This window comes from Herpailurus yagouaroundi, unplaced genomic scaffold (assembly GCF_014898765.1).
Source record: "Herpailurus yagouaroundi ecotype Mexico unplaced genomic scaffold, PumYag 166, whole genome shotgun sequence".
NCBI lineage: Eukaryota > Metazoa > Chordata > Mammalia > Carnivora > Felidae > Herpailurus > Herpailurus yagouaroundi.
The window spans coordinates 3,047,975-3,117,173 of NW_024412407.1; the positions used below are offsets into that span (position 1 = coordinate 3,047,975).

The following is a 69,199-nucleotide window of genomic DNA, read 5'->3' on the forward strand; positions in this document are numbered from 1 at the left end:
GGCCCCACCCTTGGGAAGCTTCCTGGCTGGCAAATGAGGAATGAGCCCGTCACCCTGCGCCCAGACAGACCCAGCGACAAAGCCAGGCCAAGATGCGGGCAGACGGGTGCTGTTGGATGACGACAGCCCACAGTTCTAATGGCTACTTCTCATTAAGCACTTACTAAGTACAAGACTCCACGCTAAGCGATTTATAGATGTTTTTGCACCTACTCTTTCCCACAAGTCTATGGTGTAAGCATCCTCCTTATTTTTGCAGATTGGAAAAGGAAGCTGAGAGAGCTCTAGCAATCACCCTGGTTAGGCATCACACAGCTAACCAGTGGGAGGGCCGAAATTCAAATCTACGTCTGCCAACTCCAAAGCTTCTGTGCTTCCATCCACCCCAATTCATGGCCACCCCAAACTCTAGGTGATGGGGAGGGGGGTCCAGAAAAGCCTCAAGGACTCCTCACTGCCAATAGCATAACCTATCCCAGCCGAGGTGCCCCACAACCTGGCCCCTGCCTGCCTTTCCGCCGTCACCCCGCCCACACCCACCACACCTCCGATTTCTATCTGGACTTTTTCCAAGTCGAGCCCCCCAAGCTTGCTTCCGCTATTCACACAAGCTCAAATGCCTGCCCCATTTTACAGATGAGAAAACAGAGGATTAAGAAGGCTAAGTAACTAGCCCAAGGTCACACGGTTGCTTAGAACCCAGGTCATTACAGCATCAAGTAATAAAGCATTAATTTGTGTTACAGACAATTAGGGAATGGGAATTAGCAGGACGTGCTGCTAATGGGGCAGAAGAAAGTAGAGGAGAGAGATCAGGTGAATTCCAGAGTGGAGGGGACCAGGCCAGGCCTTGAGGAATGGCAGGAGACAGATGGGCTAACTCTAGAGAGAACAGTGTAAGAAAAGTATAAGGGCAAGAGAAAAAAGAGAGGGAGAGAGAGCGTCTGGGAGGCCCAGTCCGTTAAGCATCTGACTCTTGATTTCTGCTCAGGTCATGATCTCACGGTTCATGAGATCGAGCCCCACATGGGGCTCCGTGCTGACAGTGCAGAGCCTGCTGGGGATTCTTCTCCCTCTTTCTCTCTCTCTCTCTCTCTCTCTCTCTCTCTCTCTCTCTGCCTCTCCCCTCCTGGCATGCACATACACATGCACTCATGCTCTCTCTCTCTTCCTCTTTTTCAAAATAAATAAATAGACTTTTTAAAAAAGCTTTAAAAGAGAGAGAGAGAGGTAGAGTAAGGTGTGTCAAAATTAAGAAGGCAATGTGACATGGTGGCAAGAGTAGTGGCATGGGGGCCAGGACACCCAATGTGTCTCACAAACGACTCTGTGATGTTGGACAAGGCCCTTCCCTCTCTGGGAGATGCCTTCTCTGTAAATGAAAGACTGATGAGTCTTGGTGGTCTCCAGAGTCCCACCAGGCCCAGTCATCCTAGGATTCGGACTGTGTGTGTTGCCACTGGGCCCCAAAACACAGGATCTAACCCCAGACTCACTGACGTGGGGCACAGATTTGGACACCAAGCTCAGGCAGGAGCCAGCAGCCAACATGGCACCTGAAAGGACACACCGGAGGGCTGGTCCCAGCTACACACCGGGAGCTGTCCCTGTATCCCCCTTCTCCATGAATGAATCCGTGCTCTAAGCATGTCTGGGCTCCCCACAGTGAGTCCAGTCCTGGAACAGAGGGGTGAATGAGTCAAGGCGGAATTGGGTGCTCTGCCCACCAGTAGCTAAAAGCCTGGACCCCAGTTTATCCTTAGGAAAGGGGAAGAAAATGGGAATCGTTGACGAAGGGACAGAGAAAACTTCCTGGGAGTAAGGGAGGGGGTATCAGGACTAGAATAAGCTGGAGGACATTTGGGGAACAAGAACGGTCCCCAGTCAAGACAGCGCTGCACCCAAGCACAGACTACGTTCCAGAACGCTCTTCCTTGAGTGTCTGCGGTAGAAGAGATGCCACTGGAGGGCTCCGAGTCAGCAGGGACAGCAGACGCATCACTAGAGACTGCGGACATGCGCGTGCATGTACACACACACACACGCACACACACACACACACACACACAAGCATCTGCACTAAGACCCCCATGTCAGGCCGCCCATCTCCCCACCTCCAAACTGAGCCCTTCCGACTTCTCCCACTGTCCAGAGAACATGTCCCCCGTGTGCCGATGACAGGGAGCTCTGGAAGCCAAAGACCTCGCTGCCTCGCCCTGCTCCCTAGAGCTGCAATTCTGATGCATTTGCTTCCTTTCTGACTCAAGAGGCGCCAAACAGAAACAGGCCCACCCACCTCTGCGTGGCTGACTTCCACCCTCTGGAATGTGCACTCACCTCTTATCTTTCCTGCCTGTCTGACCTCCCAGTCTTGCCCTCGAGAACCCCGTCTCACTCACCCCTGAACGCTCAGTGAAGAATGAATGAGCCCTCGGGAGCCCCGCTCCCTGGATGCTTGTGATTTATCAGAAGGTCGGAGACTTGAGTGCAAGTACCAGCTCCTTCACTGACTGGCGGTGAAAGCTGAGGCCTGAGTTTCCAGGTCCTACGGTGTCATGGTGAAGGCCACAGTGCTGCCCACAAAGCACGTAGCACAAGAGCCCCCAAACAAGCGCAGAAGGAGCCCCGAATGAAGAGTGCTACACTTATTGCTGACACGCGTCCTGAATTTGAACTCCTTCCCTTGTCCCACTTGCCCGGCTCTTGAATGGGAAGTCCTTCTTGGAGTCTAACCTCAAGCCTTCGTGACAAGGCACAAGCCGGTGTTCCGCCTCTGTTGGAGTCTGAGGACAGAGGCGGACGAGACTACCCTGGCTGTTGGGAGAAGCCGCCTCCCTGCAAGGGGATGGGGCCAGGAGGGAGATTACGGAGGCGCCGGGCCCAGGGCTCCGCCATGCACCTGCCACGGCTCCAGTGAAGATCAGGAACCTGCCAGCTTACCCCACCCCATGATCTCATGGCTGTGCCTGCCAGGCGCTGGCTCAGGGAGCAGGTGCTGATGGCAGGGCCTGGGCACAGAGCCCAAGGACAAGAAGGCGGGAAGGCTGCGAGGGCCCACAACAGGGCTGTCCCCGAAGGGCTCCAACGCCAGGTCCCTCCGACCTCCGTGTGCTGCAGTTGGCTAGTGACCCACCGTCCAGGCTCCTCCTCCCAGGCCCCCTCCCACTGGGCAATCCCCTAGACCGACGGATACGGGGAGGAGAGGCTCCCCTCTTCTTCCCCAAGCGTCAGTGTCTCCCTTAGCATCTCTTTCAGCATCTCCCTGCCCCCAACTGCTGGCCCCCGGGCGGGATGCCACTGTTTTAAAGCATGGAGTTTGTTGGGCGGGAGATGAATGGCCAAATCCTATCATTCCTGAGGCTAAGTGCCAGTTTATAAAGTGACTATGAAGCCCCAAGTAGATGCCTCTGTCCCAGTTTCGGGGCGTCCTTAGAGGTGAGGACTGGGCAGGAGTCAACCTCGGTCCCGTGTTCTCCCGTGTCTTGATCCTCAGTCACTCCTTCCCCAAAGCTCCCCTCCACCCACCGCAAAATCCACAAAATCCATGACTGAGGTCGAGACGCCCTCCGCCCAGCCTCAGCTGGATAGGCGGCAGCCCGTGGAAGGCAGCAGGGGGACACCTGGTGGTAAGCCCAGGCCTTGACCTTCCTGATTCCATCCCAGGGGTGAAGGGTCACCAGGGGCTCTGGACCACCAGAGGCTCCATTTGCCTCTTGATTCCAAGGTGAAGCCCTCAACCTGGGCCCAGAGCTCTGTCCCTCAGGGTACTCGTTCTGCTCCCCACCTCACTGTCATCTCAGCCCGGCCCCCTGCCCATGCCTCCCCACCCCCACCAAGGAGCTCCTACCCAGCCCCCCACCTTCCAGCAGCTCAGCCCTTCTTCTCTGCCCCATCTCCTCCAGGGCTTGCCCCTCCCCCTCCTCAAACACCACACCAGCACCAGTGCCCAGCTGTACCGCGGCCCCCACTTTGGACTGTGGGCTGAGATGTGCCAGCCACCTTCCAGGGAATCCCCGAAAACCATGACAGCGCCCTCCCTCCAATCCTGGCTGTGTCCTCATCCCCCCTCCCCCCCAACACACACACCAGTCCATCCTCCCCTCCCCACCCCTGCCCTCCAGTCCCTCTCTGTAAAGGAAGGCGCTGGACTGAGGGCCTCTCCTGCTCAGGAGCTCTGTGAACTTGGTACTTCTCTACACTGCCCCAGGCCCAGGCCCAGCCCCAAAGCAGCCGAGCATGGAGACAGGTTGACTGTGGGCCTGCTGTCTCCCCATTAGCACCCTGGCCCCCCTGAGAAGGAGGCAGCAGGCCTGATTAAGCACCCCCTGCACTTCTCAGAATCCCCCTCCGCTTCCCCAGGGGCTCCATGCTTCCCCGTCATCTCTCTCCCCAGACATCCCAAGGGAAGACAGCCAGGCAGACCTGGGCCACACTCCCGGAGAGAGAACCTGGCTCAAGGCCGCACCATATTTCCATGTCATTTCCAAGTGGCCCCAGGTGGGCTGGGCAGGCGTGAGGCCGGACAATCCCCACCCAGGAGGCAGGGCAAATTCTCAGGGTAGCAGGTCACGGAGCCAAGGCTCTGGGGCACGGCTCCTAGGGACTGGCAGGTTCCAGAATAATGATGCTGCTGGGATGCGAGGCACTTGCTGCTCCCCCTGCCTGCCCGCACCCCAAGGAAAGCCTTGTCCCTCCCCAGCCTGGTCCACACACACCCCTCACTCCACTCTGGGAAGCTTTCCCCAGCCAACCCCACCCAGCTCTTACCACCGTTTATTCCGCGTCCCCTTGGCAATTAGACCAGAGTTTTCCCTGTGTTCAGTTGTCCTCGGTTTATGTGTTGCTTTGCAAACGTTCTCAGAAAGCTTCATATTCCACAGTCATCACTAGCTGTGAGTCCCTCTCTCTGTTAATGAAGCCCGTTTTGCCGGGATATGAGTCCCTGCCCTACAGAAGTACCAAGAAAAGCTCTGGAATCGAAGTCACATCTCTCTTCCTGCAACTTGTTTCTCTTGAGAAGCAACCCATCTCAGCAATGAAATTCTCAAAACTCAGCAGCTTCTCCCCAAGTCCAAGCTCCTGCTTTGATCGCCAGAGAGACCCCAGATAAGGTTGCATCAGAGCAGGAGTCTCCGGGGAGAACCTGGCAGGGGTCCGCTCTTCCTCAGGGGAAGCTTCTCCCTCCGGAGCACTGCAAACCTTCAGAGACCAATGTGAGCTCCTCCCCACCCCCCGTGGACACCCGGGTGGGGAATGTGTTGAGCTCGTCAACATCTCTCTGGCCACAGGCTGAGGGCCCCTGTGGCTCCTAAATGGTGGGGCAGAAGCCAGGTCATTAGACAGGGGAGACTGTCATTAGTGCGGGCGATGCCACCACCACACAGACAATGGCAAACAGTCATTAACGGCTGTGTCACAGGGGTGAGGCAACGTTGGCGGGGTGCAGGGAGCTGGGCTGGGGGAGCACACGCTCGCCCACTCACACGCTCACGCACACCCACGTGCGCGCACCCACACACCCACGTTCACTCACAAACGGAAGTGGGAGTAGATCCACTCACGCCCTCACGTGGGCGTGTGAGTAGACACACGTCCACACTCTTGCGTGGCCACACACTCACACAGAGGCATAGAGAGACACACTTGCATGGTTGCACACTCACCCATTCACAAGGGACGTGAGCGGGTATGCGCTCGCACACGTCCACGTCCACACGGGGACAGCTGGGTGCCATCGCACACTTACGCATTCACTTGTTGGTGCGCGGGTGCGAGCAGACGCGCTCACCCTCTCACAAGTCCACGCTCACGTGCGGAACGCGAGTAGGCACGCTCACACACGTGCACACTTACATGCTCACACCTGTTCCCACGCCTCACATCAGTGTGAGAGATACACTCATACGTTCACACCCTCCCACGGGGGCGCCAGAGACACATGTTCCCACACTTGCACAGTCACACAATCGCTCACACACATGAGGTGTGAGGAGACACGCCCTCCCACCAGGGGCACGAGTACTTGCCCGTTCCCACATTCACACACTCAGGGGCTGAACAGACATACTGCCCAGAAGGGCCCACAGGATCCAAGAGATGCCCCACACGCACCAGAGGGGAGGGCCATAGATCCTCCTACAGCCGGGTACCCAGACACACAGATATCTCCCCACTGCCTTGAGATAGATTCACAGACACCCCCTCTCACACACCCCCTCCCATGCCACCCACCCCTCGCTTCAAAGGACCAGCACACGAAGCAGAAGCAGAGAGGCTGGCTGTGCCCTAAGGGCAGAGACCAGGTCTGTTTTGACACCATAGCCCCTGCACACCCCCATCCTCACGGCTAGCCGTGCCCTACCTTACTCGACTCCCCCCCCCACACACAAAATGGGCCACCGTAGGCACGTTTCTAAGAACTCCTGAGCCCCGCAGTCGGGGAGAGACAGGAAGAGGAGGCTGGGATCCAAGGAGGAGGAGAGCTCCTGAAATCCAGCCTCGGTCCCAGTTTTGACACTTCCCGCCCCCCCCCCCCCCCCCCCCCCCCCCCCGTGGTTTTCACGTGGCAAGTCGTGGGCCCAGCTTCCCGTTCAGAGCATGAGGGCGGGGGCGGGAGAGAAGAGAGGCAGCCTGGAGCTTACTCATCAGACGCGGAAGGTGGAAGGCAGTGGAGGCTGAGTCCTGGGTGCAGATCCTAGCTCGGCCACGAGTTGGGCGTGTTGGTTTCCTGTTGCTGCTGTAACAAATAAATCACCATGAATTCGATGGCTTCAAACAACAGAATGCCATTCGCTCACAGTTTGAAGGTCAGAGTTCCAAAATGGAACGAAATGGGCTAAAGTCAAGGCGCCAAGAGGGCCGTGCCCCTGCAGAAAGTGCTAGAGGAAGAACATTTCCTCGTTCTTTTCTAGCCTCCACAGGCCACCCACTTCCTTGGCCCTTCCTCTCGAAGGCAATGGCCAGACGAGGTGGTCTCACTGCCCCATCCTTCTGCCCCCCCTCTTCGCACTAGAAAGACCCTTGTGATGACCCTGAGCCCACCCAGATAGTTCAGGATAATCTCCCCATCTCAAGCCCCGTGACTTAATCATGACAGCAAAGTCCGGAGGTTAGCACAGACGTATTTGGGGCGGAGCATCTTGCCGCCTGCCACACCAGGTGATCTTGGGCAAGTCACTTCCCCTCCCAGAGCCTCAGCGTCGTCAACGCAATCTGGAAATCACTCCTACCACACGGGTGGTCATGGGGATTTAGAAAAGCCACGTGGATGAAGCACTGTGCCTCCCCGGTGGGGGGGGGGGGGCACGGGGAGGGAGGGCGGGGGGACTGGGTCCACGGTACCTGCCTCTCCCTTTGCAGCTTCCTGAGCATAAAGGATTCAGCATGCTGCAGGAGAAGGGTGGCTGAGGGGCCGCAGAGACTAGCAAGGGGGTCTCTGTGGGCTGGGGCAGGGGCAAGAACTGGGAGGGGCTGTGGGTATCTGTGAGGGTCCCTGGATCTGGGCGGCCGCGAGCCCCTGACGTGAGGGGAGCCACCCCGCGAGGCTAGGGGCCCCCCCGCACCTGCAGTGACCTGAGCTAGGAAGCAGGGTGGGGCTGGGCCTGCCGCTCCTGCCTTCCTGCCCCTCATCTGCTGCCATCTGTTTGCAGGGCCCCGGGGCCAGCGGGTGGGCAGGAGCCCCAGCCCAGGCTGCTATTACCCTGCTAAGTGCAGACGGCAGAATGATGACCCAGGAAGATAAACCCCACATAGTGGAATCGCCCGCTCGAAAACACTCATTAGTCCCCACGTCTGCCCTGTGCTGTTTGCCCGCTCAGGACGCAGCCGTGGCATCTCAGAGAGGAGCTGAGGTCATCGGATTCCCACTGGCCGCCCTGCTCCAGCCAGTGGCCCTGGCTGGACGCCCTGTCCAGAGTCCCCCCTGCCAGCCACCGCAGTCACCCCACTGGCCCAGCCCTGCACAACGCTCCCTCTGCTCCTCCACCCACCCCCCCTCCTCCCCCAGCTAACCATACAACCCCAGCTCTTCTCGCACCATCCCAGCCCCACCTCCTCCCAGCTTCCGCCGCGACCTCGGGGTCTAACCCAGAGACTAAGACTCCAGTCAGCATGAAGACGCAATTGGGGGCACGTGGATGCTGAGTCAAGTTCAACCGCCGAGCTCCCACTGTGCTCAGTACGGGGGATACAGAGATGAATGAACCAACCACCATAGCTCAGGCTTCCGTTCTCAAGATCCCTCCTCCTGTGTTCCCCGAAAGGCCCTGAGGACCCCTGGATGAGGGCACAGCCCCACATGTGGGGTGGTGTGCAAGCTGGTGGCTGGCTGGCCCGGCTGTGCCTTTCCAGGACTGGCTGGCCTGTGTCAGCGGGCACAGTGCCCAGCACCACCGTGAGCTGCCACCATCCTGGCAGGCGCACAGAGGCCGGGCACTGATCGCTCAACAGAGAGCCGGACACAGTTTCGGTCTATTATCAGGGCAGATAAAGCAGCCGCCGAAGCTCAGGGAGTAGTTCGGGCTCACAAATAGGCGGCTCCAGATGCCCTCCCCCCTCCCCCACCCTGCCTTTGTCAGCCACCCCAGCCTTCCAGTCCCTCTTTGTTCCTCTCTGAAAGCAGCCCCAGGGAGGGGGACACCTCCTAAATACTGCGTGCACGGTGCCAGGAATGAAAGGGTGAGGAGGCTGGAAACAGCCGGGCAGCAGGCCCGGAGGCAGGGGCTAAACGGAAAGAGATTCCAGAGTTCAGGAGAGAGATTCCAGAGTTCAGAAAGCACTAGACGGGGAGGCTGCAGGGACCCGGAATGTGGGGAGAACACCCAAGTCATCACCCTGCCTGTATTCGCCCCACTGCTCAGCAGAGACCCAGGCACCCAGGAGAGACGCAGAACGCATTCCCTGAGTGAAGGCACAGCAGGAGGGGTGGATAGAATTGGCTGGTTTCTTCAGTGGCCAAGACCTGGCAGGCGCCGGGGGGGGGGGGGGGGGGGGGGGGCCCCCCGGTGGTGCAGCACGGGGACAGAATAGAGAAGAGACCGGGTTCCAGACCCTGTCTAGTGGCGGTGGGGGCCTGGTGGAGGGAAGAAACCTTTACCTAAGTGGGCCGTAGAAACAAGTGCTAAAGAATAAGAGGGCACACTGTGTGTTAATTCAACAACTGTTTCTTGCACACCTATTATGTGCCGCTGATGCTAGAGCAATGAACAAAGCAAAGTCCTGCCATCATGAAGGCTGCTTTTGAGAGCTCCTGGCTCAGAGGGCAAGTGAGGGGGCCATTTGGGGAGACTTCCTACAGGGAGGGAGCAGGCGGACCTAGAGCTGGCTGGGTGGCTGAGCGAGGCTCAGAGCAGACAGGGTTGTTGGAAGGCCCAGGGCCAGGCACAGTGGGAGGCATGGAGAGCGAGGGGAGGCCACCAAGACCGCTGCTGCTGGGGGCAGCAGACAGCAGATGAGAGGGCGTGGTCTTTCCCAAGGAACCCAGGGGCCCCTTGGCCCTCCTTGGGAGGCAGTGAACCATGGAGGAAGCAGGGCCCTCCCACCAGCTTCCCTTTGTGCAATTCTTTTTCCTGCCCCTCTCCACCCAGAAGCAGGCCTGGCAACCAGGCTGAAACACCACTGGCAGAAACCCAGCACCCACACAGCCAGGCATGGGCTGGGGTTCCCCAGGTAGGCCGGGCCTATCCTACCTCTGGACCAGGGGAACCTCCCCCATATGTCCTACCCTCAGGTCCTACAGTGAGGGAGGGACTGGGGAGCTTATGGCTTGGTCCCAGCCCTGCCCCAAATGCATGCCTGACCAGCTCAGAGAGGCCTCTTCCTTCCTCTTTCTTTTGCAGGGAGGACCATCAATCTTCTCACCCACCTAAGGCATTTGGCTGCGGCAGGAGGGCCTCAGGGTTCCTACCCGATGCTGAGTGGGACCCAAAGGAACAGGATGCCAGGCCTCTGCGGGTCACCCGTGGTGGTATGTGTGAAACCCCGGGCAGAGAACCCAATGTGAGCCATGGGCCCATCCCCATCGGCCCAGCTCAGCCTGGCAAGGAGGCAGCCAGGTCCCGGAGAGCAGGGGCCTCAGAGCCAGCTTCCAGAATTGGGGGTGTCTCCCCATCCTGACTTTCCTCCACAACCCACCTGGGGTCTGTCACTCTACACCACCCAAAGCTCTTTACATCGTGCCCTGTGTTGCAATTCAGTACAAGTGCCCTGTGCAGAAGGGTGGCCTTTTACTCATTCCAGAAATAAATGGCCATCAAGCACCCACTACATGCGATGCACTGTGCCGGGCACTGGGACACCGAGGGACTAAACCACCACACCGTCCCCCGTGTTCACAGAGCTTCCCAGGAGAGGCACAGGTAAACAACCAACAACAAATAATTACAAATTGGGTTAAGTGCTATGAAGACAGGAAAGTGTAATTAGCCTGTGCTCACCTCTCTCTGGCCCCCGAGGCCTGCCCTCATTATGGAATACCCACAACTGCCTGATCTCTCCAGCACACTGCTCGGCCGAGGACCTCGCTTACACCTGGCATAGCAAAGGATGTGACAACAGTTTAAGGAACATTTGCTGAGCCCAACTGGAGACAAAAACAATTTTTTTTTATTTTTTTTAACGTGTATTTATTTATTTTTGAGAGAGAGAGACAGAGAGAGACAGAGCATGAGTGGGGGAGGGGCAGAGAGCGAGGAAGACACAGAATCCGAAGCAAGGCTCCAGGCTCCGAGCTGTCAGCACCGAGCCCGACGCGAGGCTCGAACCCACGCACCGTGAGATCATGACCTGAGCCAGACACTTAACCGCCTGAGCCACCAGGCGCCCCCCAAATTTTTTTTTTAATTAAAAAAACAGCAAACTATATGCTAACTAATTTAGATGTAAATTTTAAAAAATAAAAAATAAAATTAAAAAAAAAAAAAACCCGGCAATCATGCAGGTGGATTGTACGATCGAAGTTTACAGCCACTGAAGCCCAGAGAGGCTGAACATTTGGCCCCGGAACCACACAGCTGGTGCGTGGTAGAGCCCAGACCGGAAACCAGGGTTGCCATCCCCGGGTCCAGAGCTCTTCCACCACCATGCGGCCCTGCTGGCATATCCCGAACCACCTCACAGCCTGCGGGAGCCTCACAGCCTCCTGGCCCGTCTCCGACGCCTACTTGGCAGGGCAGCAGGGGTCCGGTGGCCTCGCACGCGATGATGGAAGTGTTCCAAGCCTGTGCTCTCCAACACGGACTCGTGACATCACTCAGCAGGTTCAGGGAAATAACAGGCGCTGAACCCCTCTGAGCCAGAGTGGTGGGGTGGAAATTAGCAGGGGCTATGGAGAGAAGGAAGGTATGGAGGTGATGAGACCCCGAGAAGAAGGAGAGTAGGAGCAAAGGATCCCAAGGGATCTTCCAGACTTTATCCCATAACACACGGGGAGCCACTGAAACACTTTATGCAAAGTAATGAAACATCTTGAATGCAGCTTCCCTGGGCCCCCAAGGCGGTCACTGCTCCTCTGAACTCCTCAGCGTCATTGATACCTGCCCCCTCTGGGGATGTATCCCTGTATCCCAGACGCCCTCAGCCAGCTCAGTGCCTCTCCCGGGTCCCCATGGCCTGCTTGGCATGTGGAGGAGGCTTACATGGTCGCCCCATTCCTGAGATGTGACCACTGGGCAGAGCCTCCCTCCTGCGGCCTCAGAGCAGGCCTGCTCAAAGGGAGAGCCCAGAGGAATTAGGTGGGAGTTTCTCACCTCATGGGGCCAGAGGGTCCTGACCCAGTGAGCCTAGATGTGGATGTGCATTTAGGAAAGAGGAAGAGAGATAGCAGGAACCTGAACAGGATCATCTGGGAAGTCTTCCTAGAGGGGTCGCCGGGCCTCCCATCATGCCCTGGAGTGAGACTAAGATTCTTCCCCACATGGAGAGTCCCTGCCTGTCTCCCCAAGAGCCACATCCCGCCCCAGAGCCCCAGCCGAGCTGAGGACTGGAACATTCATCCAGGAACTATGCATTGCTGTTCTGAGTGATCCCAGGCCCGCCTGCTCGACGGGCCAAGCCTCAGGCCAAGTGCGGAGCAGAGCACGTGGAGGAGACACTGAAACTGTGACACATGGATGCCATTCCCACAAGGCCACCTAGGCAGGCTGCAGCGGCTCCGAGAGGCGAAGGAGCCCTGGGCCCGGGCCCTGAGTGGGCAGGATGCTCTGAGTGCAATGGGTAGACAGGGAGGCAAGAGAGAAGAGGTGGATGAGAAAGAAGGAGACAGATCAGAGGTTGGGAGGGAGTGACACAGAGAAACAGAAGGAAAGGAAGAAGCAGAGAAAACGAGAAACTCCCCTTTGCTTCTTGGGGGACCGATTTCAGGGGCCTTTAGGACATTCAGACAGTCCCGCCCACACCTCCCCCACCCCTTCCCCCGAAGCCCCACCTCTGGCCAGACCGTGCCCCCCGCTTCTCTGCCTCTGGCGGGGATCAGGATTGCATCCTGTCACCAGTTACAGGAGATCGGGGCGAAGGAGGGAGACAAGGGTGGAGGGAGGGGCACTGAGATCTCCGTCCCTGGACCATGTAAGGACCAACCAGGACCGGCCTCCAGAACCCCAGAGGCACAGTGTCCTGATGCTGTCTCCAGCTGGGGGTCACCCACGCTCGCGCCCCACCTGAAACCCGAAGCGAGTTTGTTGTCAGTACCTCCAGGAGGGGTTTGGAGACTGCCCAGGTACCCGAACATCCCCAGAGAGAATGAAAATTCTGCCCACCTTCCGTCCTCCCTCTCCCAACCCCTGCCAGGCGTCCTGATTCCTGGGAGGCCTGAGCCCCTAGGTGGTTTGGCTCTGAATGGAGGCCGGGAGAGGGTCACATCGGGTCCTCTGTAAGGGCGGAGAAGCAGGGGACTGTGTAGTTGACCCCAAGGATGCCATCGTGGAGGTAGAGGATGATGTGGGTGGAGCTTGGAGCTGGAAGTGGGAGGGGCAGGGGAGGAGGAGGGGCTGGGTGTTTGGAGGAGTTTTGTTTGTTTGGAGCTTTTTCCGCTGCTCTTCCTGTTTGGCAGCCAGAGCTGTGACGGCCAATGGCCACCGGGACCCACACCCACCTCCGGCCAGGGCCCCAGGCCAACATGCCCTCCATGCCTCCAAGAGGCCCAGCCGCCCCCAAGGAAAGCCATGCAACGCTCAGGCCCCAGAGACAGGCCGGCCAGGCCAGCCTGGAAGCCGGGGACTAGGCCATTAACTGTGCCTTGTTAAAGCTCTGAGGCTGACAGAGGTCAGCACAAGTCAGCAAGAAACAGCAGACTTAAGTCAGGCAGAGGCATTTTTGAGAATTGGAGCACCCAGCTCAAAGAAAATTAGGAGGCACAGTAAGAAGGCCCTTCCTCTCGTTATCACGCTGCCCTTTCCGGGGGTCACCAGGCCCAGAGGCCAAGAGAAGAGGGAGGGCTCCTAACTCCAACTGTCTGGGCCCAACTCCATCCCTGCCAAGTTGTGTGACCTTAGACAGGCGCTGAACCCCTCTGAGCCTCAGTTTCGTCCTCTGTAAATTGGGGCTGATGAGAACGAACTCCTCTACCTCAAATGTCACGAGGATTCAGGGAGCTAATCCGCGTGAAGCATTCGGGACATACCTGGCGTGTCGGCTGTCATTTTGGCAGAGCCCCCATGCCACTGCCTGCGTCCCCCGTCCCCACAGAGCACACAGGGGTGGCCAGCGTGGGGGAGGGCAGGCTGCTGAGGTGGACCACATGCCACATGGATACGAGGTCGGGGAGGCCGGGGTGGGCCATGCAGTGGGTGCCGAGTGGGGAATGGACAGCGCGTGTCAGAAGTGGGGACACAGACACCATCACAGTGACCCGGTCACCCAGAAGTACCTTGCCGGCCCGCCCCCAACATCAGAGCTGGGAACTCAGCCTCGGGATAGTCGTGGCCTCGGGGCAGATTGCTGTGCCCTAGTGAGCCAGAAATGCCCACTCTGTGGGTAGGAGGTCTGGCCTGGGAGGCGGGAGGCCTGGACGGGGCCGTGTCATCCGGGCACTGGCTCTCATCTCCAGCCCGTCTCTTCCTTCAGTCCCCGAGGGGCCGAGAGCTCTCCTACCCCTGACCCCCTGAGCCTCTCCTAGACACTCTCTCTGCTGGGGTCCCACGGCCCCAGAGTGGTACGCCAGGCCCAGGGAGGGCACACAGGGCCGGCCAGCCAGGGCAAGAGTGGCCAGGACCATCAGGCCAGGCAGGAAGGAAAAGCAGGCCCCAGAGAGCCAGCAACCCGGGAAGGGAAAGAGCAGGGTCTCTGGAACTGCAGCAGGGTGGCACGGAGGGGGCACTCTGGGCTGACTGAACTTTCTGCCGCCCCACCAGAGGTTCTCTGGGAACCATGGGGCATCTTTTCTATAGATACTTCATTCTGAAGATGAAACAGGGGAAGGAGAAGGGAGGACGGAGGAAAGGAGAGGAGAGAAAGGGCGGGAGGCAGGGCCACATTCCCACAGCCCTTGAGGAAGAGCTGCATGTGACCCCTGCCACCTCCTCCATTAGACCCAACCCCCCGAAGGCAGGCGCTGGGTCTTAGCCACCATTTACTGAGGGCTTCGTGCCCTGCCCTCCGCTGAGTTCCGTGCATACACCGACTCCCGTGGCGGTGCTATTTTGATCCTCGACACAGAAGTCAAATGACCTGCCTGAGCTCACAGGGGCGGCGGGCAGCCAAGCTGAGTCTGGAGCCCAGGCCTCACTTGGCCTTGGCCATCTGTTTCCTCCCCAGCCCCTGAAGAGTAAGTTGTCCCAGTAGGTGCTCAATAAACGATAGATAAAAGGAGGGAAGGAGGGAGAGAAGGAGGATGATAGGAAGAGGCGATAAGCCGGGTCGACTCTCAGGCAGCTAGAAAACAAATAAGAGGGTGCTGTTTCCCAGTATCAGGATGGCACGCTGCCCGGAACGGCTGCCCTACACTCAGGGAGCGCAGGGCCGGCGCTTGCCTCATCTTTTCCAGAAGTATGTGAGCCCAGATACGTCAGCCTTCAGGTATGCAGTGAGGTCTGTGGTGAGAGGAGCGCTCTCTCTCTCTCTCTCTCTCTCTCCTCGCTCTCCTTCCTCCTCAAATCTGCCCTTCCCCTGCAGCCACCCCATCCCACCCAGCCCGCCAGCCAGCCCAGCCAGCCCCAGCTCCATGGAGGGGGGGTGGGCGGCTGTGAACAGCCCCCTCAGGCAGGCAGGTCTCAGGCCCTGGGACGAGCTGGGTGCGTGGTGCCGGGGGAGGGGCGGAAGCATCGCATCATCCAACAGGTTGGTCGGGCTGGGAGGCGTCCCGCCCTCCCGGAGCTAATGAGCACTGTAGGACAGGTGTTTGCTCCTCAGTCCCCAGCCTGCCCTGCCTGCGACCAGAGCCAGCTGCCCGCCACCCCTCAAAGGCTCACTCACACCCTCGTGCCCTCCCGAGTCCCGGGCCCGGGGGCCGCGATGGCCTGCCGTTCCTGCGTCGTTGGCTTCAGCAGCCTTAGCAGCTGTGAGGTGACCCCTGCGGGCGGCCCCCGGCCTGGGACCTCGGGATGGGACAGCTGCGGAACCCCCGGGCCAGCCTTCAGCTCCCGCAGCCTCACGGGCTGTGGGCCGGCCGGCACCATCCCCAAGGTAACCGTGAACTCCAACCTGCTGGTGCCCCTGGACCTCAAAGTGGACCCAGCCATCCAGCAGCAGAAGAACCAGGAGAAGGAGGAGATGAAGGTCCTCAACGATAAATTTGCCTCCCTGATTGGCAAGGTGAGCAGATGTGGGGGGGGGTCCCAAAAACTAAGGACCTTCAGACCTCGGCAGGTGGCTGAACTCTGTATTTCTGGAGCATCCTGCCCCACCCCTGACCCCAGCCAATGAGGAGCCAGCAAGCTAGGTCTGAGCAGAGAGATGGTGAGGGAAGTCCCTGAGCTATCCTAGCACTGGGGAAAAAGAGGCCCCAGGATGGCTCTAAGGGATGTCTGGATAATGATGTGCTTCATGGCCTGGGGTCACTGACACCAGGGAGGAGCTCTAAGAGCGACCAGAAGGATACCCTCTCATAGGAACAGCTGATGGAGGCATGCTTGGCCGTCCTACACCAAGGCAGGTGGACAGAGGAGATAAGTCCCCAAGTCCATGCTTCACACCGGGCCTTGGCCCTACTCAGCTCCTGGAGACGTGCCAGCAGGGCCAAAGGGGCATGTGCGGCCTCCAGAAGGAGGCTTCAGGGTAGGGATGCCGAGGTACCATGTCAGGAGATAAGAATGCAGAGATTGGGTGTTGCGAGTCAGAAGCAGACAGGCGGCCAAGCCTCCCCAGCACCCACGTGAGAGAGGGAGTGAGTCCCCAGCACCCAGACTTCCTAGACCCCACTGCCATGGCTGGTGTGCTGGTCCGGGGGCACTCCTGTCCATCTCTGCCCCAGGGCAAGGGCTTCAAGAGCTCTGAGAAAGTCCCGTCCACCTCCCAAGCCCACTCCTCATTCACCTCCTCCAGGAGACCTCTCCCGATCAGCCCTCCCTGGGCTCTGCACCCCCTGCCCTGCCCAGAAACGATGATCACAAAAGTAACAGCTGCATTCACCGCTTACTACAGGCCAGCCGCTGTGCTGGAGGCTTCACAGATTTATCTCAACTTCCCTTGACAATCTTATGAACGCAGTCATAATTTTAGGCCCATTTTACAGATGAGGCAAACTCAACGTCTCCCTCCTGCTCAGCAAACCAGAGCCCCATCCTTCTGCCCCTGCCTCCATCTTTGTCTGCACTTGGCCTCCCTGCTTCGGTGCTCCTCTGCACGTGGCTAGCGTCCCCCATCAGGTGGGCGTTCGCGGAGAGGGGCAGACGGAAGAAAGTAACGGGCATGGAACGCCTGCTTGTGCCCAGCTCTCTGCGGGACCTTTGCAAATATGTGTCCTTTAGCCCACACAGCCACACTCCCCCGCGGCTATGTCCCCTGCTGTAAAGATGAGGAGACAGCCGCCCAGCAGTTAAGCCCTGTGCCCAAGGTCACATGACCACCTAGTGTACAGTCTGGAACTCGGGTTTGTTTCCCGCCCCTCCCGCCCCTCCCCCCACAGCTCATGTGCCCAGACCAGCATTCCCGTGCCCACAGCCAGGGTGGCGGCGGGGGGGGGGGGGGGGGGGGGAGATGAGGAGGGAAACAGCTGGAGAAGGACAACCATCCACTGAGGTGGCACATTCCCTCCCCCGGCCCCCGCCCGGCCGGTTGTGCAGAGTCCCGTGCTGCTGGGCCGTGTGCCCTAGGAAAACAGCCTGCTACCCTGGGGAGGCAGGTCCCTGCACAGCCACCTCCTCTCGAAACCCGCTCTAATCCCTTAAAAGGAATGCTTCACGAGCTATGTAATTTGGCTCAGATGGGTGGCTTTTCTCTCTGAACGCCAGGGCTGATATCACCTTATGCCTCTGCCATGGGGACAGGAAAGGTACATAGGCACAGGGAAGGGGCCCAAAGGGTTGGGGTCCTGTTCCCCGGGGCCAGGGCGACGCCCTCTAAGGTCTTCAGCAGAACTGGAGCCTCCCAACCCGAGAGCCTTGGCCTTGAGATGGATGTTCTTCAGGGTAGGACGCAAGGAGCCATGGGTGCTAGCCTCTTGGGAACCCTGATCATTGGGGCCAAAAAGTCCCAGCTGGTCCACCGGCTCCCCAGAGAAGGTCTGTGAGCTCAGTCGGTTAGCTCGTGTCCCTTCCCATCTCCTTGTAAAGGCCTCTGGGGCCCAAGGGAAAGCTCCATTTCTGGATTTGAGTCCTGGTTCCACCTCTGACCAGCTGTTCAATCTCAGGCAAATTATTTAACCTCTCTGTTTCTCAGTACACATCTGTGCGGTCGTCTTGTCAGGATCAAATGGGATAATTTTTGAAGAGCATTTATAAAGCACTTACCATGTGCCAGGTGGGTTCTGTGCGTTAAATGAAAAAATCACATAAATGGGCCCAGCCCAGGGAGCTCTTGAACCCAGGTGGTGCCTTCTAGGCAGGAGCCTGAGGGAGGGAGCGAGGAGAGCTTCGTGGGTAGCAGCACAGCACAGGGCTAGAAGGAAACGTATGGGCCCTGCGGCGAGATGCCAATAACCAGTGCAGGGATGGGGGCTCTAGGCAAGGAGCAGGAACAGGCAGAGACCCTCCAGCTTTACATCCCCTCTGGGCCCTCTGAGGCACCAAGAGAAATCAGAGAGCACCAAGGAAGAGAAGGAGGAAGAGGATGGGGGGGTGACCCCCAGGAGTCGGCCGGGGGTCCCTGGAGCAGTGTTATTTCTTCCATTTGCAGGCTCTGTTTCCTTGAGCAAGCTACTCGCCCTCTCTGAGCTTCAGATTCCCCTGCCTGCTCTGCTCCTGCTCTGTGTCTGCTCCTGCTCTGTGCTCTGTGTCCTGAGCTGTGCCCAGCAGGACGGGGACAGATACAGCCCAGAGAGGAGGGGGAGCGAGCAGAGGCAGCAGTGGGGAGAGGAGGCTGAGGCAGGCAGGGAGAGGCATGCTGACCGCCAGCAGAGGCAGCCGGCCAGGCACTCTCACCCTCACATGCAGGCAGCAGAGGGGATGGAGACAGGACAAGAGAAAAGACAGCCAGTAGTACCCCTGAGGGAACCTAAGAGGGGTGGTGAAGTGCCTGGAGACAGAGCCATGGGCACAATGTCTTCCCCAGGCCTGTGGGGCCTCTGGAAGCCTCTGGAGCCATCAACCTGCCTGCACACAGAAGGGCACGAGCCAGTGCTGCCTGGAAGGCAGGGGATGTGACAGCCCCACCTCCCCACCACCACCACCCATGTGGGGAGAAGGACCTGCCAGCCCCAGAGTCATCTCTGTAAGCTCACCCGCTGGGACCGTGAGCTGGGGATCCGAATCCTCCCTCCCCAGAGGCCCCTAGCCGGGAGCCCCAGCCTGGCCTGTTCAGGTTCCTCTACCAACAGGATGTGTCTCCCTACCCTGGCTGGGCCTACTGCTCAGCCAGGCAGTGGAGTTGGGTCACAATGAGTTCTGTGCTGCCGGGCTTCAGTGTCTTCATCTGTAAAATGGGACGCAGGCAGACCAGGGCTTTGCTCTCCGAGGCCTCTCCTAGAGCTGTCACCTGCGATCTAAGGGCGGGGGGGGGGGGGGGGGCATCCAGAATAGGGAGGAAGGGGAGTAAGAGGTGACTGCTCAGCAGCCTTGACAGGTTAGGGGCAATTAACTGGTTACCTGGCCCTCCCTAGGTCTTTGTGGCAGAAAGGGAGGAGCCTTTGGGCAGGGGAGATTCTGGATAGGGGATGAGTTTCCATCCCCTCCCACCAAGACAACGAGAAACCACCCCCCTCCGGAGGCAGCCTGCTCCATTTGTCACAACCAAAAGTGGCCTCTGGCTGGCCTGCCTGGTCACATGTACAGCAAGCGTCTCCCAGCAGGCTCACAGCGAAGCATAGGAAATGGAGGTTAGGCTAAGGGAAGGACTTCCTGGTGTAAAGGGGGTTTTGCTGCTTATGGGTGGAGGAAGGAGCCTCACATCTCTGCTCTCACCTCACCCTCAGTGTAAACACAGGCCTCTGGCTTGTCAAAACAGACGGAAGGTGGAGTGAGCAAATAGCGCCCCCACCAGAGATCCCTTCCACACAAACACACGCACACGCACACACACACACACACACACACACACACACACGAGTGGGACCGAAACCTTCTGCACCTCCGTCCCTCCTGCACCTGTTTGGCTGTGACAACAGCGGACGTCAGGCTCAGGTTGGCTGTAGGCAGAACTTACCAGGACAAATGGGAGCTAAGAAAGGAAATGACGACACGGCCTACCGGGCCCCATGGCCCAGTAGCCCAGCTGGTGTTATCTAACACAAATATCACAGGGGACTTCTCAAGGGTATTAGGGTCTCTCAGAAAACCCAAGAAGGTGGGCAGGGCAGAAAGAAAGAGGAGGACCCACCTGGCACCCAAATTCAACAGAAACAGGGAGTCCATGAAGGTCCAGAGTGGGCGGGGGCATCAGACGGGCCCGTCTGGGAAGCTTGACCACCAAGTCGCCACGTGATCCTGGACAAGTCGCTTGACCACCCTGGGCCCTCACCTCCTTCTTTATAGGTGATGAGCACAAACCAGCTGATCAAAAGGCTCCTGGCTATGATTCTGGCTCTTTCAGCTATGATTCTGAGAGCTGGTGCCAGCAGTGGTCAGGGGAGCGGCCAGCTACCTGCTTGCGGTCAGAGGGAACGTCACCGGGCTGGTTATCTATCACAGCATCCCCGTGACAACAGCCTGCCTGTCCAGGAGCCAGGCCCCTGCCATCTCTCCCCGCTGCCCCTGTCGTGGGCACCAAGTGGTAGGGATCCCACGAAGGGACCAGGCGGCTCCCAGTCTGACGGGGAGGGTGGTAGGTCTGGACAAGTAAGGAGCAGATGACCTGAGAACCCCGTAAGGAAAGGAAGGGGGGCGTCTTTTGAGCTGTGAGGCTTCCTGCAGGAGGGGTGCCGGGAGCGCATACAGGAGGGGCAGGGATGGTGGAAGAGGAGGGGCAGAGAAAAGCTGGAGCCCCGAGAGGACAGGCAGCCTGGGGGAAAGCCGGGGGCCCCCTCAGGCTGCGCTGGGCTGGACTGGGTGGAGGGAAGGACAGGAGTCAAGAGGGATCCCGACAGCGCGCGCGGTGGCTGGGGTGGGAGCCGCGGGAAGCCCTGCATCAGTGTACGAAGGAGGCGGGATGGAGGCGGTTTGAGAGAAGCCGCTGTGCCCAGAGCCCGCCCAGTCGTCACCCTCTTGGCAAAACTGGCCCCAACTAGAGGCAGAAACCAGTCCGGGAAAGGCAGGTGGGTCCCAGGGCCCGCGGCGACTCCAGCAGCAGACAGGGGGCCGCATGTTGTAGGGGGTAAAAGATCCTAAACCCCAACCGCCTGGATTCCACACCTGGCTCTGCCGCTTGCCAATTTTGTGACCTTAACCTCTCTGTGAAGTGTGGCAGAAGATAACCGTACCCAGCCCGTCAGGTTGCTAATGAAGCAAAGATGCCAAGCACATAGAACAAGGTTCCAGCACACAGTAGGGGCCGCGGAAACATTAGCTAGTAGGACTGTTCCAAAGCGCCTCCCTGGCTTCCTCTCCCAAATAGCCCCGAGAGACGGCCAGGGCAGGCCATCGCATCCCCAACGTCTAGCTGGGGAAACTGAGGCTTGGAGAGGCTACAAGTCCAAAGTTGTCGAGAGGATTAGCATTTCAGTACTAACCAGGCCCTCCCCTGCTGAGTTTCCAAGGCAAGATGAGACTAGGCTTGTCAGGTGGGGGGTGGGGGGGGGGACGGCAGACGGGCCTCTGACACCCTACGTTCCCTGGGTCTCCCACCCAAGCCCCAGGCAGGCGTGGAGGGCCTCTCACATCATTGGCACATTCGGCCCCTTCCCTCCTCTCTCCGACCCCGCTCCTCCCCTAGGAAATCTTTGCTAATTGGCCCCGCCTCTCTCTGATGCCTCACCTTATCTCTCCATCTTCTGTTGGAACCATCGGTAAGTGGAGATGTGATCTGAATGTGCCGAGTGGGGCGAGCACAGAGCAGATGAGCCACCACTGTGCAGGGAGGCCCCCATGCGGGCAGGCGAGCTGGCCCTGGGCGCCCGCACCCAGCCTGTCTGCACCCGACCCTCACACCGCTGCTCCCCTGTTCTTCCAGGTGCAGGCCCTGGAGCAGCGCAACCAGCTGCTGGAGACCCGCTGGCACTTCCTGCAGGGCCAGGACTCCACCACCTTCGACCTCGGGCACCTCTATGAGGAGTACCAGGGCCGGCTGCAAGACGAAGCGCGCAAAGTGAGCCAGGAGCGGGCCCAGCTGGAGGCCAACCTGCTGCAGGTGCTGGAGAAAGTCGAGGAGTTTCGAATCAGGTAGGGCGCGCCTTACAGGGGCCGGGGGCAGGGACTGATGGGGTGGGGGGGTGGGGGGCAACCTGCACTCAGACGCAAGGGCCAGGGCACCAAGCCACGAAAAGAGAAGACTTCCTTGAAGAACATTCCCTTCCTAAGACTGACTGACCGAGGACGTACTATATGGCAGCCAGCATTCTAAATATTGGGAGGATATGACAGTGAACCCACAGCAACCTTTCCAAACGGTGGCCATGCAACAGAGTCAGTCTTGCACTGGCTGACAGCTAAGCACCCGGGCACCATCGCAGCCCCCGGCCCCTATCCCCTCCTCTTCTGCCCGTAAACACGCTCGCTCTCGCCCACACATCCCACTGGCAATGGGAAGTGGTCACCAGCTAGAGCGACAAATGGGCTCCTGCCTGGGATACGGTTTGGAAATTCGATCTCGGTGGGGGCTGGAAAGGGAAGCAGGTGCAGGCAGGAGGCAGACACGGCGGGGTTTGGTGGAATAAAGAAACAATCCCCGGGGCGCCTGGGTGGCTCAGTCGGTTAAGCAGCCGACTTCGGCTCAGGTCATGATCTCACGGTCCGTGAGTTCGAGCCCCGCGTCGGGCTCTGTGCTGACCGCTCAGAGCCTGGAGCCTGTTTCGGATTCTGTGTCTCCCTCTCTCTGACCCTCCCCTGTTCATGCTCTGTCTCTCCCTGTCTCAAAAATAAATAAAACGTTAAAAAAAATTAAAAAAAAAAAAAAGAAAGAAACAATCCCCTGTAGGTGACACGTGCCTGACCTCAGTGGTCACCTTGCGATCTCAAGAGACGAGGGAGCCCCAGCCCCAGCCTGCGAGATGCTTATGGACCGAAAGGGGCTCCCTCTTTGCCTCCATCCCCTCACTAGGTCCGCGACCGCGGGCAAGTTGCTTAACGTCCACACCTCATTTCCCCCCTGTCTGGAGGGGTGATGGTGATGCTGAACCAGCCTGAGCCTGGTGTGAGAAGGTAGGGGGCTCATCATGGTGCCCGGCAGCCAGACATGCCAAGTCTTCTGTCCCCTAGAAGGCTGAAGTGGCCGTCACACGGTAGTGACCTTGACACAGGTTTGCTGAACCGAACTGGGCAGTCTGGAAAGGCAGACCAGGCGCTTGGGTAACTCAGAGGGGAGGTGACATCTTTGACCAGATAGTGGGCAGGGATTCCAGGACGAGGGAGGCTGAGACAGAGCAGAGAGACACCCCTTCCTGTGGTGGTCTCCTCTGGAGGAGGGGGGGGTGGGGCAGGAGGCTCCTGAACCCCTCCCCTCACCTCCTCCAGCGCTCGGCCCAGCCCCAAAGCCTCGCCAACCCAAGGCGAGGCCTGCAGTCTTGGGAGAAGCCAGCCAGGTGGGGCTGGAGCATAGAGCACCCTATCGGGAGTCCAGGGGTCTGGACTGTGGCTCAGCTCTCCCACCACCTCTCCGTGTGACCTCCCCTGCTCAGGCCATATTCAGAGGAGATGCTCACATGGGAAGCTCTCCCCATTCTAGAGGCCTCAATTTCGTCATCTATCAATCTAGATGGAACTTTCTGGCCAACGGGCATGATCTGCAGGCCTGGCCAGGGCTCGTCCTCATGGTTGAGCCCCTTTGTGGCCTAGGGGCCACCTATCCCCAGCCCTGCCCTACCAGTTCCTATGGAAACCCATAGAAACCCTCACTGCCCATTCTGGGCTGCCTGGCTTCTATGTCTGACCATGATGAGGAGAACAGGGTCGGCAGACCAGAACCCAAGACTCTATTCACTGATATCCAGCCAGTCTTCGGCCCCCAGAGAATCAGAGAATGGCCGGATGGGGGCCTTGGATCTTCCCTTCATGGGGAAGGAAACACAGGCCCAGAGAGGGCAGGGAGTTGTCCTCAGTCACACAGCCACGCATGCTAAGTCCCATGTCTAACCCCAGCCAGCCAGGTACAAGGCCTGCTCCTGTGAGCCCAGCCAGATCACATCCATGGAGGCGCTTTGTAAGTGGAAGTTCTGTACAAACACTACTTGTTGTTTTAATCTGGCTCAGCCTCCTCGTTTGGCCCGCTGCCCGCCTTCCATCTGCTACCTGAGCTTTGCTGTTTGGGCTCAGGGCCTCTCTTCCCCTCTCTGGGTAGGGAACCCACCAGGGTTGAGGAAGATGAGTTTGGAGGGCTTCTCCGGATCCACAGGCCAGAGCCAGGGAAGCTCCAGCCTGGCTGTGCAGAGCCCGGGGGCCCCCAGGAGCCAGGAGATGCCAGGCCAAGCCCTAACAAGGAGGGGTGTGCCCTGCCTCTATAAGGCCGATGAGATCAGCTTCACTTCTGGAAATAAACAAGTTGGGGGGGGGGGCCGGCTCCCGGGGGGGGCGTGACAAGCTGAAAAGGGCTGAGAAGGGGTTTGGGAATTGGTGGCTGGCAGACTGGCAGGGGATTGGCAGTGCAGCGGGGGAGATGGCATTTACCCAAGTCTCCATGAGGATGGAGACTTCCAAAAGCTTTGATGTAGCCAGGACCCCAAGGATCAGCTAGCTAACTCTTCTATTTATTAAGGATGAAGCAGGGGCCGGGCAAAGCCTCTTGGGAAACCACTTGCCCAAGGCCACACAGCAAGTGACTCAGGGGTACCATGTACAATTGTGCAAGAGGTTCACTGCACAAAAGCATCTGGTTGAGGAGGTGAACTAGGGCTGAAATCCAATGGAGTTGGTGAAGAGGGAGGAGGGAAGCCTACACAAAAGGATGGAAAGGGCAGCGAGGAGTAAGGAGGAGGTTCGACACCTCAGAGAACGCCCACTGGACAGCTCTCCCCACGGTCCTGCCCCCCAGGCAGGCAGAACTCTGCTATCCAGATGGGAGGAGAGAGAGAGAGAGAGAGCCTTGAGCACTGGGCTTATGCGGAGAGGGCCAGTCAATGAGGGGCTTCTCAGCTTGGGACTTCCTCAGCGGTCACCAAATTTCCAGTGGGGAGTCTAGGAAGGAAGTGCAGAGAACCACCCACACTCCCTCTGCAAAGAGGCCTCCCACGGTTTCTCTCCAGAAATGCTAGAGGCCAAGGCAGAAGGGTTGGAGGCCGGGGCCTGGCGTTAGATAGAGCAGACCTCCGGTAATAATAATAGCTTTAGCCGGTAACATGCACTTTGTAAACACTCCATGTATTAACTTATATAACCCTCGTGACATCACAATTATCATGACCGAGGCGCACGCAAGTAGCTTCTTCAAGGTCACGTGGCTAGGGAGCGAGGAGCCAGGATCTGAGCCCCAGTAGTGTGGCTCTGGAGCCCGCTTGCACAGGAAAGAGTGCAAGTAAACTTCCCGGGCTTCCCGGGCTCTGCTGGGCCCCAGACTGCAGGCCTGTCTCCCTGGCCCACCCTCCTCCCCACCCCCACGACCTGCATCCTAAGAGCCCCCCTGCCCTGCAGACAGACTCTCGGAAGCCAGGGCAGTGTCTAGGGAGCCGGCGTGTGCTCAGCACACGGAGTCTCAGAGACCCCGTGCCCAGCGGGCTCCTGTCGGCTTGAGTCCACTCCCCTGGGTGTCTCAGGGAGGCTGGTGGAAAAGAGGGGGCCGTTCCAGCCAGCTGCTGTGGGCAATGGGTGACGCTGCCTCCGTGAGGTCAGGGACCTGGGAAGGCGGGCGGCTGTAATTAGAGCCGCCAGTGATTCAGGCATTCCCTGGGGAGGAGGGAAGAAAACAGGAAGCGCAGAATCCCCACATCCACCCATCACCCTCAGCCCCAGGGGCCAAGATTAGAGGCAGGGGTTAAGATCAGTGACCCAGAGATCCCGTCTCCCATCCAGCAACGTTCTTATTCCAAACACAAGGTGGGCCTGAGTAAGGAGGAGACAAATCTAAGAAGAGAGAGAACCCACCTGTGTTGAGTTCTGACTCTGCAATATCTGTCATGCATCAGGGGTGGGCTTGGTCCAACCCCCACACGTACACACACACGCAAACCCCACCCCTGATAGACAGGCGAGCTGAGGAAGGAGGGCTTCACCTGCCCAAGAGCACACTGTGGGTCCCTCTGGCTGCAATGTCCACACTCTCCCCTCCAGAGGGACCATGATGGAATGGTGTCCTACCAGCGAGCAAAGCAGACGAGGTGGAGGGAGAGGGTGAGCGGTGAGCGGGCATCTTGGAGCAGACCTGACCGAAGGCACAGCTTGCTGGAAATGCAGGTTCTTGGGGGGAGGAGATAGGGAAAAGAGGAGAGAACAAAGTTAGGATGAAAGGGTGCTGTGCAATCCAGAGAGGCTTCCTGAAGGAGGCAGATATGAGGAAGAGCCAGGAAGGGGGACAGATGCCCCCAGGAGAGGAGTGGCTGATCATCTGGAAGGAACGCGAGAATGGGGAGCAGATGTGCCTGCCTCCCCGGAGCCCGCACCACGTGTCATGGGCCTAGAAGGGATGTGTCACAGAAGATGAGGGGCTACATCCACCTGAGGCAAGGGCCGCTTTTTTTTTCCAATTGGCACAAGGCACCAAATGGGACAGCAGAGGCCCTGAGCCCCACTGAGGAGAGTTCATCGTCCCCCGAGTTCCTGCCACATGCGGCTGAACGGCCTCTCTCTCTCTCTCTTTCTCTCTCTGCCACTGCCTCGCCGCCCCCCCCCCCAACCCCATCCCAGGTATGAGGACGAGATCTCCAAGCGCACAGACATGGAGTTCACCTTCGTCCAGCTGAAGAAGGTAGCCTACGCTGCATGTCTCAGGGGCTCCTTCCCCGTGGACCCTCCGCCCTTGTCCCCCGAGGATCCCCCAGCAAAGCCCTCAGAGGCTTGAGTCCCGGGACCATAGACAGACACCAATATCTGTCCTCACCTTGCTGCTGCTCCCCGGCACTGAGCCAGGGCCCCCCTGGGAACCACCCCCAGCTCCCTCAGGATGGGCACCCCTCTCCCGCCCTGGGACGCCGCCCTCCCGCATCACTCACCACTGCTCCCACCCTCAGGACCTGGATGCGGAGTGTCTCCGGCGGACCGAACTGGAGACCAAACTAAAAGGCTTGCAGAGCTTCGTGGAGCTGATGAGAAACATCTACGAGCAGGTGAGGAAAGGGGGCCGGTGAGGAAAGGGGGCCAAGAGCTCGGGGGAGGGAAGGGCGGCCAGCAACAATTTCCTCAACCCCTTCCTGCACTGCGGTCAATAATCCCACGTGTCCCCACATCACTCATTTCGTGGAGCACAGGCAGGTTCCCAAGAGGCCCCTCTCTCAAGGAGAACCTGTTCCTTGGAGTGTGCTGGTGTGCGGAGGGCATGTGGGGGACCGGTGCATCCAGGCAAGGGTTGGGAAGTGGCCTTAGGGGCAGAGAATCAGGGGGCCTTGACCAGCTGTCCTTATGGAACTGATCTCTTCCCGTCGCTGCAGCCTAAATGGCGGGCACCCCCAGGCCCGGGTCTGAGAGGCACGCACTTCCCCCTCCCCTGTTTTGGGCTGAGGCAGAGAAGACCTGTAGTCAGATCCTTTGGTTCCCAGACAACGCTAGCTTCTGCCGGAACAAAAATGACCCAGGAAATGCAGACAGGGGAGCCTCCAGATCCCTTCTGATTTGTTCCCAAGTCCTCAGCTGAGCCTGGGGAGAAAACGGCCCCGCAAGGCCGAGGGCACGGCCAGTGCGGTCAGCAGATGGGCCCTGCTGCTGGCCGGGGACGCCGGCCCGTCCGCGCCACTCTGCCTCCAGGGCGTCCTCTGGGACAGATGTTCTCCTCCCCACCTGCCCAGCCCATGAGCCCGGCCCATGACTAGGAATACACCTGGGCTTTGCCAGAGGCACAGCCACCCACCTTCTTGGTCCGTGCTCCATTTGGATTTAGCAGCTCTTGGACCCCAAATCCTGACTCTTCATTTTTCCCCCCATTCCTGTGCCTTTGGGCAAATTGTTTCTCCTCCCTCTGCCTCAGTTTTTTCATCTGTAAAATGGGCTGAGTCATAACACGGGGCCCATAAGGTTGTGCTGATTATTCAATGCAGTCATCCAGGTAACAAATGGCGATGGCAAGCCTGCCGGGGCCCCTAGCACCGATATCACAGCAGTGGGCACGATGGGCAAAGTCCACGCTCTCGGGGGCTACCTGAGAGCTAAGAGGGGACAGGTAACGCGCCAGTGAACAAACATGTGAGCGAGATCGTTTGGGAGGGTGAAAAGTGCCAGGCTGCAGAAAGCCAGATGTGGTCATGCTGGAGAGGGAGGGGAAGGTCAAGGATGGGAAGGGGGGGCGGGGTCTCAGCAGAGGTGTGAGTGAGCGAAGGCCCCCGCTGGGGAGGTCCCGCCCAGGGGAGAGCTCAGTGGGTTTCGTGCAGAAGATCTGTGTAAAGCACCGAAGACACGAGGGGTCTGGTGAAGAAGGGGAGAGGGAGAAGTGGCTGTGGCTAGGACGGAGCGGGCAGGGGTCGGCTCACACGGGGGCTCGGGCCCCCAAGTCGGAGTTTGGAGCTCATTCTAAGAGCGCCGGGCGGCTCCCGGGGGGGGCACTGGGAGGGGTGGTACAGAGAGGGGAGGGGTCTGGCCTGTGCCGTCACAAGACCGCCGTGCACACGGGGGTGCTCAGTGGGCACGGCAATTGTTAGCGCGAGGTGCCTAGTCGGCGTCGGGTCGTAACGTCCGCGTGTCCACGGACTGCCGCAGGCTAAGAAGTCAACACTGACCCTGCGCTCCAAACTCTCCCCACGCCCGTGGGCCTCTAAGCTGGCACAGAAATAGAACGCGAGCCACGTATGTGATTGTTTTTCCAGTAGCCACATTTAAAAAAAAAAGAAGCGGAAAATTTTAATTTTAATAATACGATTCATTCGGCCCGTATATCCACAATGTGATTATTCAGCATGTAATCGATACAAAAAAGTAAGAGGCTGTTTTACATTCTCTTTCTCACGCAACAGCTCATCTCCGTTCTGGCTAGCCACATTTCAAGGGCGGGCTACCACACGTGGCTAGTGGCTACCCCAAGGGGCCAGGCAGGTCTAAGCAAAGGGAGGTGCCAGCCACAGCTGGCTCAGGGGCCAGAGAGTTTTGACTTTGAGCAGACACCAGATCAGCAAAGCACGGCTACAGGGGAGCCTGGGTGGTTCAGTCGGTTAAGGGTCCGACTTCGGCCCAGGTCATGATCTCACGGTTCGTGGGTTCGAGCCCCGCATCGGGCTCTGTGCTGACAGCGCGGAGCCTGGAGCTTGCTTCCGATTCTGTGTCTCCCTCTCTCTCTGCCCCTCCCCAGCTCACGCTGTCTCTCTCTGTCTCTCAAAAATAAATAAATGCAAAAAAAAAAAAAAAAAAAAAGCGTGGCTATGTAGCCCACCTCTGCATTTCAGAAAACAGGCCTTCCCTCTCCCAACACACACACACACACACACACACACACACGCACACACACACGCACACGCACACACACACAGACCAGGAAGCCTCAAAAGCAGATGACCAGGGGCTGCTCTGGGCTTATCTATACACTGCAGCTGCCTGGGCAGCCCTCTGCCCCTCACCTCCGGGGAAATTAGCCGATCTACTGACAACCCCCTGCAGGCAGGCGCCCCTCCTAAACTGCCGACAAAGAGAACCTGATGGGTCTAAGTTGATTTGGTGCCTGCCTGCCTTCATGGTGCCGGGGAGGCTGCTCCAGGAATATAGGCTGCTTTGCCTCCGGACATTTCACTCCGGTTTCATCACCTATCACAACAACAGTATGGTTAGCTACTGTTTATTAAGTACCTACTATATCCCAGGCACTGTGCTAAGTGCTTTCCAGGTGTAATCTCATTCACTCCTCACAGCAACCCTATAAAGGTAGGCATGATGATTAAGAGAGCACAAACTTTAGAGCAGCTTGGATTTGAATCCTGGCTCAGTAATTACGTGAGCTCCAGCACGTTCTTTTATCTCTCTCTAGACCCCAATTTCCCTATCTATAAAATGGGAAAATAATAGAGTCTAGCTTACTGGCCTGTTGTGAGGATCTATTTTGTTACTATACGCTAAAGCAGGGGCGCCTGGGTGTCTCAGTCAGTTAAGCGCCGACTTCAGCTCAGGTCGTGATCTCGCAGTTTGTGAGGTCGAGCCCCGCGTCGGGCTCTATGCTGACAGCTCCGAGCCTGGAGCCTGCTTCAGATTCTGTGTCTCCCTCTCTCTCTGCCCTGCCCCTGCTCACACTCTGTCTCTTTCTCTCTCTCTATCAAAAATAAATGAACATTTAAAACTCGCATATATATATATATATATATATATATGCTAAAGCAGTCAGAACAGTATCTGGTATATGGTAAATATTAAATGTTAGCTGGTTTTGGTTCTACAATTACACCCATTTTACAGATGAGAACATGGAGGCTCAGAGAGGTTTTAAAAAACCTGGCCAGGATCGCACAGCTAGCAAGAGGTGGCAGCGTTCAGAGCCCAGTGCCATTAAGCACTCTATTTTACTGAGCGGCAGTCAATTACCCCCGCAGAGTCGCCGCCTCCCCTGACGCGGGAACCACAAAGAGGGTCGTCACGCATGTGGCGGTCTCCTCTGGCTCTGGCTCCGAAGAGAAGCTCTAAACTGCACATCGGCTCATTTGTTGCCAACTTGGAGGTGCACATGCTCTGTAGGGCCCACCCCGTGGCGGCTGCCTGCACACAGCCTGCATTGTTATGTCCTCTGCAGCCCAGCAGGGCCCAGCGTGTCGCAACAGGTCTACAGATGTTCTGCACCCTCCGTTTCCTACTTCTGTTTACCGAGCTCATGCTTACCCTGCCTCTTTCCAGAAAGGGACTGAGTCTGCGCCATCGGCTCTGTTTTGCCGATCCCTTCTCCCTCCCTCCCTCCCGACAGTGCGTTCTGACAGTGCCCTGGCCTTTTCCTGGCCCGTGACAAGGGCCAGCTCCTGCCTGGGCTAGAGGGCTTTACGTGAAACTTCCTATGCCCACTGATCGCACCCCCCCCGCCCCGCAACGTGTTGACCAAGGAAGCCCCAAAGCTGCATTCCCGAAACCATCCACAGCCAAGCCCTGGCTGGGATACTGGTTCCCGGTGGGAAATGTCAGCCTCCAGTGGTGACCTGGGAACAGCAGAGGTGGGACATGGGTCTGTAGGGACCATCAAGCTTATTCTGACAAAGGGGTGGGGCTTCCCCCTGCTTTTGCCCAGAGATCTTTGTTAAGTGCATTTGAAGAGCAATGAAAATCCTTCATCAGGAGACTTCAAGGGGCAGCTGGCCACCAGGCTCAGGGTCCTGCCAGCTCCGGGATGGGGACAGGTCGCCCCCAGCGGGCCTTCTGTACACCCACCACTGCCTTAAGCTTCCTTCTGCCCGTTCCTTGTCCCCCGGGAAACCGGCGGGTGAGGTTGGGCAGCCAGCAGACAGGGCCGGGGGGTGCCTTCCTCCTCTGGTCTCCAACCTCTCTGTGCATAAAGACAGACCGAGGCTCAGGAGGGGGCCCGAAGTCAGCAACGAAGGTCAAAATATGGTCACGAGACAAAAACTGAACGTGGATCCAAGCAGGCCTCACCAACTGCCAGTTTTCGGGAAATGCAGGGGGCACGGGAGCGGGTTCAACACCAGCACATGGAGCAATCAGTAAAATCCAGACTGCGGAGCTCGCTACGAGGCAAGCAACCCAGTGTTTCCAATAAGAATAGCGAGGCGACTGGGTGGCTCAGTCGGCCAAGTGTCCGATTCTAGGTTTCAGCTCATGATCTCATGGTTCGTGAGTTCAGGCCCCACACCAGGTTCCATGTTGACAGTGCGGAGCCTGCTCAGGATTCTCTCTTTCTCTGCCCCTCCCCCACTTGCTCTCTCTGTCTCTCTCTCAATAAAAGTAAATAAATAAACTTAAAAATTTTTATTTAAATAAGAAAAATAGCAAAAGAGAGAGAGAGAGAGAGGAAGAGCGAAAGTTGGAAGGGTATCTATAGAATAAGAGAGACTTAGAGACATATGGCCCAATTGCACTAGAGGGACCTTCTTTGGATCCTGATTCAAACAAGCGAGCAAGACAGAGAGAGGGAATATATATATCTCAGAAAAATGGGAACAGGGACCAAAATTTGCTGACTGAGGCAAAGGCCAAGAGTGAACTGTGAATGCCAGTAGGAGTAATTGTGCCATCTGTGCCCCACGCCCTCCCTCCCCCCAAGTGAGCCCCACCCCTGCCTCCCAGGGGGCCCGCCCCCCTCCCTGCCACCTGACTCACTCTGTCTGTACAATGCTGGCCACGGACCCTCGCTCCTCCTTCCCGCACCAGCCCTGCCCAGGCCTGGGTTGTTCCGCACCTCCCGGGGAGGTGGCCCAGGGCCTGCAAGGTGACACCTTGCAGCCCCTTATGCAGCCCCTTATGAAGACCCCTGTCCCCACCTGCCTCTCTGAATGCCCTGAGCATTCAGGCTGGAAGCTGTCAGGCTAGAAAGAGAGACTGGCTTCCGCCCCTGTCCCTGCCTGCCTCTCTAGGGGAGCTTAGCTAGAGCAGCAAGGGCTCTTGGAAGGCGGTCTGCACCCACGGCTGTCTCCATAACCTCTCTGTGCCGCATTCTCTTTCCTGTCTGTGACCTGGGTCCCGCCAGCCTGGCGAGGATGAAATGTGAGGTCTGGAAAGCACTTAGCGCACAGCCTGGCCCGTGATAAGCCCCCCGAGAGCTGTTACCACTTCCAGGGGTCTCTGAAGATGTGGGCTGGCGTTTCCTTTTTTTTTTGTTTGTTTGTCTTCTCTGACAAAGTGAGGGAGCAAGGGCAGAGGGAGAGAGAGAATCCCAAGCAGGCTCCACGTTCAGCGTGGAGCCCGACGGTGGGGCTCAGTCCCACGAACCGTGAGATCATGACCTGACCTGAGCCGAAATCAAGAGTCCGACGCTCAACCAACTGCGCCGGGCTGGCGTTTTCGAAGCAGAGGAAAGGACAGAGAAGAGGAGGAAAGAAGGACCCTAAAAGATGGGGAGAAAATGAAAATATCGAGGCTAAATTGTGTTGTCGTGGGCAAGCTCCTCAGCCAGATTGGGGGGGGGGCAGGTTGTGGCAAGTCCCTGGGGTGACTCTGAAGTCACCTCGGCCTCTGCCCCTGGCAGGGGAGCAAGGAAGACAGTTTTGTCAGCCTCCAGCCCCATTCCCGCCTCTCATCATTCACAGGCTCCCATTCCAATACTTATTCAACAGTGTTCACTTCCAGATGTGGGGGGCCAGGAACAGAGAGGGCAGTGGCTCCCCAGGCCCTCGGGGAGCTCCCATCCAGAGGGGGAGGCCAGGCTGCATTACCACTGAGCCATGACAGAGTAGAGGGGCCACAGCCCCCCACCAGGCATCCCAGGCCTTTGCCCCATCAGCCAGGAGCAAAGTGTCCCACCCTGGGAGAGGTGGGGACACTGAAGAGAAATAGGCTTTCAGGATGAGCCTCTGGAGCCAGGGGTCCCTCACTGCCCTGTCCCCTCTACCCAGAGAGGGAGGCGATACTGGGTGAGCAGGGGCAGCGAGCTGCTTCCCAAGAGTCGGAGCTGGGGGCAAGTGGCCGAGAGGTGCCCATCACTGGGTCATCCCTCTGGGAGGCACAGAGCGTCACTCTCCACTCACCCTGGGGACGCAGGGACCACGGGGGACTATGGCTGGCTGCGGGTGTGGTCCACCTCCACCAGCCCTGAGCCCCCGCGTCTGTGCCCGGCCAGGAGCTGAAGGACCTGACAGCCCAAGTGAAGGACGTGTCGGTGACCGTGGGCATGGACAGCCGCTGCCACATTGACCTGAGTGGCATCGTGGAGGAGGTGAAGGTCCAGTATGATGCCATCGCGGCCCGCAGCCTGGAGGAAGCCGAGGCGTACTCCCGGAGACAGGTGCGGGGCTGACTGAGCCGGGCGGGGAGGGGCTGAAGTCACCATCAGCTCTGTGCGCTGACAGTCTGTGAGAGGGAGGTGGGGAGCACAGGGGCGGCGTGGGGAGCACAGAGGCGGCACAGCCGGTTCACGGGCAGGTGTGGACACTGTGAGAGCCCAGCACTCCAGCACTCCAGCACTGCCGGCCGAGAGCTGATGCGCTGGGGGACAGGTCACGGTCGACGCCCTCCAGAAGCCACCCAGTAACACCAGGCCAGGGGTGGGCCCAGCCAGAGCCAGGCGTGGAGGGGGTAGGAGGGCGAGGCTGGCCTGGAAGTGGTGGCTGCAGAGGAAGTGGAGCTGGGGAGGGGGGCGCTGGTAAGAGAGAAAGGGAGCAGCAAGGGGCAAGGGCAAGGGCACAGGGAGGGATGCAGTGAGCTGCCCCTCACTGCCACCTCCTCCGCGCCCTCCAGCTGGAGGAGCGAGCCGCCTGCTCAGCTGAGTTTGGGAACAGCCTCCAGAGAAGCCGCAGCGAGATCGCTGACCTCAACGTGCGCATCCAGAAGCTTCGATCCCAGATCCTCTCCATCAAGAGCCATGTGAGTATCTTGAGGCCCCTCCTGGGGGCGAGGCAGGGAGGAGTGCAGGGGCACACACGCTCTCACCCTCACGCACAGACACACGCAGACACACACTCACATGCTGAGAGCATGCAAAGCCCTGGGCAGGTCACTTAGCAACTCTGTGCCTCAGTTTCCTCACCTGTCCTAAGATGGCTGTGAGGATCACGTGAGCATTGCACGTAAAGGTGCTCTGTAAACTGGCCAACGCCGTGGGAACGGTGCAGAGCACCAGCACAAATACCCAGAACCCACCTCCTCCCTCCCAGGCCTCTGGCCAATGATACAGAGAAGAGAGCGGACGCCCGAGCCCAGCGTCCAGCCAGGACAAGGCTTAGAGCGAGTGCTGCCCTCTCAAGACAGCTGAGACCGGCTCCCGGGGTGGGGGGGGTGAGGGGGGGGAGGCTGCAGAACTTCCCTCTCTCGTGGCCTCCGGAAAGGGTCTCCTTAGGTCTAACTGGACTCCCTCTTGCCTCAGGGCAACCCGGCACCACACCCAAGAATAAACCGCCGCATAGCCCTCCCTGCCGTGCATACCTCCCCCTTGGACAGAGGTGGGCTCCCGGCCCACTCTCTCCTCCCGCCCAGTGCTCGCTAACCCCTTCCCTCTGTCGTCCTGGCTGCAGTGCCTGAAACTGGAGGAGAACATCAAGGTGGCCGAGGAGCAGGGGGAGCTGGCCTTCCAGGACGCCAAAGCCAAACTGGCCGAGCTGGAGGCCGCCCTGCACCAGGCCAAGAAGGACATGGCCCGGCAGCTGCGGGAGTACCAGGAGCTCATGAACACCAAGCTGGCCCTGGACATCGAGATCGCCACCTACCGCAAGCTGGTGGAGGGCGAGGAGTGCAGGTGAGGGCTGGGGCTGGCGGGGTGGGGCTGCAGGACGGACTGGACACGGGTCCCACGCAAAGCCAGCCTCCCCTTCCAGCAGGATACGTGAGCCGGGAAGACCTGGGGTCGTGTCCTGGCTCAGCCACTTACAAACTGGGACCTTGGCCCGTTCGTTAAATCCTGTTTCCTTATCTGGAAAAGGAACTGACCGTAACACAGCCTGCGGTGGGGAGGACTGATAACGATTCTGCATGCAAATGTCTGTCGTAATTAAGTGCTCAGTAAATGTTAGGTACTTAGGCAGGGGAGAGGAAACAGAGGCCCAGAGAGGACAAACTGGCTAGCCAGGGCCACACAGCAGGCCAGCCCAGGACTGCGAATAACAGCCCAAGAATTGCCCTCCACCTGCCACTCCCCAGGGCCCCAGGCCCAGGGGGGCTTAAGCCACAGGCCCCCTTCGCATCCTACCATTTCCCTCCTCCCCCAGGATGGACTTGCCTTCTACCGCCATGGTCAGCGTCGTGCAGTCCAGATCCAGAACCGGTGAGTCCACTTGCCCTAGGAACCCCTGGTGGGGAAGGGGACACGGTAGGGGGGATGCCCTAAAGGCATCATTTTAAGTGGCTCCCAAACCTCCAGCCCCTTCCCTGCCCCACCCCTTATGTTCCCTGTAGCTGCCTCCAAGCCTGGCCTTTCAAGAGCCCCCTCCCGGATAAAGAAGAACAGAAAAGGCCCTGTGATCCAAATCACCGAAATGTCTGAGAAGTTCCTCTCGCAGGAGTCGGAGGCCTCAGAGTAAGGCAGCTGGACCCCAGGAGCCCAAGTCACCCCCTTGCAGCAGGAGGGACTTAAGCTAGGCTCAAGAAAGCAGCTTGGAGCCTCTAGGTTGGGAGGGGAGGCAAACCTGACTCTGAACGGAACGGAGAAGGGTTCACAGCAGGGCCTGCTTTTTTGTGGGCTGCCTGGGGTGGCACAGGACTGTCGCCGGCTCTTGGGAATCACTCCACTCCATCTCGGTATTGCAGTCCTACCCTTCCAACCTCCTGGCCGGAGGTTTTCCCAACTGGGTAAACTGGTATCAGGGGTCAGTTTTATCACCATCTCCTTGCTCTTCTGAGGCTCCTCCCCAAACAGAGGGCTCTGACCGAGGAATCTTTGGCCCTTTCGCCCAACCCTTGCCCTAAACTCGCATCTCAAGCCTTGCCTTGCCTCTGCCCCAGGACTGAGGCGGGTGCCCTCGCTCACCCAGCCCCAGCCAGCCATGAATCAGGGGCTGGTGAGGACTGTTTGGGCACCCTCCCCACATCTGGCGTTCCTGGGTGCTGAGCACCCCCGGGCCCCCCAGAGACCTGAGACCTGACAGTATTAGGGAGTGAAAGGAGGAAGTTCCCCAGGTGTGTGGGCCCTGAGCCCGGGGGTCAGCCCAGACACCTGTGCCTCTTCCCTCCTCCTGTGGGTCCAGTCAGAACTGGACAGGCTGCCCAGCCTGCTCCCGGCTCCTTCTCCAGAAGCTATTCTTGCCATGATAAACCCCCCACGGGAGGGAAGCCCGATGGCAGCCTGGGACCAAGCAGGAGAATGTGGCCCTCCCCTCTCCTCCCTGACATCCTGCGGTTCACCATCCTGCCCAGGATCCAAGCTCTCTGCACCCCCATCTCCCGCCTAGGTGTTTCCAAGCCTGGAACTTGGCCCTGGTGTGCCAGGCCCTGGAGACCCCTAGGCCCACCCCTACCATGAACCCTGGGCCATTTCCCATGAATCCCACCTCTCGGGGTCTCTGTGCTCTCCATCGGGCCGATCAGATTGACCCTTCCCTCCTTTGTATCACTGAGGGGCCCAGGAACACCCCCGCACCTGTGGGGTGAGAGCCCCCTCCTCCCACCACGCCCACTCCCCTGCCTACAGTGGGGCCATGAAGAAGGCACAGTCCAGGCAGGTCTGGGAGCTTCTGAGCCCTTCGGATTGGGCGGGGGAGCCCCAGCGACAACCAAAAGGAATTCCGCATCCAAAGAGAAGATCAGGGCTGGGAGGAGCGTTCTCTTTCCTCACCTTGGCTCTCACCTCTGGGGCTCACAGGGGGATCCTGGCAGCTCCAGCCCCCCGGGTCCACGAGCCACCCTCTGTCCTTCCCTCCCTTCTCCCTACCTGCCCTTGCCTCTCGCCACTGCTAGCCTCAGTCTTCCTTTCCTTCATCTCAATTTCCAGGACGTGGTCCCCCAAGGCCCCTGCGAGGCCTCAAGGTCCTCCAGCCTGTGGGGGGCGCTGAAGGGCCACTGACTCTCAGGCTGGAGGAAACTCAGACCTGGACTCATCCCTGAAGTCCCCAAAGGGTGCTGATTGCTGCTCTTTCTCTGCCTATTTATTGGTTTCCAAGGGAGCAAGTCTTCAGTGGGGATGCAAGGTATATAAAGTATATATATTATTTTTCATAACTTATGTGGCTTTTAACTTATTGCTTCCCTTCCTGTTTCTGCATAGTCAGTGCTATATTTACTATCTGGATAAACAACACATATCCCAGCCACCCCGCTGGCTGGCAGACTATCTCGGGGCAGTGCCCCCTTCTCCCTCCAGGGGACGAATAAAATGCTGAGATTTGTCCGTGGAAAAAGCTGTGTGTCTGTTTTGATCTGTCCTCTCTGGATTGGCCAGTCACTCACTGATCACATAGGTTGACCACAGGACTTTGGGGATCCTCCAATTATGGGGAAAGGGGTCCAGGGACTTATACCTTCAGACCAATGCAAACGTGGACACAAAAAGGTCTCCTGCCCCACCACCCTATAATAAGACTTGCCCAGTGTCAACCTACGTTCCCGACACCTCCTGAGGTGTCTAGGCACCACGTGGCCACCTCAGCAAGCACAGACAATGGGGGATTCCCCCCAAGCTCTTCACTGCGACCGTGGGGGTTGGCACAGCCCAGAATATATTCTGATGGGTACAGGCCTAATCCTGTCAAATCAAATTTGAGGTCAACAAACAAGGATTCAAGGACCTTCTCCAAGCCCAGCCTTGCACTAAGGCACCCACAATTGTTCCCCACCCCTCCATCTCAGGAAGCTCACAGTCAAGTCGAAAGATAAGCTATCTCCCTAAGATAGCCAGCCCGAACTTCCTAACCAAGTGAGAAGTCCAAGGAACCAGAGAATCAGCACAGGCTTCTTGGAGGAAGAGGGGCTTTAAGTGAGCACGAAGGAGCTAGCTAGATAGAAGGAAGAGCAGGTGTCTCAATGACAGGAAGCTTGAGAGCAAAGAAGGGACTTTGAAGCGTTCGTGTCCTGGCTCACCCACTCACTGAGACCCCAGACAAGCGGAGCTTCATTTTCCTCATCTGTGAAATGGAGCATAGACCTCCCCTACTCACCAGATAGGGTGTTTGAGGATCTGACAAGATAGCTGTGTTCTTTCCTATCAGGAATACCACATCCTTCATTTCCAGCACTCTGAACTATAACGGGATTGTGAGAAATGTCACTATTGTTATAGCACGTGTTGTGGATTAAACCCACTAGTTTGAATACCAAATAACAGGCAAAAAAATGGGCCTCGGGCTGGCCCTCTTGGGGCACAGTACAGCCAGTCCCCCGGACCGGAAGTTCTGAGACTTCTATTCAGGGTTGATCCATTCTTCTGAGGCCCCTGAGGTGTGGGCGCTGCTCTCGAAATTCAGCAGAAACTGCTGGATAATCCACATTCCCATCTAGGAGAGGTCTAGAACTGAGACTAACTCGCTCCTTACTCTATTCCATTACTTTCTGGATAATGAATTTCTAAATACTAATTTGAATTTCTGGATCTGAATATGAATTTCAGAGCCAAAAATTATACACACACTTGTTATTTCCTTCCTTCTGCTTTCTTTGAATTTATTTTTTTTTTTAAGCCATCTCTGTGCCCAACTTGGGGCTTGAATTCATGACCCTGAGATCAAGAGTCGCATACTCTACCAACTGAGCCAGCCAGGTGCCCCTGAATTTGTTATTTTTACCATTTTCAATTTCTTGAGTTGAATGCTTTAGTTTTCCACCTTTCTTCTTTTTCAGTATAAGATTCTTTGAAGACCATAAGTTTGCTTTTAAGAACCATTTTGACTGCTTCCTATTTTCCCATGTAGCATTTTTATCAGCATTTCATTAAAAGAACTTTACTCTTTAACTCATAAGTTATCTAGAAATTTCCCGACACCTGGGTCACTCATCTCCAGACATTTATTGAGTGCATACTTAGTCTGTGCCTAGACCTACATGGATGCTGAGGGGGACATTAGATTCACCCAACACTTATCCCTAACTGTCTGCTTTAGCCATGTTTCACTTGCCTGCTTTGGTGCCTTTTATCTCCAGAAGACTCTCAACTCCTTGGGGATGGGGATGGCATCTTATCACATCTCCAGGGCCTTGCACGGTGCCTGGCATGGGAGGTTTTCACTAAAAAGTGAAACTGATGACAGAATGAATGAACGGTGTACCTTCCCAACTGAGGCCTCCTGGCCTAAATGAGCCATGCAAGTGAGGGTGCGGCTCCTTGACCTTTGAATCTCCAGTGCTAATGCAATGCTTGGCACATTGAAGGAGCACAGTTAGTGCAGGGAGGGAGGGAAGAAAAAGAAGGAGGGAGGGAAGGAAAAGAAGGAGGGAGGAAAGGAAGGGAGGGAGGGGGGAGAAAGAAAGAAAGAAAGAAAGAAAGAAAGAAAGAAAGAAAAGAAGAAAGAGAACAAAATAAGAAAGGAAGAGAAAGAAGGAAAGAAAGAAAGAAGAGAAAGAAAGAAAGAAAGAAAGAAAGAAAGAAAGAAAGAAAAGGAAAGAAGAGAACAAAATAAGAAAGGAAGAAAAAGAAACAAAGAAAGAAAGAAAAGAAAGAAAGAGGGAAGGAAGGAAGAGGAAGAAAGAAAGAAAGAAAGAAAGAAAGAGAGAGAGAAAGAAAGAAAGAGGAATGAAGGAAGAAAGCAGGAAGGAAAGAAAATTATTATCTGCTGCACCTTTCTCACTCCCCCTCCCTGAGCAAGCTCCCTCCTTCCTCCTCCCTCCCACTCCCACCCTCTAGAGGGATTCACTGAACACTTGGCCAAGGATGGGCCCCTGCTCTGACTAGAACAAAACCAAGCCCCTGCTTGGGTTGGGCTCTTTCTTCTCCTTGATCTCTGGTCCTCCTAACTACCTGTGAGACGGACAGGACAGGTATGGTTAGCTGAGGTCCAGAGAGGCCAATCACTATAACTTCGGTCGTCCAGCAGGTGAAAAAAAAAGCATTGTGGTTTCATGGAACCATTTTTTTACCTGCAGACTGCGTGCCATAAGGGCATGAAAAATGACCAACCCCGGGAGTTGGTGAAATGGAGACTAAAGACCCCCACCTTCAAACACAAAGGGTGGTGAGGTTGAGCAGTTACCCAATGGCTGGTGCCCAGCCTAAGCCCCTGGGGCTCGGCGTGGATGATCAGAGCTCAGAGGTCTTGGGCCAGGACTAGCAAATCAGCACCCTGGTGGCAACAGGGGGTCACCCTTCCTCTAAGGGAGTCCTGGGGGCAGAACCCAAGAGAGGCCCTGTGTGCTAGGGATTGACAGCATGACCTCCCCTCCTGCCCCTTCTGCTGGTCTGTTTAGGCCTTAGAAAAAAACAGCCAGAAGGCAGGTGATCCCTATACTTGGAAAACTCCAGAGGCTGATGGGGGGTAGGGGGTACCCACAAAGAAACAGAGAACCGGAGATGCCTGGGCAGAGCTCAAGACCTCCACACTGGGGTCTGCAGAGCAGCTGGGGGATGTTAGTCAAAGAGGGCTTGGAGAAGGGGAAAGAAGCAGCTTGGAAGGAGGTAAGGAATAAGGAAAAGAAGTGGCCCGGAAGAGGGAAGTGGAACAGATTTGCTCAGCCTCCTGCGCGGGGGAAAAGGGTAAAGTCACCAGACAGGAGCACAGGAAGCCCGCACTGAGAATGAGGAAAACCACAGAAGCGCATGTCATGAGGTGGGGGAACCCCTGAAATCCCCACCAGAAGGTGAGCCAGCTGTGCACCATCGCGCTGTCTCGCAGGGCGCCAAGCATACAAGCGGTGCTTACTAAATGCTGGATAAACGAATGGAGGTATGAATGGCTGGTGACTGCAGCTACTGCAGGACGGAAGATGCCCCCCCCCCCAGGACTTCCGGAGCGCCTACTGTGTGCGGCACCCAGTGCTAGCCCCCGCAGGGAGGGAGGAGGGCATAAAGGGTAAAATGGAGTCCTTGTCCTCAAGGGGCTTCTGGCGTCCGGCCAGGATCGGGCTCAGGGTCTCCAGTTGTGCCGAAGGCCCCTCTGTCGTGATTGGCCGTGTGCTCGCTGCGGGACCTTGGGCAAGTCATGTCCCCTCTCTGGAGTTTTTTCTCTGTCTGCAAAATAAAGGAGTAAGCTGGGTGCTCCTTCAGGTCCCTTGGCTGTCAACACCTCAGCGCCCGCCCATCCCCTCCCTACCCACCTTGATTCCATGAGCACCTCACCCTCCTACAGAGGCAGAAATCAGAGCGGCTGAGACGTGGCCTGTAGAGAAAACTCGGGTTCTAGCTGTGTGGTCTTGGGCAACCTCCGGGAGATAAGAGCACCTGCCCCCTGGGTCTGTTGTGAAGCTTTAGAGAGATGACGGACGCACAATAAAAGACATTTAGCCCAGTGCCTGGCACATGCTCGGTGCTTTAAAATAGCAGTTTGGGGCGCCTGGGTGGCGCAGTCGGTTAAGCGTCCGACTTCAGCCAGGTCACGATCTCGCGGTCCGTGAGTTCGAGCCCCGCGTCAGGCTCTGGGCTGATGGCTCAGAGCCTGGAGCCTGTTTCCGATTCTGTGTCTCCCTCTCTCTGCCCCTCCCCCATTCATGCTCTGTCTCTCTCTGTCCCAAAAATAAATATATGTTGAAAAAAAATTGTTTTAAATAAAAATAAAAATAAAATAGCAGTAACACAGCAAGCATGAGAATTCTGAAAATCTCCCCCCTTATCCCGAGGGGAGTTGGAACCGGTCCCCTACCTGGCCCAGGTCCCCACCATCTGCCCAGCCTCACCCGCCCCATCCCCCCTCCAGGAGAGACCAGGGCTCAGAGCTGTGTTTGGGAGCAGCTGAGGATTGGAGAGGGCAGGGAAGGGGCCCGTGCCTCAGTCCCTGCGGTTGCCTGCCTGCGGGAGCGTCAGCCCACGTTGCGTTAGGGGAAGGTCAGCGCCAGCCGGCGAGCACCGCGATAACCACTGCCCCCTGCCGGCCACGGCGAGACATGCACTTCCCGGGAGCCAGGCCTCCTTGGGCTTCCCGACCAGACCGAGGGAGGAGGAGGCGGCGGGGCAGAAAGGAGGCGGGGAGGGGCACCTGGTGGCTCAACGGGTTAAGCATCCGACTTGCGCTCAGGTCGCGATCTCAGGGTTTGTGGGTTTGAGCCCCGCCTCAGGCTGTGTGCTGACAGCTCGGAGCCTGGAGCCTGCTTCGGATTCTGTGTACCCCCATCCCTGTGCCCCTCCCCTATTCACGCTGTCTCTCTCAAAAAAAAAAAAAAATTTTTTTTTAAAGAAGGGAGGCGGGGCTGCGCTTCCCAGCGTTCAACCTGGATCTCCAGTCCCCACACACTTAGCTCAAACCTCAGGCCTCAGTGGTCGGAGGCTCTCAGGGCTGAGCGAGCTCTCTGCCCACCTGTCAGGGGCAGGGGCAGCGCCCTGCCATGGGAGGGCGGCCACGGCCCGCGGGCCCCAGTGAGCCTGTGCCCACCAGAGATGTGGCTCCCTTCCCCCAGCCTTGGCTCCTCTCACTTGTTGATCTCTTTTTGTCCGCTCCGGTGTCGCCTCCTCAGAGAGAGACCCGCCCACCCGAACTAGCCCCTACTACCTCCAAACCACTTTTTCTTTCTGGCTCGGTTAGCGCCCCCCCCCCCATCTGGTGTTCTCACAGCACTTAGCACAACCTGCTTTTATTGATTTTTCCTTCCCTGGTCTATCAGTTGGTACCTCATCATTTCACACAGAAGGGATTCCATGCAAGTAGCTGATAGTGTGGGTACTGAAAGCTGCAAGGACAAAGGGGAGGTGGGTGCTGAGGAATTCTAGGAGGGTAAGCACAGGAGGTAGTCCCATTTCTAGGGCGGAAAGAGGCGCCTTAACCAAACCCAGGGGCTCAGGTGAGGGCCCCAAGGAGCTCCTTCTTGGACACCGGGGCAGGGGCTTTGGACAGAGTAAAATGTTTTCCTTCTGAGGGAACGGCTGGGACTTAAAGCCTGGGCCACTGTTCTACCAAGACAGCTAAGGTTCCCTGGGCTTCCAGAAGGCAACCTGCACGTGTGCCCCAGCTGGAGAGAGTGTAACACCTGCAAATCCCCTACTACAACCCCTCTGTTCAGAAACGACCAACATCTCCCCAAAATCAACAAGTGGGACCACATCAAACTAAAAAGTTTCTGCACGACAGGATCAACAAAATGAAAAGGCAACCCACAAAACGGGAGAAGATGTTTGCAAATCACGTATCTGATAAGGGGCTTATCCAAAATATATAAAGAATTCATACAAGTCAGTAGCAAAACACACACACACACACACACACACACACACACACAGCCAATTTTTAAAATGGGCAGAGATGGTCAACTGGAACATGAAAAGGTGCCCAACATCACTGATCATCAGGGAAGTTTAAATCAAAACCACAGTGAGGTATCACCTCACACACCTGTCAGAATGTCTAGTATGAAAAATACAAGAAATAACAAGTGTTGGAGAGGGTGTGAAGAAAGGGAACCCTCGTGAACTGCTGGTGGGAATATAAATGGGTACAGCCACTATGGAAAGCATGGAGGTTCCTCCAAAAATCAAGACTAGAACTTTCATATGACCTGGCAATTCCACTTCTGGGAATACATGCAAAGGAAATGAAATCACTACCTCAAAGAGATATCTGGACCCTCATTTTCACCGCAGCATTATTCACAGTAGCCAAGATGTGGAAATAACCTAAGTGTCCAGCTATGGATGGATGGCTAAAGAAATTGTGCTATACTGTACATATACAATGGAATACTATTTGGCCATAAAAAGAAGGAAATCCTGCCGTTGGTGAACATGGATGGACCTTGAGAGCATTGTGCTAAGTGAAATGTCAGACAGAAAGACAAATACCGTATGATCTCACTTATATGTGGAATCCAAACAAACAAAATCATAGAAGCAGAGAGCAGAATGGTGGTTGTCAGAGATGGGGGGGGGGGGGGTGGGGGGGAAGGGAGAAGGGAGAAAAAAGAAAGGAAGGAAGGAAGGAGAAAAGAAAAGAAAAAAGGAAAGAAAAGGAGGGAGAGAGAAGGAAAGGAAAGGAAATGAAAAAAGAAAGAGGAAAGAAAGAAAGAAAGAAAGAAAGAAAGAAAGAAAGAAAGAGAAAGAAAGAAAGAAAGAAAGAAAGAAAGAAAGAGGAGGGAATAAAGAAGGAGGTTGGGGGAGGGAAGAAAAAGGGAGGGAAAGTGGAAGGATCACCTACCACCCTACTTTGATCGCTAGATTTTTTACATCTTTGATTTCTTTCAAAGGAAGAAACCCGCCTCTCAACTATGTCCCAACTAAGGCATGTGAGTTTGGGGGAGGTTACCATGGCCACTCAACTTCTGTCCCCAAAAGAGCAAGAAAGAACCAGAATGCTGCCGCCTTCTCCTCCCCATCCCCCAGTCCTCCAGCCCCTAACAGGTTTGTGCCAGTGGTGGCCCAGCTGCAGCTGCAAAGCCGGGAACCTCCCTCCAAGGAACGGTGCTCCCGGCACCGAGGAACGCATGCCTCAGAACCAGCACTGAGCATTCCCTTGACAAATATTTATTGATGCCTGCGACGCGCCAGGCACGTGTTAGGCTCTGATGATACAGCGAGAACAAATCGGCCCGAAGTCTGCTCTCACGCGGACTTTGCATTCTTGCGGGGGGGGGGGGGAGGCAGATAAGAAAGAAATGTATTGTAAAAGAGATCGTTGGCCAGATGGCAATGAGAACGCTGCGGGGAAACATGCAGGAGAAAGGAGCACGGGGAGTGTTGGAGGTAGGATCGCTTAATAGGGAGGGCAGGGAAAGCCTCGCTGAGAAGAGGACATTTCGTCAAAACCCAGGAGGGGAAGAAGCAAGCCACGTGGACGCCCTGGAAGAGCATTCCAGCAGAGGGGACTGGCGGAGGGCAACAGCCCTGGGGCAGGACCCCGCCTAGCACGTTTGCAAAGGAGGCCAGCGTGGCTGCAGCGGAGGGAGAGGGGAGCGCGGGAGGAGACTGGCCAGAAGCAGGGCTCCAGCTTGGACTGAGTGACGTGAGGATCTGCAGTGGGGAGTGGCTGGATCTGTCTCTGTGCCAAGAGGTAGAGGGCCAGAGCAGAACAGTACGATCTGGAATTTTCCCAGCCCTGCACTTGACAAGAAATAAAAGGGCCCTCTCTGCCAGTCTTTCTTTTAATCCACAATTTCCGTTTTAAAGCATCAAAACGAGGGGGTTAGTTTTCAGTTCAACAAGCCCTAGGACACCCCCTCCCATCAGAATGTTAGCTCCCAGAGGCAGGTGCTATGTGATTTGCTTATCACTGGACCCTCAGTGGTTCCCTAAAGGGCCTGGCACTTAGCAGGTGCTCATTAAATATTTGTTGAAGGAAAGTGAGGACATCCCCGGGACAGCGTGCTCAGGCAACTTGTCATGACCCCCATGGCCACGTTGTGGGTCGAGGCCTGTGTGGGGCACTGAGCGCACATCACCCCCATTTCAGGAGAGGTTGAGTGACTTGTGGCCACCCCCGGGCAGAGCTGGAATCTGACCTAAGCCTGCCTGACTCCAGGGCCGTTGCTGTCTCAAAGCTGTCACACTGTCACAAAGGCCCAGCACCCTTGCCAGGTCACTCCCAGCTCCACCCTGTTCACCCAGGGCCCTCTGACACCAGCCCAGAATGCTCCAGAGGGGGAGGGGGCTGTCCCTGTGCCTGTCCCTCTGAAGGTCTGAGAATCTGTTGGTGGAGGAATTAAGTCTGTCCCTCCGGGGTAGGGGCGTATATCTGTCCCTCTGGGAGTCTGCCCCAAGTGGTGGGAAGTCTGTGCTTCCACTCCTACCCCCACCCCACCTGCAGGTGGGTCTCTACCGTGGTTCAGCCCTGCCCTGCCCTGCCCTGCCCTGCCCTGCCCATCCTGGTCCCGCTGCCGGCCTGCAACGCTTCTCCCCACCATCCGCAGGTCCCGAGCGCCCCCTGCTGACCGCGGCTCCGCCTGCACCTCCTTGCCCCGCAGGAGCGGGAGAGCAACTGTGCCAAGAGCAGTGCGGTGGGCTACAATTTGGCTTCAGCCCTTCTCTCCCACACCCAAAGGATCCCTTCTTGGGTCCTCTCACCTCTCCATCCCCTCCGAGGCTGAGGGAGGATTACCTAGCACAAACAGAAAGGGGGACAGGACACAGCCAAGTCCCCCAGGGCCCCAGGACTCTCCTGCAGTCTCCCTGGGGAGCCTTGAGAGAGGCGGGTAGAAGAAGGGAGGCAGGATCAGGGTTCCCTGGGCCAGTCCTCTGCTCAAGGGCTGAAGAAAACCCAGGCCAGCCCAGCCCCAGCCTTAACCCCTCTCATTCTATGCACCCTCCTCTTATCCAACTCTGTGCCTGCCCATCCTATCTCTCCCCAAAATTACCTTCTTTCAAATCCCCCCAAGTCCCAGGGCTACCCACAAGGCCATCAGATGTCCTGCTGGGGCACTGACACCTGTGCCAAGGCAGGAGCCCAAGAAGGGGACGGAAGGTGGGTGAGCTGGAGAGGAGCACGTCTGCGCAGGCACATGGCTAGGCGGGGATGTGCACACACACACTCACCATGCACAAGTGTGCACACGGGGATGCAGGTGCACTCTGCGCACACATGTGCTTGTGCACGCGAGCATGGAATATGTGTCACATGCTCATGCACGGGCATCGTGGGCACGCCTCCACGGATGGGCATGGGCGTCTACACCTAAGCAAGCATCCTTAGAAGCAGGCCAGTACGGGGCCGCCATCCAAGCACACATCTCCACACGCGCTGATGCTCCTGTGCACATGCGTCCACACACATCTGGGGGGGGGGGGGACTACACTCCAGAGTCAGAGAGACCGCAGTCTGAACCCTGTCTTTGCCTTTACCACTGAGTTGCTCTGTGGCCTTGCATGTGTGTTACCTTTCCGAGCCTCAGTTTCCCTGTCTCACAGACAGGTTAGAGGGGGTACCTGTGGGTTGTAAGGATCAAAGGAGCTAATGAATGGATGGGGCCGGTGCACGGTAAGCGCTCAGCGGGTGTCAGCAGGCGGAACCCCTGCCTCAGGCCTGCGTGTGACTGCAACTGTAAAGCGACAAGAAGGGCTCCCATCCGCAGTTTGAGGCCATGGGTCCCTGAGTCTGGAGGCCCCCCGGCACAGGCACACACATGTGCATGCACACAGGGGCTGCTCTGTGTGTCTCCGCTGTTTGCACGGGCTGCTTAGCTACCAGCCGAGTCGAAGGGCACATGGGCCCACTCGGAGCCCGGCCCTCCCACCCCGGCCTGTTGGGACAGGGCCTGGCCAGGATTCCTGCATTCCTGCTGCCTTCCCTCCTCCTCCTGGCCACAGACACGGGTACAAAATGGAAGACTCCGGGACCTACTCGTCCTCCAAGCCACCATAGGCTTTGCCCTGCCCACAGCAAGTTGGGGGTGTTTTAGGGGGCCTTCCCCGAGACTGGAAAACTTGAGGGTCCTCCTGGGGACTCTGCAGCCTGCCTAACAGCCCCCTCCCCAACTCCGTCACTTCCACAAGCAGGAGGTTTCTGAGACCATGCCTCAGGCAGGTGGGAGGTGGGAGGCCCGCAGGCCCATAGTGCCCTGCCCCCCACACAAGCTGCCCCCACGGCCTCCTGAAAAAAAGGAAGCCAGCTGATACCCCTGTGACCTCCTCTCCCTAGGACCCAAATCCCCTCACAAAACTGTGTCCCACCAGGCCACCCCTCCATGGCCACCCCAGTGCCTGGGCCCAGAGGAAGAGGAGCTCCTCGTCCTGGGTCCCAAGCAGGGAACAACCTGGGCTGACAAGCTAATTTGAAGAACTTTCCAAGGGATCAGGGACAGCCACATGGCAGGCTACCCCTTAAAAGTGTCCCATTCAGTCCCCAAGCCCCCAGCCCATCAGGCCCCAAAAGAATGATCTAGGATCCTTCCCCTTGCCCATTCTTACCCCCAGGTGGTCAGGGAGCACCCAGCAGGAACTGCTGCCATATTTAGTGGACAGTGAGAGCCACATTCTTTTGTCCTCTGGAAACTAAACTGGCCCAAAGGTAAGCAGTGCAACGCACTTAGGCCCTTCCCCTGCCGGGTCCCTCCAAAACAGCTCAGGGCCACCTCAGATGTGGAGGCATAGAGAGTAGCACAGGCATCCCAGGAGTGATATCCCAGCACGTAAATACAGCCTACTGCCCCATTTTCCATATAGATAAACGGAGGCCCAGAGAGAACAGGGGCCTTGCTAGAATCGCACAACGGAAGTGAACTTTAGGCAGGGAGCTGGGCCTCCTGATCCCTCCCCACACTCTCTGGAGACAGCCAGGGCTCCAGCGGATCTCTCACTCTGAGCTTTGCTCTGTGTGCTGGAACAGTCCAGCTGGTGGGGTAGAAAGGCACATGGGGGACACACACACCAAAATCAGTGGGTATTGTGCTGGGAGAAGGAACAGGCTGCAGGAGGCTTCTTCCCAGGGCCCAGCCTTAGAGCCGACAGCGTTAACACTGCCCGGACAGGGTCCCTTCTGGAACTTCTGCAGCCTGGACTATGGCCAGAATGAGCAGGTCACTGGTGTGACCACAGACAGACCTGAGTTTGGGAAAGGGGACCCTGAAGATATTCGAGATCCACACCCTCTCCACTACTATGGCGGTGCAATTTTAAACCAACCAAAAAAAAAAAAAAAAGTGGTGATAAGGAAAGGGGAAAAGAGCCTCAGTATACCCATCTGTCAAATGGAAATGGGGTTTGTATTCTCCCTGACCCCTACCCCCACCCGACGCTGCCAGAGCCTACCCTCCATGGTCTGAGCCTCTCCCTCTAAGCCAGGAATGTGCCTTCCCACTCCTCTGTTTCAGCCCTGCAGGCCAAGGGCAGAGTCAGCAGGACTTGAGGGACTGAGCCAATGTCCAGTCCCCTCCGGGCTCCATGCGTCTGGCTTCCACTCAGTGACACCAGACAGGAGAAGCCAGACCCAGGCTGTAACCAAAACAGGCCAAAGCTGGCATTTCTCTTTTCAGCTACTTTGTGCCCCCCCATCCACACCCAATCTGAGGACCACAGTTATGGGACAGGATGGGAGTACCGTGTCCCTATGGGGAGGACCATAGGGCTTTATTCTGGGGAGCCGCCTGGCCAACCTGCCAGTCTGCTGGGGGAGGTGAGGAGGCACCACCACCCTTTGGCACTGTCCTGGACCACCGTCCATGAACGTCTGGGATCATTGCCCACAACAGTCCTGCAAGATAGTGCCCTCGCTCTCTTTTAACAGATCAGGAAAACAAGGCCCAGGACTCTAGCGCAGCTCCCGCTGCCTCCAGCAGGACAGGTAGAAGGCGGCCGAAAGGGTGCCGGGGACCTAGGTGGCCCGGAGCCACCCACCAACGGGGCAGGTGTGTGTGCCAGGCCGCTGTCCGACGAGGGTCCCCCGGACCCTGAAACTCAGTACCTCGGGGCCCGTGGCCCTGGCAGCGGCCCCAGCGCCGGTGCCCACGCCGTCGGCGCCCGGACGGGGGCTGGGCCGGGTGTGGCGCCAGGTCCCGGGGCGGGGCTCGGAAGCCTCTGTTCCCGCAGCGCCGACACCTGGTGTCCGCCCGCCCGCGGGCCGGCGTGCCCGGGCAGGGAGGCCGCTCCGGGCCGCCCGGACCGGACGGGACGGGACGCGGGCGGCGCCGCCACATCTGAGCCCCGCCGCATTCCGGGGCGCCCCGCCGGGGGCGGGGAAGGAGGAGCTTCCCAAAGCCTGTCGGGCACCGCCTCCTGCCGGCCGCCGCGGGCTACTGCAGGTCCCGGAGCCGGTGGCCTTGAACACGTGACAAGGGGCCTCCACTGGGGGGGGGGGGGGGGGGCGGGGGGCAGCTCAGGGGCGCCTCCCATGGTCCCACCACCCCCACCGATCACTCACCAAACACTTCAAAGTGACAAAGCCAGAGCCTTGTGGAGGTCTTGACTCTGCCAGGCTGAGCCACCCCCCCAACACCCAATAATACCCCTGAGATCACACTAGCCACACACTCTGCACACAGCCCGACTCCAGAAGTGACCTCCAATTTCCAGACTCCCCTTACCTACGAAGAGGACAGAGCTGGAGACTCCTTCTCTCCCTGACTCTGAGCGGCTCGGGCATCTGCCAAAGCCCACCTGTCATGCTACCCTCGATGCCCGCTCCGACGCCTGCCTAGCCTGCCCCCTGGGAGGCAGAAGAGACAGCCAGGGTTCTGACAGGCTGCTGTGTGGCCTTGGCTAAGCGACGGCTCCTTTCTGAGCCTGTTTCCTCTTCCATGCTCTGAGGGGGTGGGCTTGGGGCTGTGAATTCACACAAGGATCTTAAGCCCTGTGGAGCATCCCTTCACTTATAGACAATAAGATGAGGCCACGCCAGCCACCTTCTCCACCTGGAATGTCTGCCCGGTCCTTACCTGGACACTCTAAGACCCCTCGATGTGTCAACAGCAAAATGCTTATACAGCAACCACTGTTCTTTCTGCTTTATAAGTACTCACATGTAGCAAATCTGCTCAGAACAGTCTGCATGGCCCATACCTCTCAATCTCTCTCTCTCTCTCTCTCTCCTTGGGTCTGTCAGTAAGCCTGAGTCTGGGCTTCCATGGATTTCGTGTCTGGGCCACCGCCAGGGGCCACAGTGTGTCAGAACACTGCACAGCCTGTCTGTCCCTCAGCTGGAGCCCCCTTCCCTGCCATGGTGCCCACGACTCAGGCAGCACTGTGGGCAACAGGTGCTGGGGAAGGAACGTGGACTCTAGTCCCAGCCACAGTGGATGCCGTGTGGCCCAGGGCAATGCAGGAGTCTCTCTAAGCCCTGGGTTTCTGAGCTGGTTGGAAGAGGCCATTTCGAAAACCATGTTAGAGATGCCCATCTGGGATTCAGGGTGGCCCTGGGGGTGTTTGCTTCACAATGTGCTTTCCTCTCCTGGGGTCACGGTGCTTTGTACACAGGAAGTGCTCACTAAATGCATGAACTAACAGCTGTTCACAGACTGCGACCCTGCTCTCAACCCCACTCTGAGCCAGGGGAACTAGGAGGGGCTATACCCTCTGCCTTCCATGCCCTGGCCCTCCTGGCTTCTAGAATCTCCTCATGGATCAAGGTCCAGGCCCAGAGAAGTCAGTGACGGGGAGGTGCTAGGGCCTAGCACCAGCCTACAGGCCAGGAGAGAAAGCTAGCCCAAGTTCACACATGTTCAGATGCCCCCATTAGAGCACTCTGAACCAAAGGTCCCTGTGGGCAGAACCTACAGGGCCTACCCCGGAGCTTCCCATTTGGAAAGTCTGGGAGAGTCCACTGACCACAGTTTCAGCTGCCCTTAATAAGCCCGTTACAAACATTTATTGAGCACCAACCAGCATCAGCAACTGCCCAAGACACTGGGAATACAGGCTAGTTCAGAACACAGAGAAGATGCTGGAAACCAGCTCAGGTGCAGAGTCAAAGAAAAATCTGGGGCAGGAGGCAGCACTTCCTGGAGAGGGGCGTGTGTGCAAGGTGTGGGAAGCCAGGAAGGACAGGGCCAGCAGGCTGGGGAAGGGGCGTGGCGAAGGGCATTCCCCGTGGGAATTCAGAATGGAGCCTCAGGCTTCCCCAGACCCTGCAAGTGGAAGCAGGAATGTGGGTACTTGCAATCCTGACCTCCAAACTAAGGTGGCCTGAGCACTGGGCAGTCTGCATCCTCCAGTGGACATGGCAAGAAGAGAGGGGGTTCAACACACAGCAGGAGAGACTCGAGTCAGACAACAGGCAGAACTTCCCGCGAAAACTTCTGAATTCCAAACTGACAAGACACTGTGGGGTTCCCTGTCCCCCAGGGCCTTCAGGAACAGGTGCCACCCCGGGGGCTTCAGGAGGGGTCCTTTCTGCACCATGGCACGGGGTTGGGGCAGGACTCTAAGGACTGCTCCACACAGGGGAGGCTGGGAATGGGAGAGGACAACTCAACCATTCTTACGTGTTTGGCCTGGTTTCCTTCACACAGAAGTTGCTTCGTCAGCTCCCTGAAAAAGCTCTGTGCAATCACTGTGCTGGGAAGCTCCTACACCAGAACAGAGGGAGGAAAGGAAGAGATGGGCGCAGGGCTCCTCCCTCAAGCCAGGCTTGGTACCTGGCCCCCACCCCGTCCTCTCCCAGCAGGGCCATCTCAGTATACTCACCAAGCAGAACCTAGCGCCCCGCAAGGCCCAGCGCTAGACGGACTAAGAGGGAGAGGGCTCCCCCAGGAAACAGGCAGGACTGGGGGTCAGAAGCCCTGGGCTCTAGTCCCAGCTCTGGGGCTCAGTTGCCCAAGGTCCACGGTGAGGGGTTGGATTAGATAGCATCCAAGGACACTCCCAGCTCTGAAATTTCTAGGACCAACAGGAAGACACGCTCCCTTCCTTCACTGTGCCCACAGGGGGTCCATGGCTAGAGCACGGACTGACTCCAGGCCCGGCCCTGTCCCTACCATGAGGTCAAACCTCTCTGATAAACTCACCACCACGTGTCCTGGCAGAGGGCTGTTACCAGGGTCAAATTCAACAATGCTTGTAAAATGTAGAAATTTCGAGTCAGTGCTTTTATCTCCAGGGCGAAATTCCAAGACGGGGCACACACAGGATGACCATCGCCATGGAAGGATACAAAACACATTGCACCCGAGGGCTGGGGCGGGGTGGGGGCTTCTGGGGAAGGTCAGCTTCTAAGACAAGTATTACAGGCAGGAAGGCAGGTCTGTGGAGAGAGAGAGAGAGAGAGCGCGCCTGCTTCTTTGGGCTGTCTCCACTGGGCCCCATTGCTGGCAAACAGGCAAACTGAGGTAGGCCACGTCACCTGGAGAACTGACCAGAACTGCCCCGGGAACCCCAGCTTCCTTGGAACAGAGAGGGTAGGCCTTTGCCTAGGGAGCCAAACAGTGCAGGAAAGGAGGATCCTGGGCTTGGGGAAAGTGGCTGTCATGGCCCGGTCTTATCAAGCGTCTATAAGTGAAGGGACCCTCCGTAGGGCTTAAGATCCTCATGTGACTTCACACCCCTAGCTCACCCCCTCACTGCACAGAAGAGAAAACAGGCTCAGAAAGGAGCAGTCACTTAGCCAAAGGTCATACAGCAGCCTCTCTGAGCTCTAGCTGCCTCTTCTGCCTCCCCGGGGGGCGGGCTAGGCCTCCCCATGCCAGAGGCCCTCCCCTGAGTCTGGGCTGGTAGCAGGTGCCCCCTGAGGTAAGGAGGTGGGGGGCAGGGGGACGCTGTAAGGCACAGGGCCAGAACTGGGATACCACCCCAGCCTAAGCTGCTGTCCTGCCCGGGTAGGGCGGGGAGGCCTGGAGGCAGGGAGGTACCTCTCCTCTCACCTGGCGGACAGCATTTGTTACCTTATAAGGTGCTTTCTCCTCTCCCTCGAACAGCTTCTGACAAAGAACCAGGTGGGGTTGTGGGTGGAGGGGGGGGGTGAGGCCAGCTCTTAGAACTGCACCCTGTTCCCCTACCCGATGGCACCCCGGTAACCAGCTACCCAGGCAGCCCCTGGTCTGTTGGAAAACATCCACTAACCTACAGGTGGTCTCTGAGCCCCAAGCCTGGCCTGGAAACAGGACCCTTGGGCTCTCCTGCCCCCTCACATTCACACAGGAACATACACACACTTGTGGGGAAGGCTGGCGGTCATGTAGAAGCCACACTTCCTGTCCTTCCCCGGGAACAGTGAAGCCTGGCTCCCCAAAGAGGGAGCTGGCCCTCCTACCCCTTCCCCCAGAGAAGACAGATGGGGACGGTCCAGGACTCCAGCAGGTCCGTGTCTGTCTCCATCCTCAGAGGGCTAGAAGGGCCTGGGACCCAGGCCCAGTGGCTGGGAGGGGCTGCTTCCTCGCCCTAACCCTATGGGACCCCTGCCTGACTCTGAGTGAGAGGGGCTGTTGAGGGGGTCCCAGTGATGAGCTACCCTGAAGCAGAGGCCGGGGGGGGGGGGGGGGGGGGGCCAGGCCGCTACCGCAGTACCCACACACGTGGCAAGGAGGTTGAAGGCAGGCTGGCCACTCACTAGCATCTCTAAGCCCCAGGTCCTTCATCTGTAGTGGGAATGATAGTTTCCTCCTCTCAGAGTTGTTTTCGGGGTCCCGTGGGTTGACACTTTGGAGAGGAGTGCATAGTGGCCTTTATCGGGCAGCTGGGGGAAGGGTCAGTGCCCCCCTCAGGGTCTGGTTGTGTCTGTGGGGCCCAAACCCTGTTCCAGCTCCTCTAAGCCTCTAATTGGAGGTCACAGAGCCGTTGGTCACTGAGGAACACCTTGGAAAGTGCTCACAGCACCACTGTGCCCCAGGTTGCCGAGTCCTGGCCTCAGCGCTGGCTGTGCATGTGGCTGTGTGTGTGTGTGTGTGTGTGTGTGTGTGTGTGTGTCTGGGGTGCCGCCAGGCCGGCTGGGCCACACCCTGGTGATTCAGGGCTGCAGCATGCACCCTACCCGGCTAGTGGGAGAACAAAGCCACCAGCTCAAGTCCCCGGCATCCAGCCTGAGTCACACTGAGACACACCCAGCCAGGTACCCCTTGCCTCCTGAGCCAGACCCACCCCAAGGGATCTGCGGTGCAGCAGAGGCAGCCCCTCACCCTGCCGACCAGGGCCACGCCTGGGTGCAGCTGGCTGAGACAGGAGCCGCGCCCAGGGAAGCCCGGAGGTCTCTGGCCCAGACCAGGACCACCAGCCCACCGCTAGGGCCCCCAGACTCCAACTCATTCCAGGTGGCAGAGTACAGCCCCTGTGGAAGCCCAGGCCTGAGGTTCAGGAGGCTGGCTCTTTAGGAGGCTAGACTCAGGGAGGGTAATGGAGGACAGGGGAGAGGCCGTCTATGAGGGCCGTGGGCCCTGGTCAGTCTGGGTTGGGGGCATATGCTGCGGACACAGCCTTAATCCTGGGCCCCCAAGTTGGGCCCTGAAATGTGTGGGGGATCATGACAAGGTGAGACAGCCAGGCCTTCCGGGTACCACTGTGGTGAAGGCCAAGTGGAGAGCAGGCCCGGTTTCCCCAGCAGGGCCTGGGAGTGAGGGTTGTCAGGAGAGGGGCTAGAACTCACCCTATGAAGCCCCCCACCCTCAGCCAGCAGTGGCTCAAAGAAGCCGAGGTCCCAAGACAAGCATCCTGGGTAAGAGAGGAGGCCCGGGCAGGAGGCCAGGTAGCCAGCCGGTGGGGCAGGGGACTGCATTCACTGGCAGGGTGTAGCCCCAAACCCAGGCTCTGTGCCGTGTGAAATGGGGCCCCTGCTTCAGCTGATACCCAGGCTCCTGAGTGAGTTCAAGGCTCAGCTGCAGAACGCTGCTTCTTCCGGGCCAGCCTGGGCTCAGAGGCCAGAGGGGGTCCTGCCACCATGAGGGCCAGAGCACCTGGTCTCCAGCCAAGGCCATGGCTGAGAGCACCCCAGTGAAGAGGGCAGGGACGCCACAGGGCAGACAACCGGATCCCCAAGACCCTCAACAGGTTCCAGGCGCACCTAACCTTAACATGTCAGCCTGACCCTGACCCTGACCCAACCTGGCCTGACCCCAAACTGCGCCTCAAGCTAACTTGTGTCTGCCCCACCTCACCCCTGAACCCATCTCCAGATCTGACGTTTTGCTAACCCCAACCCTATCGCCACATCAGAACCATACCCCAGCTCTCCCCTAAATCCCAACCTCGGTGTTTCCCTGTGCCCCAACCCTAGCCCGTCCCAACCCCCCGATCTGATCGGCACCCACCATCAGTCCACACTTCTGCCCACGGTTCCCGCATCAGCCCTGCCCCTGCCCTAACCCCACAACAGTTCTCCAAACCCTGCCTTCCCAGGCCCTCCCTGATCCTAACCCCTCTTCCGCATCCCGGCGGCACCCCACACCGGCCTCTGCCCTCACCCCAGCCCTACCCTCCGCCCCCCCCCCCCCACAGACCCACTTCCACCCCAGCTGTCCACGTGCACCCAGCGCATGGCCACGTCAGCCCATCTGACAGTCAGGGACCTCTGCCAGATCAGGCTTGCCTGCGTGCGTCAGGCCTGGCAGGGACCCAGAGCAGCAGGTCAGATCCCACACGGCCAGGCTGGGAGACGAGATGGAAGGACCTCCCCCCGGGGTACGAGCATCAGGCCCTCTGTCAACAGCACCAGCTCCTGCAGCCGGGGCTCCTGGAGGCCCCGTGCTAAGACTTCTGTGGGGGATCACTCAGACCCCGGGCCTACCCTGGCCCTCCTCCCCTCCTGGCAGTGAGGGGGTTGGGGGGCCACTGAGAGAAGTCCAGTGCCTACCCGGGTCAGAAACCCGCTGCAGCACCGCCCCTGCCCCACTGAGGTTGGGGTCAGGGTACCAGCACCTCAAGGAAGAGGGTCAAACCCAGCCCCTGGAACTTGTGCCAGCATCCCCCCAAGTGCCACAGCCCCTCTCCCAGCACCCCCAGCCTCTGCCCCTGGACCGTAGGCCCAGCAGGCTGAGCTCAAGGCCGTCCTGTGCCATCTGCGGAAGGAGGAGCGGGGCTGGCTGGTGTCAGCACCCCCTCCTTCCCCTGGGCCCAGGCTGCATTCCCGGCAAGCCAGGACCTGCCACTCGGATAAACAAGCGAGCTCAGCACCCTCCTCCGCCTGTCCCCCGAGCCGCCTCCGAGCCTTGAGCCTCCGCAGCGGCAGCTGCTACAGCCAGCTGCGATCTGTCCCTCAGCTCTAGCCTGAGGCCCTCATGCCGCATTCCAAGACTCCCCATGACCCCTCTCGGCCAGGCCCACGTCCCCCAAATCGTCAGGCCTACACAGCCCCTCTCACTCCCAGATGCCTTGCACCCACAGCAGCAAGATGATCCCGGGGAGTTCTTTCCTTAGCCCGTCCCCTTCCTACCAGAAGTAGGAGTGGAGTGGGAGAGTCAGAGCCACAGCTCCACAGTGGGCAAGGGTGGCCCAGAGAGGTCACAGCCAATCACATATCACCCCGCACCGTTAGGGCCTAGACTCCCTTGCCCCACCTCAGGCCTCAGCCGGTCCAGGGCTCACCCCAGAAGCCTGGATAAGCAAATGGGGCCTCTGGAGGGAGGCTAGGGAGAGGCGGGGGACTCAGGGGATGGTTATGCAGGGCCAGGCCCCTAGACCAGGGCTTCCCCAGACAAGGGCCGTCTCACCAGCCATCTAACCTGATTCCTTGCAGTCCACAGGGAGAAGTTTTTCCTCCCCGCCATCCATCTAGGCACCAGCCACGTCAAGGAGGCCCAGGCATCTGTGGCCCGGGGACCACTCCGTGCCACCCCAGCTGGTCTCCTGGCTCCGGCCCTGTCCCTCCGCTCCAGCCCCGGGCCGAGCACAGCAACCTCCCTGCTCCGGCAGCCCAGAGTCTTCCCGAAGCTCAGTTCTATCATGGGGCCACGGCCCCCCCCCCCCACCCCAGACACTTCTCATTGCCTGCCGCCTATGGGATTCACCGCAGGCCTCATCACCAGCGGCCAAGGGCCCCCACAACAGGCCAACCCACCGTGTCCACCTGACCCTGCTGCTTTCCAGCAACCCCCTGCCCTGGCCACACAGGGCCCCCCAGCCTAGAGCCCTCCCCTCTGAGAGAAGCCCCCCTTCTCCAAAGCCCAGACCACTGTATTCTGTCTCTGATGGCATCCCCATGTCCCCTGTCCTGTGGCTTGATGGTAGGTCTTTGCTACCCCCTGACCTCCAGCTTCCTGAGGGCTGGAAGATGGTCTGGACACAATTCTTGCTCTCTGGTGCATCATCTTGGCAGGAGACGGGGCTGTGATCTCACAGTGGTCTTGTCTGATACCTCCATCCCTCCCCAGTCGGCTGCGGACCACCGGGGGTCAGCCAGGGGCTGGGCGCCTAATGCCAGTTCTCACGACAGCCTTAGAGGGCATTGGTGTTATTGTCCCCATCTTACTTATAAGGACAGTAAGGCCGCAGCAGAGTGAGTTATTGACCGTGTGGCAGAATGGGGATTAGACGTCAAGGCCCACCCTCCAAAGAATGGAGGACCTGCCCCAGGTGGCTGTGGAGGTGGAGTCCCCCTGGGGAAGGGCCAAGAGGGGTGGCAGGGCCAAGGCCAGACTTTCACCTAAGTCCTTATAACCAATATCATGGGGTCCCCCAGGCCTGCAGGGACAGCCAGGAACCTCCACTGCAAGCCATAAGGCACAAACCCAGCCCTCAAAGTCCCACGTGCCCTCATCCCTGCCCCCACTCCTGGCCTCCGCCCTCAACACCCAGACCAGCCAGACCAGCCTGGCCAGCCCAGGCTGAGAGAGGCTCCAGAGGCTCCCCGCATCCACCTGGAGCCAGGATACAAGGATTCCATGGGGCAGGAGCGCCCCCAGCTGACCAGTGTGGGACAGGCAGGGGACAAGGACCCAATCCAGGCCCCGGGACAGAAAGGAGTCCTGAGTGCCCCAGGACCTGTGCATGCCCACCATTTCTTGACCTTCTTGAGCACCCAGGGCCAAACCAGAGGAGGTGACCCAGGAGCAGAGGAGAGGGAAGAGTCGACCTGGGAAGCACACAAGCACAAACATTCAGGAGAGAAACAGCAGGGCGCAGGGCCAGAGGCAGATGGGGGTGTCTGGAGCGTGGTTTTCAGCCTTGGACTTGGTGATGCAATAGGCTGGACTGGAAGAGTCAAATACAACTCCTAGATTTCTGGGACTGGGTGGGTAGAGAGACTGAAGGACTTGCCTTGAACATGTTGGCCTTGAGGGACCAGAGCAGCGTCGGGTACGGACCCGCAGGAGTTGGACCAAAGCTCTGGAGAGTCCTTGGACGGGGCAGGGAAGCAGCCTTCCCTTCCAGCACTGTTCCCCTCTCTGGCTTCTGACCTCAGGCTTGGGCAAGTCTATTCTCAAAATGGGCTTGGTGTGGATAAGCCGCCCCTAAGAACCCTTCCCGCCCTGGACTTGCCATTCCCTGGGCCTCAGTCCCCTGCAGAGGCCTCCTGAAAACACACCGAGGACACAGATCATGTCAACTCCCATCCACTGAGCACACACCAAGTTTATTGAGCACATACTAAGGCAATGTGCTAGGGTGGCCTCACCAGCCTGTGTGGAAAAGTGACCACTTTAACGTCAGTGCCAAAATCAGAGGGGCTCCTGGACCACCACCCTTCCCCCCCCCCGCCACCGCTGTGTGTTGCAGGACCTCATGCTGTCCCCTGAAAGTCTCCCCAGTTACTTCCAGGCCCAGCCAAGGTCAAGGGTTCACGCACAGATACCCACACCCCACCCCACCTCGAGCTCGTCCATTCCTAAGTATTGACGGGGAGGGTAAAGGCTGCCTCTCCCTTGCTGTCCCTCTGTCTCTTCCTACCCACCTCCACCCTTGATGAGGGGGCCTTCCTCTCCTATTCCCTTCTGGCCTTCCCAGCCCCTCCTGCCCCTCTCACCACGTCAGGGAGGTGACGGCCCCAGCAATAGTTGATCAGCGTTCCACTTAGAAATACAGCCAGCAGACAGGGCTACCCAGACCCAGTCCCGCCTTGAACCAGCACCCTGCAGCATCCTGACGAGCAGGTGCTCTCCCCTTGCACACATCCGGTACCCTCTTACCAGAAAGCCCATACCATGTGGGGACAGCGCAGACTGTCGACCAGCCCCTCACCTACCCTCCCTGTCGGTCCCCACCTGCTCTTCTCTGAAGCCACACGGAACACAGAGGCTTGCTCCTCCGCGTGATGGGGGCGGCCGGGGAGACAACTCTCTTACTAAGCACCTGCTATTGGCCAGGCACTTGGGGTGCAGAGGTGAGCAGCAAGCTGTGGCCCCTGCCCTCACAGGATGTGACAGGTCCCTGCAATACAAATCGAAACGGAAACGAAAAAGAGCAAATCTTATTGGGCATTTGCTATGTACCAGACACAAATTATCCCCAAAGCCCTCTTTTTATCTTCACATATGCTGTTCGCCCCAAGTCCCGCAGACACGACGGTGAGCCAGGATTCCAGTCAAAGGGGCTAGCAGCTGGAATTAGCAACTAACTCTGCGTGTTTTAAGTGTTGGCTAGAGTTTCACCTCTCAATTTAAATAAGCGTTCTTCTCTTCCATCATGTCCAAAACACTAAATTTGCCTGTGCTCCCCAGAATGGCCCGGGGGCCATTGGGAAGCGGCACCGTCCGGCGGTGCCATCTAGGGGCAGAAATGTGCGTTGCAGAGGTTTCAGTGCAGTAGAGCTGGCCGGTGGTGCAGGAACCCAAAGGACCAAGTGCAGAAAAAGATCCTGTTAGAATGCCAAGCACCAACCACCACCCCCACCATGTATGTGCTGTGTGTGCCGTTCGGAGTTGTGATCAGGTGTGCGGTTCCCAATCAGGAGGCAGTTCACTGTACAACTGCGTCTCTAAAACCGTCATTTCTTCAGGGGTCCCAAGTTCTTTTTAGTATGAACCCAGGTGACTTCAAGAGTTCTGAAAGCTGGGGCGCCTGGGTGGCTCAGTCAGTTAAGCATCCAACTCTTGATTTCAGCTCAGGTCATCATCTCCCGGTTCGTGAGATCGAACCCCACGTCGGGCTCCATGCTGACATCGCAGAGCCTGCTTGGGATTCTCTCCCCGTCTCTCGGCCCCTCCCCCCCCTCAAAATAAATCAATAAATAAACTTTTTTTAAAAAGAGAGAGCGAATTATCTGACCAAGGACTTCATACAGTCCCTGAGCAATGTACAGTTGTACCTGTTTCTGGAGTTAGGTAGACTGGAAACAGTGACCTTACTGGGGGATGTTAGGGAAGGGACATCACTCACAATACTGGCAGTGTTCCTTTCCTTAGGCTGGGTGGTGGGTATATGGATGTTCATTTTATTATCCATTAAGCTTTTTATACATTTTTATAGATATGAAATATTTTTTTAAATGGATTAAGTCTTGGGGCGCCTGGGTGGCGCGGTCGGTTAAGCGTCCGACTTCAGCCAGGTCACGATCTCGCGGTCCGTGAGTTGGAGCCCCGCGTCAGGCTCTGGGCTGATGGCTCAGAGCCTGGAGCCTGTTTCCGATTCTGTGTCTCCCTCTCTCTCTGCCCCTCCCCCGTTCATGCTCTGTCTCTCTCTCTCCCAAAAATAAAAAAACGTTGAAAAAAAAAAATAAAAAAAAAAATGGATTAAGTCTTGGGGCACCTGGGTGGCTCAGGCAGTTAAGTGACCGACTTTGGCTCAAGTCATGATCTCACGGTTCATGAGTTCGAGCCCCGTGTCAGTCTCTGTGCTGAATGCTTGCTCGGAGCCTGGAGCCTGCTTCGGATTCTGTGTCTCCTTCTCTCTCTGCCCCTCCCCCGCTTGTGCTTTGTCTCAATGTGTCTCTCAAAAATAAATAAATGTAAAAAAAATTTTTTTTGTTTTGATGTATTAAGTCTTGGGGCACCCGGGTGGCTCAATCGGCTGAGTGTCCAACTTCAAGCTCAGGTCATGATCTTGCGGTTTGTGAGTTTGAGCCCGGCATCGGGCTCTGTGTTGACAGCTCAGAGCCAGGAGACTGCTTCGGATTCTGTGTCTCCCTCTGTGTCTGGGCTTGGTGTGGATAAGCCGCCCCTAAGGCCCTTCCCGCCCTGGACTTGCCATTCCCTGGGCCTCCCTTCCCCCATTCATGCTCTGTCTCTCTCTCTCTCTCTCTCTCTCTCTCTCTCTCTCAAAAATGAATAAATGTTAAAAAGAATTTTTTTAATGTAGTAAGTCTTTAGGACAAACTTCCCAACATTTGAGACCAACTCAGTATCACCCCAGTGTTTGTGATGAGAGGTCTACAGGGAAATCTCAGCACGTAACCCAGCACTGGCCATCCAGAGAAGAAAACCAAGCCCCAAGGTCGGGAAGCTATGTGCAGCTCCGTCCTGAGAACACAGCCCCTTCAGCTCCTGAAGTCTAACGGACAAGAACTACAACGGATATCTTACTCATTTGAAAAACAGTAAGTACTTACGATGTGCTCAGCACCCCGTGCGGTGCTGGGAATCCAAAAGTAAGCTAGGTGGGGCTCCTTCCAACACAGAAGTGGCTTCATACTGGAAATGAGTCCTGACCAGAAACAATGGGACAAGACAGAGGGTGGGAGGTGTCATCAGAGGAACACTGGGGACCAAATGAGCACCTGCACCTGGAATTGGCTGCTTGGAGGAAGGGGCATAAAGCTGGGCCTTTCAGAAGATTTGCCGGAAGGAAGAGACCTGTCCCAGAAGGAGAGAACAGTGCCAGGAAACAGCAGAAGGTGAGGCTCCAGGGACAGGTTTGGGGAAGAGCAAGCAGAAGATAGATTTTGGAAAAGGAATCCTGGATTCTCAAGTCAGAGAAGGAGCTGAGGCCCCCTGGCGGCAGGCCTGGGAGAAGTTTAGACTTGACTCCGCCAGGATGGGGAGCCATGGCAGGTGTCTGAGCAGGAGAGGGCCCATCGGCATTACTGCGGTGTACTGGTGGTCAGGACAGGGAGCAGCTTGAGGCAGGGAGACCTCTAGGCCCGACCAGCAAGTCAGCAGTGTGGGCCTGTGCCAGGAGGGGCGAGCGGAGGAGGAAAGGGGTCCCATCTTGGGTCTGTCTCTGTCAGGGAGTCCACATGTCCTGGGTGAGGAGTCAGCTGGCAGACTCTCCCCGCCGCCAGAGGAGATACAAGTTTAGCAGCCCAAAGTCAAGCACACCCATCCCTTTCCCACCTTCTCTGTTCAGCCCCACTTCTCGACGCCTTCTTATGCCCTCAGGCTCGTGCGTCCCCCGCCCCGTCCTCCGAGCACCCTCAGACATTTCCACGAGCACTGAGCACCTGGTGTGTGCCCAGCACCCACTGGGCCCTGAGGGGGTCGCAAGAGAAGCTCAAGCCCCGCCCTTCGGAGCTTACATCTGCACACGCCAGAGGGACAGCCGGGGTCTGTGAGGTGGAGCCTCTACGGTGCCCCTTCCTCCCACCAAAAGAAAATCCCCCCACCTATCTGCCCACTAAGGACCCACCAGGAGAGATGTATTGCTTAGATCCCAAACTTGAGTCCTTGTAGTAGATGGAATGGTGGCCCCAAAAAGAGATGCCCACATCCCAGAATCTGTGAATGTGAGCTTATTCGGCAAAAGCGTCTCTGCAGACGCAATTCAGTTAAGGTCCTTGAAGTGAGATCATCCTGGATTATCCAGGTGGGCCTCGAATCCAACGACAAGTGTCCTTATAAGATACAGAAGAGGAGATGTGGACACATGGAGGAGGAGGCGATATGAAGACCGAAGAAGGAGAGACTGCAGTGATGCAGCCACGGGCCAGCAGTTATCATTACTACCCTGACGCACAGAGAGGTTAAGCGGCCCGCCCAGGGTCACACAGCTTCTGAGTGGTGGAGCTGGGATCAGTGCCCTCACCCTGAACCATTGCAGGGGCCCCTCTCGCCAGCTAAGGGCTCTTGGAACATTGCTCTGCTTTCTTCTTTCTGAGGACAGCCTTGTAAACACCTTTTCTGCCCCAGCTACTGTGAAACTCAAGTCAACACTGACCCTCAAGGACAGCAATGGGACTACCCCTCGTGGCCACCCGTTTTGTTTCCTTGTCGATTCAGGGCCTCTGGCTTGCTATCTCATCATTAGTGACAGCCTGCTTCTTTCTAGAGAGGATGCGGGAGGCAACACGTGTCAAAGGCATAAGAGTGAGACCAACACGTGGAACTGAGGCCGGGCCCACAGAACACAGAGATTGTACAGGCGGCCTGGAGCGGCAGCAGGTGCTGTGATATAGCCTCAAGGCCGCCAGGGTGGAAGAGGAAATCTGATCTGTTACTATCTGCACGAAGCAGACTATTTTCTCTGTGGTGACAAAGTGCTCCCCTTATAATAAATTCTGATGAAAACTGCTCCCATGGGCCTTAATATAGGGAATGCTGAGCAAGGCAGGGGGCCGCCCGTGTCCTGAAAAACCTTTGTTTGCTGCAAAGGCAAAGTCTTCTTCCGTGTGACTGTTGACCAATGCCGAGGGCATGGCACCAAGGGACACTTGGGGAAGGAGAGTCCTCTAGGAGAGCGACCAACATCATCCAAGGACAGACTCTCCCGGGGCAGGACAGTCCAGTCAGGACCGGGACTCGGAGACCTAGCCTGGCTGGACAGCACGGCCCTTCAAAGCCATGCCCTAAACACCCTGCGCCGGCTTTGGTTTGTGAGGAACTGGCTGTTCCCTGAGGGCAGGGTCCGGGCCTTCCCGCGACAGCCTTCCGGCTCAGCGACCTCAACCGCTGAGCCGGTTGGAAAAGTGGGCAGATGGATGGTTGAGGCCAGCCGCCCGCACCCCCTTGCCTACTATGGCAGACCCTTCCTTTGTCCCCTAATCTCTGCTGTCCCTTCGGTAGAAGTAGTGAAACTTCTAGTCTGTAGTTTATAGCTGGGCCCACGGGCGCCCATGGTGTTGCCCAGCACCCCAGGCAGCTGGGTGTAGCCTTGTGACTGACTACAGGCGACAAGATGTGAGTGGAGGTCATGAGTTCAGCCCTACGCTGGGGGCACGCTTTCCCCCGGCCCTGTCCCCTCCTGTTGGCTGGAACCCAGAGGTGGTGGTGACAGCCAGCTTAGATCAAACTTGCCTGTCAGCCTGTGAAGGAACAAGACAGAAAAAGCCCGAGACCTGGTTCTGGGGAGCTGCCATTCCAGTCCGGGAACGCTCCCGCCAGGACGGTTAGGGGAGAGGAAACCGAGCTCCCCTCTTAGGCCACTGTTGCTTTGAGTCTCTGATGCACTAGGAGAATCGACAGGCTGCCTATATCCCAGTGAACCCAGGAACTGCCATGAAGAGCCACCGCCTTCCGTCCCTGGGCCCTCCTTTCCACTACATGGTCTCCTGGCTACTCGGTTCCACTAGCTACACTTCCAAGTCGGGGGCTCGCTGGTCCCACCAGGGCCGTCACTGCGCCTGAGGCTTTTCACAGCAACCCTGCAAGAGACTTTCTATTCCTGTTTTACAGATGGGGAAAACTGAGGCTCGGAGACACGACCAAAACTGTGAGAGCTCAGAGGCAATAAGAACTGGTAGAGGGGCGTCTGGGTGGCTCAATCGGTTAAACAGCCGACTTCGGCTCAGGTCATGATCTCGCGGTCTACGAGTTCGAGCTCCGCGTCGGGCTCTGTGCTGACGGCTCGGAGCCTGGAGCCTGCTTCGGATTCTGTGTCTCCCTCTCTCTCTGCCTCTACCCTGCTCGCACTGTGTCTCTCTCTCAAAAATAAATAAACATTAAAAAATAATAAATAAATAAATAAATAAACAAAGAAAGAAAGAAAGAAAGAAAGAAAGAAAGAAAGAAAGGAAAAAATTGGTGGAACCAGTCTCAAATCCAGGTCTGGCTGCTCCCAAGTCTCTGCTCTCTCTGACAGAAAGAAGGATTGTTCACCCAACTCGGCCAAATGTCCAGTGGTTGTTTTCGTATCGGGAGAGAGGGTGTCTGTGGGAGAGGTCCTGGTGAACCTGTCCAGAGGCTAAGCTCAGTCCCCCACGAGCTAGGGAGCTTGTGATAAGATTTCAGAGGGAAGCTATTCTGTATCAAACAGGGAGAAGACTGGGACCAGGAGGAGGCTGGAGGGAGAGAGGAAGATCAGGGCGGGGGGGGGGGGGGGGGTTGCAGGGGGGGCTGGGCAGACCTCCAAGAGCTGTGACAGGGTGCTGCCCACCACCCAGTAAAATCTCAGTAGGACCCTCCAAAAGTCACAGAACACTGGAAGGAGGTGGCTTTCTCGTGCAAACGGGGTAAGACACCAGCCCTGGGCCAGGGTTGAGGCCTCAGCTGCCACGTCGTGAGAGGGACACGTGGTGGAGGGAGGGCCTGCGTTCTGCTGTGTGGCCATGACCTTCCCAGCCGGCCAGCTGGCAGATCCCACCAAGTGCACGGGGACTTTGCGGCCCTGAAAAGACCTCGTTCCACAACAGCCCACGGCGCGTAGGACCTGGCAGAAGCCCCCTTGCCCTCCGGAAGGGCCCCGCGTGAACCAGGTTGCAGTTAGCTACTGCAATGTTTCAAACCCCCTCCAACCTAGCGGCGTGAGCAGCCCCCCTTGTGTCATGCTCACAGAGTCTGGGGGTCAGGGCTTTGGGACAGGGTGTGTATCAGGGACGGAGCCTGGAGCCTCAGTTTGGGAGGGCTCGACTGGGTGGGGGCGACTCGGACGTCTGGGGCTGGAACCCTTCTTCGGGCTTCTTCACGCACATCTCTTTCCAGAGAGCACCTGTGGCTAGGACTGGGGGAGTGAGCCCCCGGGTCACTGCGCTCCCCCAAGAGTCCGTCCTGACTAGATGCCTGGGAAGAGAAACGGAAGGAAAGAAGGGGCGATGTCTAAGGTCCTGAAGGTGACCTTGGCCAGTGCCGCCGCCGTTTCACCAGTCTGGTCCTCCCACGAGCTTCTGCTTCGCCGCCACCTCCACTTTCCCGGCTCCCCACGCCCCTGGCCTCTGAAACAGGACTCCGGTCCAGCCCTGTACCCCTGCGGGGTCCCTCCACCTCCTATCCTCCAGCCTGCTGGGGCTCTCTCTCTTGTTTAGAACCAACGGGCCCAAAGATCTGTTTTAGGAGTTGATTCAACGTTCTATTTTCGTCCGCTCCAACCAGCCTCATCTGCGTGCCTACTGCACAGCCAGTGCAGGAAACAAACCATTCTAGGGAAAAGAGGGGATTCAGTTCAAGGGAATTCGGTGCTCGTAAAATCGCGGGGTGGAGGTGGCAGGCGTCAGGAGGCGTCCCAGGGAACCGCTGAGTTCAAGGACACACCAACAGACCCCCAGGTCACCATCCACAGATCCGGAATCACCACCACCAGAGCTACCACCGGACGCCCAAGGCAGTCGTGCGCGGACCCCGGAGTCTCCGTCGCACAACCTTGCTGGTGGGCAGAGGACGGCCCCCGCCAAACCTGCAACTCACAAGCCCTGCACAAGTGCATCTATCTGACGGCACGTTGCTGCAAGGGAGCCTGAGGAGCATGGTGTCTGATTTCCTGGCCCCCGCAGGACACATTGGGGATGAGGACACATTGAAGGATGAGGGAATGGATGCTGAGATCCAGTGCACAGTCCCCAGCCCAGACGAGAAGGCAGGAGTTCGCCGGACCCCTCTCTCGGGGGGGGGGCGACGGGACTCTCTGTTCCCTGGGCACCATCTGAAAGTTGGGGCTCATCTCCCCAGTACCTGACTTCTGGTCTATTTTTCCTGCCGTTGCTTTGGTACCTCTAGAGCCCTCCATCACCCGTGGACCTCTTGCCTCAATAGACTGACGTCCTCTCTGCTGGAAAGTGTAAAGAGGCGGGTGGAAAGCGCAAAGAGGCGGGTGATACTGGCTCCTTTTGCCACCAGGTCCCTTTAATCTCCCCCAAAGGCACACCTACTCCATATGCAAATGTCTTGACCGAGGTACTTGCATGAAAGGGAATTACCCCTTCTGAGAGGAAACATTAAAGCCCCAGCTGACTTGGAGTTTCCCTTGAGTTTCACTAAGAAATGCACTTAAAAACAAGGGCGTTTCCAAGGCAGGGACTCCTCACACGGAGTTTCCCAGTCTGGGCTGCCCTCCCGCCTCCAACACCCCCCTCTCCTTCCCTCTCCCTCGGACATCCAGCCCTTCCCGCCATGGGCCCCTCACCTGCCTTCAGAACAGGCCTCAGGTCTGGCTCCTGCAGCCTTAAATAGATTCCAAGCCTGGAGGGCAGCTTGGAGGAGGTGGGGTGCAGTCCCCAGGGGACAAGGACAGCAAACCTCCCATAAATTTCCTAGTCCCACTAAGGGAACTAGAGACACCCCGTTCCTTCTCAGGTGGCTCCAGGCTACATGAACGTGGAAGCAACTCCCAGGGACAAGAAGGTCAGACGAATGTGACTGCAGGAAGAACAACTCCACACTTGCAAGGCGCCTGTCCTGCTCCAGAGGTCATCAGGGCCCCGTTACCCTGTCCACGATCCTTCAGGGCCTCCTGGCATCAGAACAGGGCCCTGGCCTGGGTTACCTTCTTTAATCCAGAGCCTTCCCTATGCAGAAATGAAGGGTGCCTCCACTCCCCTAGCACACTCTCAGGGTGCCTTGGGAGCTTATTGAAGGGAGTTGAGGCTGAGACAGTGGCCCTCCCCTCCCTCACCCCTACTTACTTACTGCATAAGTAAGGGGGTGTGGGCAGGGGTGGGGTATGCCAGGGGAAGTGCTGTGGGCAAGAGCACAGCCTTGAGGCTGGCAAGGGCTGGAAGGAAGGCTCAGAGGAAGAGATAGTGGCCGGTGTGGCTGGAGTCGAGAGGGAGGAGTGGGCAGGGAGCCTCTAAAACGAACTCCTTAGGCACGACCTCCCCAGACTTCTCCATCAAGTAGCGGTGGACTGAGGCTGTCCCTCTCTGAGGCTTGGGGAGGGGAAGAATGGGGTGACCATCCAGTTTTCACCCACTCCTGCATGGGAAGCTGCTGCTGCCCTCTGGCTAACAACCAAGGCGAGAGCCTGCTGGGCTGCGGTGGCCCTCCGAATTCTCCCCAGCGACCATTCCCCTTTTCTCGGTAATGTTTTCCTAATATTCTGTCCACACTGCCCCCAACAACGCATTGTGCTTTGTAGGGAACTGACGCCCCCATGGGTTCTAGGGTGGGCGTGCAAGACCATGCCTGCTCCCCACCAGTTATGGGCTCAGGATGGGAATATGACCCATGTGGGTCAAGTGGGCTGCTTGGAAAGTCGCTTCCTCACCCTCTCAGGAGAGCCTCCCAAAGCCGCCCTCCCTCTCGACCAGGGAGCCGCAAGTGCGGGAGCTGCTGTACCCCCTTTGGGCCACACGAGGGCACCAATCTCAGGTGGCTGCCACGTTCACGCCCGGCTGTAGAGAGACTGACTATCCAGACTTTGCCCATCTGAGCTACAGACTACCCCGGTCTTGACTGGCGGAGCCTGAGTCAAACCAGCCCTGAGGTCCATCTTCCTCTGTACTAGCCAGTTGGCTGAGCTCCTAAACCTTTTTTACTGCTTAGCCCAGTGTGAGTGAGGTGCGTGTGTCCTTGCAAAGGAAAGCCTTCTGCTAACT

At 57.7% G+C, this 69,199-nt stretch overlaps 1 protein-coding gene and 3 long non-coding RNA genes across 5 annotated transcripts; 2 read left to right on the plus strand and 2 right to left on the minus strand.

The window, feature by feature from the left end:
- Positions 1-9,559: 9,559 nt before the first annotated feature.
- LOC121039050 (uncharacterized) lies at positions 9,560-10,263 on the plus strand. Its single transcript, XR_005794598.1, has 2 exons — positions 9,560-9,666; positions 9,837-10,263. It is a non-coding gene; the product is annotated as an uncharacterized LOC121039050 (long non-coding RNA).
- A 4,988-nt stretch (positions 10,264-15,251) lies between these two features.
- KRT80 (keratin 80) lies at positions 15,252-37,642 on the plus strand. Of its 2 annotated transcripts, none has more exons than XM_040488056.1 (9): positions 15,252-15,744; positions 21,631-21,839; positions 26,448-26,508; positions 26,771-26,866; positions 33,439-33,603; positions 34,056-34,181; positions 34,829-35,049; positions 35,519-35,574; positions 35,671-35,822. In XM_040488056.1, the coding sequence occupies exons 1-9, from the start codon at positions 15,310-15,312 to the stop codon at positions 35,703-35,705; spliced, it is 1,404 nt and encodes a 467-aa protein (XP_040343990.1). In that variant the 5' UTR covers positions 15,252-15,309; the 3' UTR covers positions 35,706-35,822. The 2 variants fall into 2 exon arrangements, with proteins under 2 accessions (XP_040343990.1, XP_040343989.1); XM_040488055.1 differs by having other exon boundaries at positions 15,254-15,744; positions 35,706-37,642.
- LOC121038544 (uncharacterized) lies at positions 24,948-26,864 on the minus strand. The gene is made up of 2 exons (XR_005794391.1): positions 26,753-26,864; positions 24,948-26,000 (listed from the first exon to the last, which is right to left on the minus strand). It is a non-coding gene; the product is annotated as an uncharacterized LOC121038544 (long non-coding RNA).
- A 2,331-nt stretch (positions 37,643-39,973) lies between the features above and the next one.
- LOC121038546 (uncharacterized) lies at positions 39,974-52,530 on the minus strand. The gene is made up of 4 exons (XR_005794392.1): positions 52,414-52,530; positions 52,212-52,295; positions 41,484-41,545; positions 39,974-41,397 (listed from the first exon to the last, which is right to left on the minus strand). It is a non-coding gene; the product is annotated as an uncharacterized LOC121038546 (long non-coding RNA).
- Between the last annotated feature and the right edge of the window lie 16,669 nt (positions 52,531-69,199).

Coding starts and splice junctions, on each gene's coding strand:
- KRT80 (XM_040488055.1), top strand. CDS start 15,310: ATGAGCACTGTAGGACAGGTGTTTGCTCCTCAGTCCCCAGCCTGCCCT. Junction 26,509..26,770: donor CCTTCGTCCAGCTGAAGAAG/GTAGCCTACGCT, acceptor TCCCACCCTCAG/GACCTGGATGCGGAGTGTCT. Junction 26,867..33,438: donor TGAGAAACATCTACGAGCAG/GTGAGGAAAGGG, acceptor GTGCCCGGCCAG/GAGCTGAAGGACCTGACAGC.